Source organism: Emydura macquarii, unplaced genomic scaffold (genome assembly GCF_026122565.2).
Source record: "Emydura macquarii macquarii isolate MOO-44397 ecotype Brisbane River unplaced genomic scaffold, CSIRO-AGI_Emac_v2 contig_2897, whole genome shotgun sequence".
NCBI classification, from domain to species: domain Eukaryota; kingdom Metazoa; phylum Chordata; order Testudines; family Chelidae; genus Emydura; species Emydura macquarii.
The window spans coordinates 49,950,215-50,022,303 of record NW_027133034.1 but is presented as its reverse complement, the minus strand read 5'-3'; the positions used below and the strand labels follow the sequence as shown (position 1 = coordinate 50,022,303).

The 72,089-nt window shown below is 40.1% G+C and overlaps 1 protein-coding gene across 2 annotated transcripts; it reads left to right on the top strand.

Annotated features, from left to right (window-relative positions):
• Positions 1-38,569: 38,569 nt before the first annotated feature.
• Positions 38,570-71,747, top strand: WDR41 (WD repeat domain 41). 2 transcript variants are annotated; one of them, XM_067569179.1, is made up of 13 exons: positions 38,570-39,557; positions 41,900-42,015; positions 49,807-49,855; positions 51,676-51,807; positions 52,176-52,238; positions 53,558-53,669; positions 57,788-57,850; positions 60,091-60,183; positions 62,365-62,549; positions 65,821-65,942; positions 66,908-66,996; positions 68,756-68,889; positions 71,445-71,747. In XM_067569179.1, exons 1-13 carry the CDS (start codon positions 39,507-39,509, stop codon positions 71,595-71,597), a joined length of 1,362 nt encoding a protein of 453 aa, XP_067425280.1. In that variant the 5' UTR covers positions 38,570-39,506; the 3' UTR covers positions 71,598-71,747. The 2 variants fall into 2 exon arrangements, with proteins under 2 accessions (XP_067425280.1, XP_067425279.1); XM_067569178.1 differs by having other exon boundaries at positions 38,572-39,557; positions 60,073-60,183.
• The last annotated feature ends 342 nt before the right edge of the window (positions 71,748-72,089 follow it).

Here is a 72,089-nt window from a genome sequence, read left to right as displayed (position 1 = left end):
AATGGGACACAGTAATACCAGGGTACAAATCTATCAGGAGGACAGAATAGGTTGTACTGGTGGGGGACTGGCACTATAGTTGAAAGAAAGCATAGAGTCAAATGAAATAAAAATTGTAAGTGAACCAAACAGTGCCATAGAATGGATAGTAATTCCATGCTTAAATAATAAGAATATAGCGGAAGGAATATACTGCTGACTTCCTGACCGGGATGGTGATAGTGAGTGTGAAATGCTCAGGGAGATTAGAAAGGCTATAAAAATAAAGCACTCAGTAATAATGGGGTATTTCAACTATCCCCATATTGACTGTGTACATGTCACTTCATGACAGGATGCAGAGATCAACTTGACACCTTAAATGACTGCTTTTTGGAGCAGCTAGTCCTGGAACCCACAAGAGGACAGGCAATTCTTGATATAGTCCTAAGTGGAGCACAGGTGGTCCAAGAGATGAATATAGTTGAACCATTTGGTAATGGTGATCCTAACATAATAAAATTTAACATCCGCGGGGAGGGGAAGGAACCACCAAAGCAGCCCACCATGTCAGCCTTTAATTGCAGAAAGGGGAACTAAACAAAAATGAGGAAGTTAGTTAAACAGAAATTAAAAGGTACAGTGCCAAAAGTGAAATCCCTGAAAACTGCATGGAAACTTTTTAAAGACACCATAAGAGAGGCTCAATTTAAATGTATACCCCAAATTAAAAAACATAGTAAAAGAACCAAAAAAAGTGCCACCGTGGCTAAACAGTAAAGTAAAAGAAGCAGTTAGAGGAAAAAAGGCATCCTTTAAAAAGTGGCAGTTAAGTCCTATTGAAAAAAATAGAAAGGAGCATAAATGCTAGCAAGTGAAGTGTAAAAATATAATTAGGAAGGCCAAAAAAGAATGTGAAGAACAGCTAGCCAAAGACTCAAAAAGTAACAGTAAAAAATTGTAAGTACATCAGAAGCAGGAAGCCTGCTAAATAACCAGTGGGGCCACTGGACAATTGAAATGCTAAAAGGGCACTCAAGGAAGATAAGGTTATTGTGGAGAACATAAATGAATTCTTTGCGTCCATCTTCACAGCTGAGGATGAGAGGGAGATTCCCAAACCTAAACCATTCTTTTTAGGTAACTAATCTCAGGCACTGTCACAGATTGAGGTGTCATTAGAGGAAGTTTTGGAACAAATTAATAAATAAGCAGTAATAAGTCACCAGAACCAGATGGTATCCACCCAAGAGTTCTGAAGGTGCTCAAATGTGAAATTGCAGAACTACTAACAGGTATGTAACCTATCATTTAAATCAGATTCTGTACCAGATGACTGGAGGATAGCTAATGTGACACCAATTTTTAAAGAAGGCTCCAGAGCCGATCCCAGAAATTACAGCCCAGTAAGACTAATTTCAGTACCAGGCAAATTGGATGAATCTATAGTAAAGAACAGAATTATCAGACACATAGATAAATATGATTTGTTGGGGAAGAGTCAACATGGTTTTTGTAAAGGGAAATCATGCCTCACCATTCTACTAGAATTCTTTGAGGGGGGGTCAATAAGCATGTGGACAACTGTGATCCAGAGGATATAGTATGCTTAGATTTTCAGAAAAGCTTTGACAAGGTCCGTCACCAAAAGCTCTTAAGCAAAATAAGCGGTCATGGGATAAGAGGGAAAGTCCTTTCCCGGATCAGAAACTGGTTAAAAGCTAGGAAATAAAGGATAGGAATAAATGGTCAGTTTTTAGAATGGAGAGAGGTAAATAGTGATGTCCCCCAGGGGTCTGTACTGGGACCAGTACTGTTCAACAGATGTATAAATGATCTGAAAAAAGGGGTAAACAGTGAGTTGGCAAAATTTGCAGATGATACAAAATACTTGATAGTTAAGTCCAAAGCAGATTGCAAAGCGTTACAAAAGGATCTCACAAAACTGGGTGACAGGACAACAAAATGGCAGATGTTGATAAATGCAAAGTAACGCACATTGGAAAACATAATCCCAACTATACATATAAAATGATGGGGTCTAAATTAGCTGTAACCACTCAAGAAAGAGTCATTGTGGATAGTTTTCTGAAAATATCCACTGTGTAGAAGCAGTCAAAAAAGCTAACAGAATGTTAGGAATCATTAGGAAAGGGATAGATCATAAGATATAAAATATCATATTGCCTCTTTATAAATCCATGGTACACTCACATCTCAAATATTGCATGCAGATCTGGTCACCCCATCTCAAAAAAGATTTACTGGAATTGGAAAAAGTACAGAAAATGGCAACTAAAGTGATTAGGGGTATGGAAAAGCTTCCATATGAGGAGAGATTAATAAGCCTGGGATTTTTCATCTTGGAAAAGAGACGACTAAGAGGGGATATGAGAGAGGTCTATAAAATCATGACTGGTGTGGAGAAAGCAAATAAGGAAGTGTTATTTACTCCTCCTCATAACACAAGAACTAGGGGGTCACCAGGTTGGCAGCAGGTTTAAAATGAACAAAAGGAAGTATTTCTTCACACAACGCCATCAACCTGTGGAACTCCTTTCCAGAGGATGTTGTGAAGGCCAAGACTATAACAGGTCTCAAAAAAGAACTAGATAAATTCATGGAGGCTAGGTCCATCAATGGCTATTAGCCAGGATAGGCAGGGATTGCTGTTTGCCAGAGGCTGGGAATGGCCCATGGGATGGATCACTTGATGATTACTTGTTCTATGCATTCCCTTTGAAGCACTTGGCATTGGCCACTTACAGAAGACAGGATGCTGGGCTAGCTGGACGATTGGTCTGACCCAGTATGGCAGTTCTTGTTATGTTATGTTATGTTATGTTGTTATGTTATATGTTATGTTATGTAAAGTTTCAGATAATTTGAATGGAATTTTTGTCAATTTCATGCAGTGCACCTTGTGAATATAAATAATTTTTTATCAACTACTTAATGGTTTTCTCTCATTACATTTTATTTCTTTTTCAAAATTCAGGGGAATTCCAGAGCATTTTGCAATTAGCTAAGGATTATATTTCCTTATTTTTATTAATTTTATGTAAAGTGGGATTTATCAGTGGAGCATTCATTGACACTGGCTTCAATTTATTCTGATGAAACTGACTGACATCTGTGTGTGCTGTTCATCAGTCATAATTTAAACCATTCTTAATTGCATTAAATGTAAATTAAGACATTCAATTTCAGCCATTATTTTTCATAAAACACTGTGAACTGAATTTTAGTGGGTCATGAGATCTTACATTCAAGATAAATAGGGTAAATTCAAAACTTACCATTGATGTTCATATTTCACCCTTTGTCGACTGTATTTCGTTTGTAGCTTACTAGATTGGAACAATTAATTTTCTCTCTGAAGGGAACATGAATGGCTAAAGATGATGTAGCTGAATTTTTTAACAAATGACTTTATCATTCCTAGAGCTTGCTTGTTACCACAGTGTGTTAAATATATTAAGAGAAAACTAAATTAGCCCTTTACCTAAACAAAATGATAAATTGAAACAGAAAATCTAAACAATTCCAGAACCAGTCTGCTGGTTTTGAATTCACATGGTGATGCCACTGTATTTTTTAAGCTTCCTTGATAACATTTTCATTACAAAATCAGTATGCAGGAACTGCTTACATATGGCAGTGTCCACAGTTGAAAATAATTGTGTGGGGGGTGGGAGGACTATTTTCTCTCATGGATGAGAACGGTACAAGTAAATTACCCGGTGAAAACTGTCTTAAAGACCTCATCTTGTTCCCACTGGGGTTAATACCAAAATTCCCTTCAATTCAGCAGGAACAGCAGGGTCCAGCCCTAAATTACAAACCCAGGGACCAGAAAAACTTAGCTGCCTAGCAGTGGTGGTTTTTGAACAAAGGTTGAACAAAATTTTACTAGAAACTTTGGGGATATTTGAAAGTGGTTGCTTAAGATAGGGGATCACCTCCATGGGCTGAGCCGAAGGGCAGGCTTTACTATACTCTACCCTACTTGTGGGCCAAATCCTGTAATCCCTACTCAGGCCAAACTCATTAACTTGACTCAAGAAAGCATGGAGGGCCGGCACCGGCAAACCCTTACTCACATATTAGCTAATGCCACCACTTGTAAGACTGGGCCCTTAGTAAGGACTGGAGGATTTCATCGGTAATTTATTGTTAAATTTGATTGGCAGTGATGTGAGCAAGAGCTTACCAGGGAAAAGCAAATGGATAATCCTGAATGTCATTTTACAATGCATGTTAACTAAAACGAGGTGGTATGCCACAGCAGCTAGTGGGTATCTGGCTTGATTTAAGAACCAAACAGTACTCACACACCCCCATATAGCTTCATGACAGGAACCCTGACTCAGCAAAGCACTTAAGCACATGCTTACTATTAGCACAAAAGTAACTCCATCCCTATTCATCAAAGCACTTTGGAGTTAAGCATGTGCTTAAGTGCTCTGATAAATCGGGGCCAAAGTTCTTCAACAGCAAACCAGTTGACACTTTGTTATGTGATTAAGGTTGTGATAGGTCCCAGAAAAAGGACCTGATCCTGTAGTCCCTTACTCATGGGAATAATCCTTTCAAGTCTTTGAGTAAAGACTGTTCATTAGAGTAAGGATTGGCAGGGTAGAGTGCAAAAGCTGGTCAACAAATATGGGGAAACAGTGCATCCCTGCTTTACTTACACATGTAGTAAAATTTTATATGACTATTATATATGACATTTACATTCCCATGTCAGTTCAACTGATGGAGAATGAAGTGTTGCAATAAGTCTGGAGATGGGTAGTGATGCAATCATCCTACCAGTTTCTTGCTATTAATATATGTCTCTTACTCATTTTTAAAGATAGCATAAATGAGAGCACTGAATATAAATGGCTTTTGTAAGTCATTCAGGTCAGTGAAGCATGTCATTGTTTGCAAGTAGAGTTCCATGAAAGCACTGTCTGGCTGATAGGCACTCTATATATTTTTCTCATAAATAAAAAACACAAACAATATTCAGTACGTTTAATGAAAATTATAAGCTCATACTGTGTACAATGAGTTTCCAAAGCCAGAACTAGTTGCAAGTGTTTAATGGGCTGACCTTACTATGTCATCTTTAGAGTACGTGATGCCTATGTGCCAGCAACTTATAAATTATTTCTCTGGCTGTATGTTAGCAAATATTTGATTATGATTTATTTTGGGGTTCTCTGAAAGATGGAGTAAGTTCTTTAATAGTAGCATTACTAATGATTTTAATGAGGCATTAAAATGTTGCAATATTGTAGGAACATTTTTCTTTTTTCAATATTATTTCATTAATAGTTCACATGAATGTTAATATTAAATTGATTATGGAACCTGAAAGAATAATCCTCAAAGTGTCAAAGTGGCTTTAACAGAGTGAAAGCATTCTGCAAAAGCAGGGATCTGGTGAGTTGTAATGAGACGCCTCTGCACTAGAGAACAGTGAAGCCAGTTTTTTGTAAAATTAAGACTGAAAACAATGTTTTAATATACTTAACTTTAGAACTCTCCAACAGTTCTAGGCACTTGAATGTTAGACCCCAATCCCGCAAAAGTCCAGCTCAGGCCCCTTTCCCTGTGTGGAGTCCTAGTGAAATGCTCATAGCTCCCTCTGTAGGAGTGGGGTCTGACCATAGGTAAAGAAATGCCAAATACAAAATTTAACAAGAATGAAAAGCAAATCTTTACTTGGATCTGAAGGGTTGTACATTCTATGTATTGACGCCTCTGCAGAGTGGATCTTCTTCTATTGGGATTTATGGTTCACATACTGTAAGTACTGTACACATTTCATTTTATTTTAACACAAAAAAGTGGAATGAAACATTTCCATTTAATTTATGTTAAATGGATATTTAATTACCTGGATTTTTCACTGCATGCCGGAATGTACAAGGGTTGGGAAATGTGTTACATTAGGAAATCTGAAAGAAGGCAGAGACTGGAAGACAGGGAAAAGGATCAGACACAAATTTGCCAGGTTCTACACCAATTCACAAATTTGGAAGGTAGAAGAAATGTTTTGAGAAGTTTGTCCCACAGCAGCTTTAAACTTAAAGCAACCAGCACTTTTGCAGTAGATGAACCAAGATTTCCTGACCTTGGCAGCATTACAGAGGTAAAGTTAACGTAAAGATGAAGTGCTCTTGAACAATTTTGTCCATGTGCTAGGCAAAAGCAGCCCTTCGTGTGCCATTTGTGCATGTCTTAATATTCAAACAACAGTTTTACTGTGGTGAATGCCAGTCAAATCTGTTCTCCACTATATCTGATTTCCTCTTACATTATTAGAAGACTATATCTGGAGAGTTGGATCATATTCCATAACCATGTCACTTTTATTCCCTTTCAAGACTCTAGTGCCACAGAGAAAATGGTAGTGCTTAGTGATCTTCTACAAATATGGACCTGTTCTGAGAGTTTATGACAGATTTTCTTCTACATTAATTTGTGAAGATCCAGAGTGTGCTACAGCAGATGAAGTAAAAGTTGTATCTTGGGTCACATCTGCATTTTAAATATGATGCTGAATTAGTTCTACCACCTTATATGATATAATCAAGGAGTTCCAGTTCCCTGTGCAGTGATGGAAGTTGAAGTTCGATTCTTTAATATTGCATCATTTAGCTTTGTGCTGTTTTCATATACTGTACAGCCATATACACGAGTCAAGTAACCAAGATTTGAAATCCAGCTCATGCACAGGCTTCAAACTTATTGGCTTAACAGGATATTGCTCCGATATTGGGGCTAATGTCTCACACAATTGTTTTGCATGTCTTCAGAAGGACTTAACAAGGGCTTCTGGAGAGAGGAGGAGACTCTGGGAAAAAGCAGGGTGCCCTGTGCAAGCCTGGGAACTTCTTGTTTGTTTCTCTTCTTGCTCACTATCAGCTTTTTATTTGCGTCTATCTAGGTTGTTCCCTGCTGAACGGACTTTACTGTCTCTTGCTGTGTTTTGTTTCTGCTCAGTCATCCCATCAGTTTACAATCACTGTGCATTTGTGTAGGCCCAAAAGGCAGTGTTGCTTAGCAAAGGAAGAGGAAATGGCGGCACAGAAGGAATCAAAGAAAAAGGCACATAAAGGCACAGTAACACCAGAGGCACCATCACCCTTCTACCAATGGACACTCAGTCACTAGCTCTACAAGATCAAATGGATGGTGAGGTGTTTTGCCAAGTATGTAAGCAGCTCGTGGGCCCCCAGCTGTTCCCAGAATCAGTGCTCAGCTGGGTCCCAGAATCAAGGTTGAATCTCTTGATTTCTAGTCCTTGCTTTAACTACAAGACCATACTTCCTCTTCTCTGGCCTCCCCCTCAGCAAGAACAAAAAATCTGCCTGCAAAATAGGTTTAGGAATTAGAATAGAAGTTTGTCTGGATCTCCTACACCAGAAACAAGCAGTGATGGCTATTTTAATCACTAAACCAACATTTTAAATAGAAATCAGTAAACTAGTTAGTAAAGAGATGGTAAGACAGCAAAAAGCGGTTAAAGAGAAAAAATAGACACGCTGGGCTATATCATGCCAGTTTTTAAGCAAAATGCCTCCTTCTTCTTAAATTTGGTGTGAGCTTTGCTTCATTCTGATTACATGGGGGAGTTCTGCTTAAAACCTGATGGTATGATTTGGTCCATTGTAATTAAGAGGCACATTTTTATTATTGCATTTGTATATGTAATCTGAATGTTCTTGCTAGAATCAAATAGCTTGAAATTACAAATCAGCTGAATAAAATGTGTTGAGTACCTTTTAATTTAAAAAATAGTGCAAGGAATGCTTTTATCCTGAAAAGATCTAGTCTCTTAAAATATCAGAGAATATGAGATTAATAAAAAAAGTAAACTGCATTGTGTTAATCTCATGTACTACTATAGCAATGTTAAGGGCCTGATCCTGCAGTCTTATGCATCTGAAACTTCTATTGAGTTTAATAGAAATTTTGTCTATATAAATACTGCAGGATTGGGCCTTGATAATTTTGAAAACAACTAGCAGACAGGACTACTCTAGATCAAATTTGGGCTCCTTTAACATTTAGTAGCATTTGAAATGTAATTTGATGGTTTCTTACAAGGGAGAGACTGGGGCAAATTGATTTTTGGCTGATCATGTAATTAAGGAATAGGATTTAGTAACAACTTTAGTCAAATCACTAGGCATAGGGACAAATCTATCTCTGGTGTAAATTCTTTGACTTCAATGGAAATACATGGATGCTTAATTTGGCACATGGATTGTATATTTGGCACATAGATTATATATTGTTAGCAGACTGGAATCAAATGAAGATGTAAGTATTTGAGCTAGCATTCTGTTTTAACAACGGAGCATATATATTCATTAGCACCTAGAATAATAATGAGTTTGCACTTTCACAATTGCATATATTTACTCCCTAGCATCAACCCAGGTGGCAGGACTCCATGTTCTCTACTGTATGTAATCTCAGTGTCTGTCATTCACATGTAGAAACCCCAGCTCTCTATTTTGCACATTGCTGGTGAGAGATAGACATTTACAGGGCCCCTCTGCCCTTGAGCTGTTCCATTAGTGCATGGAAAGCACCTTGCAGCCTGTGACAAGCGCAGCAGATCGGCACTAAATCAAAAATCAGTGCCAGCCAGGGATCTAAGCCACCATGAAGGTCACAGCCATCAACTGCATGCCATCTCAATCCAAACAAAACACATTGGATACAGGGGGATTTTCACAACTCACAATCGGAGACAAACATGTCATATTAGAGTAATCCCCTATAGCAGTGAAAAGGGTAACTGACCTTTTAAGTACTTTTGAGTATTTAATCAAACTTTGAAGGCGGTTGGTGGTAATTTTTGGTAATTTTTACACTGTAACTGAAACTCTGGCTCTGTGCCATAGCAACATTTTCATAAAGAATTTCTCTCTTTTGGTACTGAGATCTAATATCTAAAATAAAAATAAAATAAAAATAAAAATAAGATAATTTTTGCATATGGATCTTTTTAATTCAGATGCTCACTGCTTTTATAATGTTATGTTCTGGATATTAAGAACCTTACTTAAGCATTTTAAACTGCTGGTTATTCTAAAGGAGATTTTAGTGTAGATACAATACAATACAGATTTATTTTGCATAGCTGCTTCCATAAAACATGTATCTCACATCCATGTATAGAATTATATACTATAGAAGAACTGTAAAATGAAATAAGGGAAAAGACGGTAGACGGACAGAGAGAGAAAGGTGTTTTAGTAAGGGAGTAAAAGCATTTTACCATCTGAGATTTCAGATGAGACGAAGGGATTAAAATAGCTGGGCCTGATTCAACAAAGAAGTATGTGTATACCTTTAGTAAGACTGTGGAACAGAGGTCAGATCTATTACTGTATTGAGCACAGTCCCAAAAGTTTCTATTGAAATGTAGTGGGTGATCCTCTCCTTGCAATCTGTGCATGGACAGTCTTGCTGGACATGGCTTTTTCCTTCTTTTGTAGGAAATGGTGGGAGGGGTAGTCAACCACATCCACAGCACCGGCCTCTGCCTTGGGCCCACAGAGGACCCCCTCTGAATCCAAAGGGGCAAAGGAGAGAGAGGGGCAGAACTGAAGAGAGAAGTGCTTTGCTGTCCTTGGCAACCAGCAGTAAATCTGCTTACAAATCGATGCAGCCTTTGGCTCAGAGTCTCCTCCATGTGGGAACCCAACTTGAGGGGGAATTGTGGGGCACCCTCTGGTGGGAGGACTATTGGAGCCACACTGCTATAGAAAATGGAGTAGGTGCAAGGGGCCCAGAGCAAGCGTGGAGGCACAAAGCCTCTGCATTGGTTTCCCAGGCCTCTGGCAGATCCCCAAGATCTACATAGATCTCAGGAAGTCTGCAGGTTTTGGAGACCAAACCCCCTCATCATTCTATGAGGACACAAACTCTGCCACCTCCGCCTGGAACCATTTGAGGAAAATTCAAGGGTGTCGTTTGCTATGGGACAAAGTGGAAAAGGGGGCATCAACTGCCCCTTTCCCCAACTTTTCATAGGTCTATATGCTCCATTACGTCTTCCATTTCCCACCCTCCGCCCCCGACTTTGCAAGATATAATATAATCACATGCAATGTTCTATTTGATGACACAACGTTGCTCTCCTCCCCAAATTTTTCTGAAATGATGCCCCCTTGGAAAACTCAATGTGGCAAACCCTGGCAAAATTTTGCCTCCTCAGGACCCTCTCATTCAGGATTTCCCATAGGAGGGGCAGTCTCCACTCTGACAAGATCCCGAAAGTGCGCTAAACCAGTAATCTGGTCTATCACTACCAAAGGAAATAAATGTGCTTACTGCATACTGACCGTTTACACACAGACTCTGACTGTATAGGTTGGATGGGCGTGTGTGTGTAATTCTGCCCTATTGGATACTAATGGGTGCTATGCATGCATATTAGTGGGAGAATAGAATCCTAGATCAGACCATAAAAATCAGAGCTGGGAAAAATAGAGCTGACTTCCTCTGAGATTCTCTATCTATGCCTTTGGGACACAATGTCAAAGGATGTAAAATTTGCTGATTTCTGTACATAACACAAAGCAGGAAGGAATCTGGACAGATACTATATAAATAACATTTACATCACTTGCATACACAGCAATTGAACTGCAAACGCTTACTTCCTTTTAGCTGAAGTGTATCAGCTTTTGACAAATTACTGGCTCTATTGTTAATTGTACATAAACGTAAACTAATGTTTCTAAATAAGGACAAAGCCTGTGCTTTTGGGGGTGGGGGGGGGGTTCTTAAAGGAGCATAATAACATACCATTAGAGGTATCACTGCTGCTGCTCTGGCTGTGTGTTGCTCACTTTTTATATTCACTAAGGAAATCCAAAGCCCATTTACAGAGAACAGGAAAAAAAGGGAGTCGGTTGTTACTATGATCAAGCATTTTGTAAAGGAAACAAGCTCAGAATCAGGTGCTTTGTGGCCACTCCACAATGTATGATCAACAAACTGATGTTTAGTTTTTCTCCCAGACTGCGGAGTTTCCTGGGAACCCCAGAGAGGAAAATGTATGTTATGGTACAGTGCCATCTGGTGGCAAACAGAGATACATCCTTATTTTTATCAGGAGAAAGTGGGCGGAGTTCGGGAGGGGGGAGAGGGAAAAAATGATTAGCAAGGATGCAAAAAGTTTGTCAGTTCAGGTTTTTTTTTTCTTCATTTGTGACCCGCTGTCAGGATTTTGTTGTATTTGTTCTTCAGCTTTCATTAAACTGAAGCACACCTTTGAGTTACCTTATTCATTTTAAATTAACTTTATTACCAGTTTCTTAGAACCTCTAGTGAGGAAAGCACTTGAAAAGGAATCAGCACAAAGGGGGTTTTTTCCTTGTCAATTAACAAAGTTTTTGTATTCATCATTCATCAGTAGTCAGCCAGTGAGTCTGCTCTATTTAAACGCGCTGGCTTTTCACTTAATGCATCCCATCTGTTTCTGAAATAAATTGCAATAATCCGTGTTTAATGTTAATCAATGTATTACTAAATATGCAAATTATATTAAAAGACGTGGTTTGAAAAAGCTTTCATTTGTAAATATGGTAGCTTAAAACAGGAAGCATATCTAAAAGCCATTTAGATACAGTAGCCTAACTCTAACACTGTGGCTGATTTATAAAGCGGTTCGCAAGTTGATTTTTCTCCCACAAGGGGATATGTAAAACTGTTGCATATCAGATTTTGTTAACATCTGATGGGTTAGTGCTAACAGTATAAGAGCCTAATATTCACAACCATGTCTTTTACATTTAAATTAAAGTAATCTTATTCCAGCTTTCTAATTTTTTGTGCTCATCCGAACATATGAATTTGCATGAAGAGTTTATGAATCATAGTGAAAGCAATTTGAACAAGCTTTTCAATCAGTGATACATTTTAGTGGCTGATTTATATAATTCATTGTTTCAGGGGCTCTTCTGGAATGCCTCAGACTGTCTTGTATCATAATGAACATCTCTCTGGCTATGCCCAAACCCCCTCTTCACCATTGTTTCAGTTAGCCGGGAGGGGTTGCTTAAGAACAATACAAGGCATTCCCTTCCCATCTCAGAGGTAAGCATCCTGTCAATACAGTGCTCCCTGCCCAGGAAATGAAAGACTCAGCTCAGCTCCTGAACAGGGCTCCTGGCACGGCAGCTGCTTGTGCTGTCACTAGACCACCATGCCAGTAATATAATTCATGCTCATTCATTCAGGGAACCCTGCACTGGCATAAGGACTAGTTGACCATATGAGTCTATAATTGTTTTCAATTAAACGAAGGAATGTCCTGTCAGGAAAGCACACGAACAGAAAGTCGATGAGGTAATTTGGACTCCTGTTTTTGAGAGATGACCACTGCTGCCGGATTCATCACCTTGACTATAAGCATGAATAAACTTGTGGACCTGTTGGTCCTTTGGAATGGCCAGCTGTCCGCCCCCATGTGTGAACACAAACACCGTGAAGTTCTGTGACCTGAGCTGAGTAGAACACCAGGCCTCTCGGGCCAAGATTATCCATTCATGTTCTCTTCTCTTTTCCCTTCTTATTGCTTGTTTATATCTTTTGCTAATATCACTGGATGAACTGGTGAAACTAACCCCTCAGTGGCAGAGGGGCTCTTGTGAGGCTCGCCTTGCTTGGAAGCCCCACGGCATGACAGGGGAGGCTAGAAGTTGGGGAAGGCAGGTCTGTGCCCTGCCATGATTGGCTCGGTGCCAGCTCTGAATAATCCATCTTGGAGAAAAGTACTGGGGACTCCAGTGGCCCAGAATACCAATGTAAGGAGCAGTGGGTGCTGTTCCAACTCTTTGGCTAGAGAATGTACTTTGATCCTGGGATTGGAGGATGGAGCCTCCACTTAGTTTCCCACACAAATCCTGTTTACTTGAACTATATTTTGGCTAATCTCTCCTGCCGCAGGGCATAAAACATTTATGCATCGAGGGCGAGGAGGAAATGCTTTCTGCAGTGGTTTTTGCACCTTTCTTTGAAGCAGCTGGCATTGTCCACTGTTGGTGACAGGATACTAGTCAGATTCAGCAGGGCAAACCCTATGTTCCTGTGGCTATCTGTGGGGAGGAGGGAATGTCACTCTTTATGACCAAAGTTTCATAAACTCAGAGAACTCAGAATTTACCCAAAACTCATTTGAGGCTCGCAGAAAAATTGGTGCTGGTTTCTGAACCCTTTGGCAAATGTTTTGAATGTTGCTGGGCCTAGCAATGGGCGAACCTGGACCAAGCTGTGAGCAAGTCTGGGTGGAGTTTTCAGCAACCCTCATTCAAATAATTGTTTGAGTGTAAACCATAGAAACCGGGATAGGTTTGCTATAGATTCAACCAGAAGTCAGGCAAAACGGGATGGTTTTCGCTGAATTTTGCTTTTGGATTCACTGAAACTCAAATCCATACTCACATGTGTGTAAAAACACACAGGAGCAAGGTTAGCACAAGATCCTGTGAAACCTGGCGAGTTCCACAGCCTTTGCGACACCAGCGCTATAGGTCAATAACCTTGCAATACCCCATATCAAGAATGGAGAGATATAGCCACTGATATACTGCAAAGCTTTGTTTTATATTCAATCATCTGAAAACATCTCCCCTCTTTGTCAAGTAAGATTAACAAAAAACAGTTTGGGAAATAAAAAGTTGAAAAGTAAATATAAACATCTACTCTCTTGGTCAAGGAAAAAAAAAGGGGAAAGCAGGTGACTAAATCTGATTACACAGGTCAGAGATACGTCTAGCGTCCAAGTGCCCAACGGTAGGAGAAGGTATTCCATGCCTATGACCCCAAAAGTCCAGCCTGGGAGTCAGTCTGTTGACCAAGGTATATATATATATATATATATATGTGTGTGTATCTCCTATCGTCTTTGGATCTGCGCACCTCCCAGGTTTTCTAAACTGACAATAATTCTTCCTCTTTCTTCCCTTTTCTTCCTTCCAACCCTGTATGAGAAAGAGCTGGCTTATCGGTTTTTTTTGCATATGTTGGCACAAAGTAATTTTTGAGGGAAAGTTAAATCAAGGAACTTGTCATAATTTGCCTGTTGGCAATCCCTGAGTACAGAGCAGTGGTGGGTCATTAGCACTAAACACCCCAGTGGGGCACCCTGACCAAGGTGGGGCTTCACCATGGTCTTTCTCCTTGCTGGATAGAGCCTGAGAGTAGCTCATGGCACAGCAAGGGCCCCCAAAGAACATGTCCTTCTCTAGCATGCCCGGAAGCATTATGCCTGCTCCTAGCTCCAAGATGGCAGCTTCAATTCCATGGGCCTTAATCAGACCCTTACCTTGCAAAGCTGTGTATTATTATATCAAGATATCTGAGTTTTACATTGAACTTCCCAGTGTTGTTTGTTTAGGCCATTATACACAGCTTATCCAATAACTTTTTTTATCATCAAGCCAAGTAAATCAACCAGCAGAGAAGTTAACGCGAGAGCTGTGTTTTGTGGGAAAAATCCCAGTGCAAAGAGATTTTATTAACCATACCTCTGAAAGTACTGTTTAATACGCAAGTCAGAATGACGAAGCCCAGTTTGTGGTCCAAGGGCTTCACACATTGGGACTGACCCTGGCCCTGTCTGCCCCAAGAGCACTAATGATGTAAGAGCAAGTGGGACAGGGAAGTCTTTGGGAGAATAGAGCAGGTCAGTGAGGGTCTTCCGTTGAATGCACCAATCGGGTTGGCTTTGACAGGCTCATGAGAAGGCTCAAGTCCGGGGTACCTGCCAGAGGCGGGATATCTGCTGGGCTAGGGCTTCTGCACGGCTCATTTATTTTTTAAATTGCATTCAGCGAGCTGGTGATATGTGAAGCAAAGGGAAAGAGTGAGGAGCAATAGGAAAGATTCTTGGCACGAAAGAAGTTTTAGATACCAAACAATAATAATCTGGTTTGTTTTTCAGGTGTCATCTTCCCAAAAGGTGTCTCATGACCCAAGCTGATAAAGCATAAAATCCTAAGGGCTCTACTGTGGCTTTCACATCCACATCACAACAAAGCCTGGTGGTGTGTCTGCCAACATGTGGCTGTGCCACTGCAAGCAGTGCATTTGCTCAGATGGCACAGTGCTGAGTCAGGCAGGATGTCTCTGGACAGTCAGGGAACACACCTAGCAGCTGCTCTTTTGCACAGCATATGCCTGTCCCTCAACCCCCCAAACAGCACTAGTGAGCAAGTGGGAATCAGACAAACCCACCCCTCTTCCCAGCCAGGCCTCTTTTGGGCTGTGCTCAGCCTATGGTGTTACTAAGGCCCTTATATCTTGCACTCAAGTGGCCAAATTCTGCCCTCAGGTGCACTCACACAACTCTTATTAACTTCAGTGAAAAGTGCCTGAATGAAATCCTGGCCCCATTGAAGTCAATGGCTAGACTCAGACTGAGTTCAGTTCACCCCAGGAGCGTATTTGAGGCTGGAATCTGGTCAATGATGTATAAACAGGGGGATTCTGGCTGCTCCTGTGGTGGTGCAAAAAAAGGAGGGGAAAGGGCTTCCTGTGCCCACTTCCTCCCCTCTCTTGCACCCTACTCATGGACAGCCAGAATCTGCCCTGGAACAATTTAGGCAATGAGCAAAACCAACCGTCCACTAAATCCAAAGCAAAAAGGAGATGATTTATCCTCCCCTCATACTCACAAAACATGGATCGTGGAAATGGCAATAAGCAAAGCAGCTCAAAAATCAAATAGAACATAAACAAGCTCTGTTGAGGAGAGGCAAGGCAGCAGTCTCACAAACAGGATGAACAGCTGCAGACACCTCTTCCAACAAAGAACACAGGCCACAACTTCCAACAGTGGCCACTGATTTTGGATGCCAAACTTGAGACGCGAGCTCTGGATTTTCAGAGGTGCTGAGCATCCGCAGCTCCCAATGACTTTCACTGGATTAGAGGGTGGTAGGCACCTCGAAAAATCTGGCCCAGCTGTCTCTGATTGGCCTTTCAAAACGAGTGGCTTCCTGTGAAAATGGAAGCCAGGGAGTTTTGCTGTTTTAAATCTGTTGGTTGTTGATGTAATTGGGAATTGCCATGTGAGAAACACATCTTAAGTGTACAGCAGGCAGCAAATGCCCAAAGGAGAGGAAAATAAGAAGTTGGTAAATGATTTTTTTTATTTCATAGTTGAATGAGTCTTTGCCACCCCTTCCAGAACCATCTTATTCCCCATTTTCCACCTCCTCTCGAGATGATTTATGTTGCAGGCATTTTTAGGAAACGTGGATATAAAAGCATACAAGCCTAGAGCCCTCAGATGTGCTAGATGCAGCCAGAATTTTCCTGGGAGCTCCTGATCAGCACCTGCCATCAGGGCAGCTTCATCACCACCAGACAGGAGGTTCTTTCCCTCAGCACCCAGCCAGCTTTGGTAGCTAATTCAGGGAGGGGAGGGAGGCAGGGTCATGGCCCTGGTATCTCCCTGCCCCTCCCCATACCCTTTTCAGGCAGAAAGTTCCAGGTGTGCTAGGAGAGAGCAAAGCTGATCCCTGAGTAGGAATGCAAAGGGAAGAAGAGGTTCCTTATGCCCTTCCCCCTTGTGCATCCATGCAGGACCCAGTGGTAATCTGGCCCTTACTGTGGAAGCTGAAAAGCAAGTGGTCCAGCCTGATTCAGCAGGAGTGTAAATAGCATAAAAAGAAACTGTCCTTGTCATTGCCCATCCATGATTCCTAGAATTAACAGGGAACCACACCAGGGCCAACAACCACAGAGGAGAAGGAATCATAGAATCATAGAAGATTAGGGTTGGAAGGGACCTCAGGAGGTCATCTAGTCCAACCCCCTGCTCAAAGCAGGACTAACCTCAGCTAAATCATCCCAGCCAGGGCTTTGCAAGCCGCAGCTTAAAAATCTCCAAAGATGGAGATTCCACCACCTCCCTAGGTAACCCATTCCAGTGCTTCACCACCTTCCTAGTGAAAAACTTTTCCCTAATATCCAACCTAGACCTCCCCCACTGCAACTTGAGACCATTGTTCCTTGTTCTGTCATCTACTGCCATTGAGAACAGCCTAGCTCCATCCTCCCTGGAACCCCCTTTCAGGTAATTAAAGGCTGCTATCAAATCCCCCCTCATTCTTCTCTTTTGCAGACTAAACAAGCCTAGTTCCCTCAGCCTCTCCTCATAAGTCTTGTGCTCCAGCCCCCAATCATTTTTGTTGCCCTCCGCTGGACTCTCTCCAACTTCTCCACGTCCTTTTTATAGTGGGGGGCCCAAAACTAGACACAATACTCCAAAAGCGGCCTCACCAATGCCTAATAGAGGGGAATAATCACTTCCCTCGATCTACTGGCAATGCTCTTACTAATGCAGCCCAATATGCTATTAGCCTTCTTGGCAACCAGGGCACACTGCTGACTCATATCCAGCTTCTTATCCACTGTAACCCCCAGGTCCTTTTCTGCAGAACTGCTGCCAAGCTCGTCGGTCCCCAGTCTGAAGCTGTGCATGGGATTCTTCCGTCCTAAGTGGAGGACTCTGCACTTGTCCTTGTTGAACCTCATCAGATTTCTTTTGGCCCAATCCTCCCGTTTGTCTAGGTCACTCTGTATCCCATCCCTACCTTCCAGGGTATCTACCACTCCCCCCAGCTTAGTGTCATTTGCAAACTTGCTGAGGGTGCAATCTACCCCATCCTCCAGATCATTAATGAAGATGTTGAACAAAACCGGCCCCAGGACCGACCCCTGGGGCACTCCGCTTGTGACCGGCTGCCAGCTAGACATGGAGCCATTGATCACTACCCGTTGAGCCCGATGATTTAGCCAGCTGTCTATCCATTTTATAGTCCATTCATCCAACCAACCCAGGAAGGGTATGATTGGTTTCATGGGTCCCAGAAATGCTGGATCTAAATTCTAATCCTGGGCTGCACTGCATCTTTGTGGCACTCCATTGGCACAAAGCAGCCCTAAATCCAGTGCATTCAACCCCCAGGAGGATTTCCCATGGCTGGGAGATCCCCTGACGGCACAGAGACAACATAGAAGCTCCTATGACATCCCTTTTGACCAAGAGTAAGAGAGATGACTAGGGATCCTTTTTGTCTTGGCTACCCTTGGCTGCAGTAAGGGCCCCTTAAGACTGTTGGCAGCTGGCCTAGCTCAGAGCAGCCCCAAGATCAAGCCCCAAGTTCAAGCCCCAAGTTCATAACTTCTGCTGTATCATCTGGGGCTTGTGTGATTCAGACTAGTACATCGTGATAGGATGGAGGAAGCTTCTAGAAGATATGGTGGAGGTGGCATTGTGACCCTGATTGAGGGCATCTGTCTACGTTTTGTATCTCAGGTTCACAATTTGGAGATGTTGTTGGATCCCTGGCTTCTTCAGAATGTCTAGATTTTAGCTGTGGTGAAGAATGCTTTTACTCATGTGTGGGTGTGGCTGGGCAGGAAGCCACAGTCCTTGATGTTTGTCTTTGTGAAGGGTGCCCTTTAAATACAACACCCCTATTTCCCACAAGACCTTGACAGAACCTAGGCCTACAAACGTGGCTGTCATGATTGGTTACATAACCCAGATGGCCCAGCTCCCCAGGGTCTAAGAGAGAAGCTGCCTGGACACTAGCAAGAGTTAACCTCGTTCCTCACTAGTGAGGGGGAAAGGGAGGTCTAGACTACTTACATATGGAACTCCAGCCTTGGACCCTAAAGCCAGGATTAGCAAAATAGGCTCTTTATAATCCTCCTGCTGCTCCTCTCAGGGCATTTCTTCCTGATCATGACAGCTTCAATCATCCCTGACATACAGGTATTCTTAAAGGCAAACCTGGAATGGGGTGGTAGTGGTCCACAAGAGTTCCTCTCTTGACCTAAAAGGGCCTGTATATAGGGTGACCAGATGTCACAATTTTACAGTCCCTATATTTGGGGTTTTTACTTATATAGGTGTCTATTATCTCTCCGCTCCCTGTCCTGATTTTTCACTCTTGCTATCTGGTCATTCTACCTGTATACCCTGCAGTAATGTAACCAAAAGGAGAATTTGACCCATTATCTACTGACAATAAAGTTAGTGGTTAGCAATCAAAACATCTGGCAATGGATAAAATATAATTTATGATTTCACTGACTTACTGCTGTCACACTGGCTGGCTTGAGGGGGGGCATTTGTCATATTGTTTAACATCAGTGTGTCAAAATCATAATAATTCACATAAGATATGCCATGTCAGGTACTGTTAAAAAGGGTCACAACTTCCACAACAAATATGCCATTGCTGTTCCAGCCATTGCAGCTAATGCAGTGGCGTACCGATGGAGGGGGCGGGGTGGGCCATGCTCCCAGCCACTGGCTTGGGGAGGGGTGCCGGCCAGGCCCACAGAGGAGCCTCCTGTCCCCTGTTGCAGGCAGCCAGGCCATCCTCCTGGCTCCTCAGGTGCAAGGAGGGAGAAGGGGGGACCAGAGCCTGTCAGAGCCCCCACTCCCCCTCCGGGCATCCCCTGCCACCTCCACAGCAGGGGGAGAGCGGGAAACAGGCCCGCAGACCTCCCCCCATGGGGCGCTGTCCACACTGCTCCTGCTGCCGTTGGGAAGTGGGAGAGAGTGGGACATGGGCCGGCAGACCCCCCTTCCTGCAGGGTGCTGCCTCTGATAGGGGGCGCCAATGTAAGCATGGCCCTCCCGGGCACTGGCGACTGTAAGCTGATTTTTAGTTGCTTGACTATAGTTACTCCATTTTTGCAGCTTTTTTGTTTATAAGGCAAGGCCGTTCCACTCTGTGCACAGATCATGGAAAGTTCTTAGGAATGCAGAAGGAGATTGCTGGATTCAGCAAGCTATGCAACCTTGATAGATAAGCTGTAGTTAGCTGCAAAACATCTGTAAAAGTATCTTATGAATAATGTATGCCAAATAATATAGACCAATAGTTATAGAGAAAATAGGTTTGTGCCCTTGTAAGGGGGATATGTATGGTCTTGTCATGAATGTTTAAGTAGCAATAAGGTATAAAACTGTTTGTAATCCTTTGTTCGGGGTCTTTTTCCACTGTCCACTTGTGGGCTTGGGTATTGACCTTCTGCAGAATAAACTCTTTTGGAGACTGTCCAGCCTGAAATCCTGTGTAGCCTGATTTATGGTTATTAATTTATTGAATAGGGTAATAGGTTTGCCAATTAATCTGATTAAAGGATTATGAGGTTCATATCCTTAATCAGGCTTCAGGTGAGTTTTATAAGGACCCCGGGTACAACACAGGAAAAATTCCAGTGATAACCAATATTTGTATAATCCATAAATTTATTAAGATAACATAAAACAACATAAAATAACAAACAAATGACTGATATAGAGAAAATAAAATGAATAATCAAATGGATAATGGATGAATACAATCTTAAATGTAAAGACTTATTTGATATATATATCTATGATATGCTTTAAACTAGTATACTCACACCCTTCCTGGACTTGGTTGAAAGAGATGTCTAATTTCTCAAGTTGGAGTTGAGTAGAATAAGCACTGCTTCAAAGCTAAGAGCTATAAGCTAAGACTAACATGACAACTTTAAGAATATAAAATAAAAGAATGAATCTTAACACTACATAAAACTTCAAGCAGGGGTAGCTGACAGTCGACTGCCCCGATGAGCTGGATTTGATCTTTCTTATACCCAAGAATATGGATCCTCCGGCCCATACTTGGCCTTTCCACCTTCAAACTTTTGGGGTACACAATCTATTGGCTACTAGGTTTGTACATATTATTGACGTATCCACATCCCTTTCCAAATGGTCTTCTATCTCACCTTTGTTATTTCTAGCTTATTGTGGGTTCTGTGGTGTTCTTTTAAAGTTTCTTGGGCGTAACCGGGGACAGCCCCTTCCCCTTTTAATGTCCCTTGACTTGTCTAGGATAAAGGTTATGACCATATATGTTTTATCCTGTTATACATTGATACTTATCTAAGCCAAAGGTTGAATATATATATACTAACGGTAGCTGTCATCCAGGATGTGGTCTGGAAGGTACTTTGCATTACAGCTGAATAAAATATATAATTTTATTATTTAATCACACAATCATATCAAAATATATATGAAAAATATCTCTAATAATAATGCAAGCAAACAGGCTAGTTCTATAGGCTACACCTGTGTGGGTCTCTTATCGGTGCAGGGTAACGAACCACACTTGGAATCTTTTTCCAAAAATTCCCACGGTATGCCACTGAGCCAATTTAAATTTCCAAGATCTAATCAAGAAATTGATATGAGTCCGTGGTAAATAGTTACTCATATCCTTTTGTATGAGGGAGTTTAATTCTATCATAGAAACATGCCAGAATCACCAAGGATTAGATTTAGAATTTGACAGCTGTAGCCTGAGGACCACTGTTTGAATTATATGATGTTCTACCAGGGCTAAGCTCCTCTAGTCCTAAAAGGAGCTTTTCTACCTCTCAAGAGAGAAATTCAGATTTAATGAAAGTGGGTGCCTCATGAGTCCCAGCAACTGAAGTCTTTACTGATGAATATTATCCTCTTTGTCTCTATACACTGATATTTAACTGATGAGTTGTATCCCGTTTGATCTCTAGAAACTCTAGATTATGAATGTCTTCAGCCCCTTTATTTTGGTTATTTTTAGCTGATCCATAGACAAAAGTTTGTTATTCTCCTTTTTCAGAGTCATCTAAATTACAATCCTCTCCAAAACTTTCATTCACAGGGATGCTTTTCAACAAATGCAGACTTCTGCTAACTTATTTACTTGAAGATATTTTTCCAGTACTGCTCCCTATGTCTCAAAATCTTTTACAATAGGCCCTGCACATTATAGTTCATGTTTCCAGGATGCCAGTGAGATCTGTGCATTCAGTAGTGTGGTTTTAGGCAGAATCAAGAGACTAGGGGAGTAATGAGAGAGGCTTTACATTTGTACCTTCAAGGATTTGTTGGCAAAGAGAAGGGGAGACTAGACATGGATTTAAGATCAAAGCATTAGTTGGAGTTACTAGGGTAAAGAGGCACAGAGGGAGAATCCAGATGCTGGAATCACTGAACAAGAATGAAGCCGAGGAGGAACAAAAGTAATTTAACAGATTGGGAAAAAGGGCTGATAAAATATGGGGTCATAGCTCCAGGGTTTTAGGTTGAGACCTTAAAAACAAGGTCCCATCTATTCTGTGTGGACAAAGATCCTTTGGCACATTTCCCTCGTCCGCCTGCTCAGTCAGCTGTGTGCTTGGCTGCTTGACCCCAATGGTGGCTGCTTTTTGATGGTGCTCTATGTATATAGTTCATGAGTCACTTTTGAGTACTTTGAGATGATAGGAGCTCTATCAGTCATTACTATTACTATAGTTAAAGTAGGCAGGAAACTCTGACAAGCAGCACAGAAATAGAAAACACATCAAAGGGCCAAATTATCCTCTCATTTAAACCAGCTGAAATCTTGATGATGTGAAGATGTGCCAATGTGACAACAGAGCTGAATTTGGCCTCCTCTGTATTCCACCTCACTCCAGTAAAGTAGGGACCTAGGTTGTGGAAAGACTGGCTGAAGCTAAGATTTCACGTTTGAAATATGTACGTTTCTTGATAGTAGGTGATTCTTTGATCTAACAGAAAAAGGCATGAAGATCCAGTGGATGGAAGCTGAAAACAGACAAATTCAAACAAGAAATAAGGTGCAAATTTTTAAGAGTGGGGGCAATTAATTAACCACTGGAACAATTTACCATGGCATGTGGTGGATTGTCCATCACTTGAGGTTTTAAACCAAGACTGGATGTCTTTCAGAGCATTAGGCAAGACAGGAGTTTAGGAAGGAATGAACCCAATCTTGTATTAATGAGACGCACAGTTGCCAACCTACTCCTGCCTAGTAGCGAGAATAAAGCTAAAGAAGGGAGTGCATAACTAAGTTTTGAGGATCACAGTTAAGACCATATGCCTGATTCTCCTCTCATTTACACTGGTTTTATATCAGTAACTTTATCGACTTCAGTGGAGTTGCTCTTCATTTACACTGGTGTAAGGGAGAGAAATCAGGCCCCACGTCTCCTTAGACATACGCATTCTCTGTCCCTTCTTACCAAATGTAAGTTACATTTAACCAAATGTAAAGTGTAAGAGAGCACACACACAAGGGTCCTGGGCCTTACTTGTGTTCAGTGGCAAAGATTGCATCTAGTGCCTAACTTTACTTGCAACCTGTAGCTACTGCTCACTCTTGTGCTAGAGTGCAATAAACTTGAGCTCTCTGCAGTGCTCCATGCAAAGATTTGCAATATCAAGACCTAAGAAAATGGGACCCTACCCGGACTTGACCTTACTTTAGAGAACATTTTGCCTGAGTAAGAGTGCAGGATCTGGTCCAGTATGTTTCAATATTTTCACACAGAGAAGGAAGTTAGAAGTGTAAAAACATCCTATTTAATGACATGGTTTAAATGCTTGTAGTAACAGTTTGTTTTTAAAGCCACCACAAGTGCAAAAAGTATCAGTGCCCTAGCTACACCCTAAATCATTATGGCTTACCAAATATAATTTTGTTTGAACTCCTTAGTATGTTAAGTTAAATAAAATTTCATCTGGAGCAGTGTGCAGATTGACTTGAGGTAGGAAAAACCCCTCAGTACTTAAGTGTACATGCACAGAAAATAAAGCCAGAAGGGAGCACTATGATCATCTAGACTGACTTCTTGTGTACCAGAGGCCACAGAACGTCTCTGGACCAATTCCTGTTTGAACTATAGGATATCTTTGAAAAGAAAATACAGTCTTGATTTAAAAATTGTGATGGAGAATCCACCACAACCCTTCGTGAATTCCAATGGTTAATTACACTCTCTGTTAAAAGTCATACAAATTCATGGTGAACCATATCTTCAGAATAACTGATCATTGAGTTGACCATTTAGAGCCAGATTCTGATACCATGCTGACTAATACCTTACTCCATAAGTAGTCCCACTGGTTTCAGTGGGCCAGCTCCCAGGATAAAGTACCATTCAACATGATAATGAGTATCAGAATTTGGCCCATAGACCCTGATCCTTCAAAGTACTTAAGCCAGTGGTTGATGTTTAGCAAATGAATGATACTACTCACATAGTTAAAATTATGCACATATTAAAGTGATCCGCTGGATTCATTCACCCTTGTGCAGAGGTGCCAGAACAAGGTCTATATACTACTTCTTTTACTTCAGCTTTCAAAATAGGGTTAAAATGGGACTTAAGTGGTGCATAGACCTTGTGCTGCAAGCTCTCTGCACTAGGAAGAATTTCATCCTAAAGGAACCCCAACTTAATGATGGGGCAAATTCTACAAAACTCCGTTTTGCCTGAGTAAGGACTATAAAAGGACTGCAGGATGTGTCCTGTGCTCAGCAAGTCATATCATTTTTTGCCTTATCAATGTTAAAAATATGCTTGTTATAGTGGCAGCCATTGGTGATCATTATAGTTTAGGCAGTAGAAAATGTTTTACTGCCATTTACTGTCCATTCTCGGCTCCTTTTTCACACACTGAGTACTTTCCACTATGTTTACTTGTGGGGCTAACATTTTCCTTGTTTCATTTTTGCCAAAAGACCATTTTTTGGAAACAGAACAAAATCCCTTCAGCCATTTTTTAATTATGAAAACATTTACAAAAACCACCATTCTACCATAATAAAAATGTTTTAATATTTATTCTGAAGGGGCTAAACATTCAGAAATGTCTGAACCTTTACACCTAACATTGTACACATCCGTAGGCCACAATGAACAGCCATTTGAAAAAAAATGTGGTAATAAAATAAGAATTATTAAACATGCTATGGCACATGGACAATAGAAACAAGCATGAACTTTTAAGTGGCAATCTTAAATATGACTGTTGTACTCATTCATGTGGAATTATACAAGGGCTTGCTCCAGAATCCATGTAAATCAATGGGAGTTTTTCAGTAAACTAGGTGTTTGAGTCTTATCCAAAACCCATAATACTCAATGGGAGTCTTCCTATTGACTTCAATAGACAGACTTCCACTGACTATTATAGGCTTTGGATCAGGCCCTAAATACACAGTGAAATACCTTTTCAACTGTGCTGATCACATTAAGGCTAAAATACAATTTGGCAGATATAAGGTTGAGTGTTTAACCTTAACTCCACATTTGCTGACTAGTGACAATCTTAATGTGGCGTCCGTATTCGTTTTGTTGTTGTATGGAGGAGTGTGACTGATTATGATAGTATATCCTTCTGTCAGACTTGCAAAACTCCATTCTGTTTGTTTTGAACTGTAATTTCATTACATATCAATGCATTTTGAACAGTAATTTAAATTAGTTTTGACTGCTTGATGGCACAGAAGTAAACAGCATATTACATTAAGGGGCTAACCATTTGTACTTTTTGGGAGGTATTCTTCAAGGCAAAATGAACCCTCGTGAACTCTTTTTGTGATCATGTATCTGTAATATATGATATTATAGAGATTCCTTTGTAACACAGCATCAGTTAATATCCACTTATTGTAAAGTGTTGGTCATAATTGGATTTACTTTTCTCATAAAGTTGTTGAAATGTAACTAATTTTTCTGTAATCATGATCTTTAAAATTGGAATTGTATCTTTTATTGAATAGCTTATGGACTTTGATATCTGGAATATAGTATAATTTCCATGATTCCATTAAACATCCATCAGGTATGAAGGCTGGGTTCAAGCCTACTGCATTTGAATTACCAAAACATATGCAAATTGGAAACTTTAAAAATAAATAGAAGAGAGTACAGCTGTAATTTCTTTGTTAAAATCTACCATAAGAGTGAAGAGAATTTCTTTTTAAACAAAAGATTCAGATTCATGCATTATGAAAACAAATGAATTAAAAAAAACAAGGTTATAATGCCATCTGAGGGTTTATGTTGACATCACAATCCAATCAAGATCAGAGTATTTGGTAATTTACAATTGCCCGTCAATTGTTCTAAAAAATTAGTCTCTACACTTCTATGCAAAATATAGTAAGCACTTTCAGAACCCACGGCTGTGTTATTTTCATTCTACAGCATTGCTTTATCCTAATTTTTTAGTAAAAACATATTTGCTATAGAGCAGAAGTCGGAACTCAAAAAGCATGCAATGTAAAAGCAAACATAAAGTGTGACTATATATATCATTATGCTGCTTTCCCACACATGGCAAAATACAAAAACACAAAGAAAAGAGGCATATAAATATGCAAATCTATTAATAAAATGCACAAATATGCAATAGATTACACCACAGACCCAATACACAAAAGCCTGCTGGGTTCCTAGAGGCAGAAAAAATGATCATTCAAGCACAAATAAACCAGATAATTCAACAAATTGAAATATTAAAAATGGAAATAGATTAACCATATTTATCATTCATTAAATAGCTACAAAAGTAGGCCTTTGTCTGGTTTTCAATTAGGAATGTATGAAATGGTCCAGCTAAAATAAGAACTGACCTGAAACTTTGCCATAAATTATAAGCAAACTTGAACATTTTTGTAGTTAGAAAAAATGTGGATAATGTCCCCCTATCATTATCTTTATTTTTCCATTTGTGTGCACTTCCATATTTCTTGGTTCTGATTCTAACCAGATAGGGAAATCAATAACATATTTTGCATATTTAAACGTTAAAACTAAAGCTGGCTGGAGAAAGGTAATTCTGTTTCACAGAGGATTTCGATATTTTAAAATATGATTTTATTGCACTCAGGAACAAAACCCCAAAATTCAAAATTCTCTGTGAAAGGAATGTGGAAGCTGGAGGCTCCCAAGTCTGAGACTGTCCACATGATGCACTGCTCCAGGACCACAGACCTTGGAAGGCCTGGAATCTCTAACCCTGGGGCAGTCTGCACCGCTGGCTGCCCAGAGGCTGCAGACCTTGGAAGCCCTAGGGTCCCCAACAGCCTGCCAGACAGGCTGTTGAAGAACTGGGTAGGTGAGCTGGCAAGAAATCAAGTAGGTTTCTGACAGACCCCTGCCTGGGTTTGGTTGGAATTTCAGTGGAATCAAACTATCTCTACAAAATGTTTCAGTTTCATCCAATTGGCAAATTCCAACGAAACATTTTGCTGGAATTTTTCCAACCAGGTCTAGTTAAAACAATTTTTTAAAAATCTTGGAACAGACCAATTGTGCACATAACTAATTATGTAACCATCTCTTTCTGTTGCTCTTAAATTGGATTGCACTGTCTTTGGGGTAGGAACTGTCTTTTACTGTGTTAATACAATACCTAGCACATTGGGTCCTGCTTCTGACTGACGCGCTTCTGTAATATAAATAATTGAAGGCCAATTACTAATAGAAAGGCTGTTGCTTTGGTATTTCTGGCCCAAATAGATATGACATGAGAGAGCCCATTATCATCAGGAGAGTTCAAACTCATTTTTTTCCTACTTGTGAAGTTTTAATATTTTGGATAATCATCTGTATGCTTAATTGTTTATCTGTAAGGAACTGAACCTCAGAATCTTTTGAGGTTTACCCCTTTAAATAGTCAAGGAACAGCAAAGCAAGGTATTATGAAAATCAAATTGGTCAGGGCTCATGTCCAAATGTATCAGACCTAATCACAAACAACACAAGTGGTAGAAAAATTCCATGTCCATTGAACAGAGTGGGAGAAGCTGTGGAGAGCCCATGCAGTGGGGGTTCTATAACAGTGGGCTGCAGAGCAGTGATCCGACACTATGGTGATAAGCATGGTATAAGAACCTCTACAGAGCAGAATAGAATAGAATCTGCAGGACCTCAGTCAGCACCACCACTTAGGGGTTTGGTGGGGTAGAGTGTGCCCAATGAATCCATGACAAATCAGGTCCAGCTCCTGGAATGGTCAGGTGTTCTCCGACCGGGTGGAGGATTCCAATCCCTCACACCTACTGCAGAATTCCCCTGGGCAAGGCCCACTTATTAAGGCTTTGTGTGGGATTAAAGGATTTTGTCTGTTTTTAAAGACAGGTTAACATCTCCCTCCATAGAAACCTCCTGCCACTCCATCTCAGCCCCTGGCAATAGCACACTTTGAATCTTGTTTCCGTGTGTTTCCCAATCAGTCTAACATTACACATTTACAATTATGTTGTATCTGTTTTACAGAGAAAATTATAGAAAAAAAAAATGTCAGAAAACTCTTGCTCTTCATTTTCTTCATTTTGTTTTTTATGGAAAAAGCAAAAATATTCAGTAAATTAAGTCTAATTTGTATGCAGTTTTTCATGCTATCCAGCATTAGATGCAAAATAGGAAACATACTTCATTTGAACTCTACAATCGTAATTGATTTTTGGTTATTTTTTCCTTCTAACTACAAATAGGAATTTCTTGCACTAGGGGAACAATGTGAGAACCTCTCAGTGGCTGATTTACCACCTCTACATTTGCACTGAACGTTTTGACTTCAAAATCTTTGTAGCTGTAATAGAGAGAGCCTGAGACATGAGGCCTAGTATAACAGGCCAAATATGAGGCCTGACGTAAAGTAGTAATTGGGCCCTGATGTTATAAAGCAAAGTTAGCAGAAGTCAGGCTGTGAACCTGCCTGGCAAGTTCATAGAAACTGGCAAGAACAGAGTTGGTATTGCAAAAACACATACATTCCTAAGAAGTACTAAGCATAGAACACTCACACAAGCTCATTTCAGAAAGATGGTACCAGAACACCCCAAAGATAACAAGAACACGTTGACCCCTCTATGATAAGGTCAGGATGACAGAATGATGGATAGAAATGTTTTGCTCGAACCAACATGTACAAGATAAAGGGTGGTAACAAGCCACATCAGAGGATCAATACATAATTTGTTTGTATCAGTACATAAAAGAGGATTTCAAAGGGACGGTCATTGGCTGGCCTAGAGGGGGTAGAAAATCCCATCGTCCATTGAGCTGGTCCACTGTAATGAGCATACATGTGTTAGTGGTCCTGTAGAATCTGCGGGATACTAGGACCGTGCTTCATCTACAATAAATCTGGCTGGGTACCTTTGCTACTGACTCCAGGTCTGTGTGGATTTATTGGGCAGTTTGATCAGTCTGCTGTACTAGCTACCCTCAACAGTGGCTGAAACAGTGAGGCCCTTGGGGCTGTTAAGCTGGACTGTGTATTGCTAGACGGTGGTGGGTAACAACCTGTAAATAAACAGCACCGATGGGAGCACGAAGCCGAAGTCTGCGAGTGGTTTTGGGGAGCGGAGAACCCGAACAGAGGGGGGCCCTGCATGAACCTGTTACATTACTAATTTTACCAGAAAGCAGCCTTGTGCACTGCTCCCTGCAGCCTGGTGTGCTGTCTCCCTCTCGAAGTGAAGTAGTGTGTCATAGTACTGACAATCCTGACTGAATTATCAGGGGACACTGGGAAGACAATCCAGGAGGGTTGCAAGCTCTGGCCTTGAATGCCACGATATGGGAAGTTTGTAAGAGGCAGGGATGGAACCAGCTCTGGGAGCAAGCTCAATTGAGCTCTATAACTGCGCGAGGCTATATAGAAAGTTTGGGGACTCAGTGCTTAGTAAAGCATACTGAGTGGATCAAAGCAATCCGTGGTCACTGGAATTTCCAGTAAAGTGGGAGAGAAGTGAAGGAAACTTCGACTGTTAGTCCCTAGTGTGTCAAGGAGGGGAAAAGGATGAGTGGAACCAGGCGGTTGGCTTCAGTGGACTGACATCCCAGATTAATAAAAATAATTTGGAGTATTGTCTCCTTGATTTTTGTAACAAAAAGAACCCTTGGGTAGAGGGATTATTTGTGGGGGCATCCGCATTCATAGATTTGTGGAAAAATTGGGAAGAATTTTTGGGTTCTAAGCCTCGCCATTGCAGGAAACAGAAAAAAAGGGCTCTATGTTACGGGTTGTTGGCAGCAGCCAAAGAGTTGGATAAGCACTCCCGAAAGTTAAGGGACGTTTTGGATTCAAAGGAAAAGCTCATAGTGCAGAAAGAGAAAGAAATAGAGAAACTGACAAAACAAAATGATAGATTGGCAGCCAAGTCTGTGAGCCAGACCATGCAATTAGGAAGCCTTGAGCTTCAGGTTATGGAGTTCAAAGGGTTGGCCAAGAAAAAGGATAAAGAAATTAAGACTCTGCCTACTAAATTAGAGAAGTCAAAGGCTGCAGAGTGCAAACTAATAGAAGAGGCAAAAAGTGCTGACCAGGGACAGGTAGACCACTCCCGGTGTGAAAACAAATTGAGTATCCTCAAGGTTAAAGCAGACCTAAACAGTGGTAGCAGGCATAAGAAAAGATCCTTTAGATAAGAGACAATACAGGTATAGTAATTCAGGTTCCGATAACGGAAGTTCTGGGGAAGATTCAGACTTACAATATAGGAGTAGGCAATCGGCATTCCCGTCAGCACCACCCATTGAATCAGCAGATCCAACCTTATGGAAAAGGGAGCATGAGGGATTGTCTGTTGCACCAATGGCTCCCGTCCAGTGCCAGCTTTACATATTCTGCCACCCTAGGCAAAATAAAAATGTGTACCCCCCCAAACGGAAAAATTTGAGTATTACATTCTCCCGTCTCAAACACAAACAATAGTCCTAAAACATTCAGTTTTACCATGAATCCATGATAGAGTAATAATATAATAAAACCATCCTAAACAACTTATTGACTATTTTTGTAAGAAAAAACATCTTATCCATTATGCCAGCGTGTCTCGCCTGGTCTTTTTTGCTGTGAAGGGATGCAGGGCTTCCTTGAGGTCCAATTCTTGGGCAAGTTGCTGTTCAATTGAAATAATCACAAGTCCATTCATACAATCCTTGGTCATGGTGGAGCGCAAACAGTTTTTGATTAGTTTCAATTTAGAGAAACTGCGTTCACCACTCGCATTTGTGACAGGCAGTGTCAGTAGTATCCTCAGAGAAATGAAGGTATTCGGAAACACGGGAGACGTTGTTTTTGCAAATGTAGTCCAACACATCCTTAGGTGTGCATCCCAAATACATTCTTCTGGACAGTGCTTTTAGTTCATTGCATAATTCCAGAGCATCAATGTCTTTAGAATGTCCATGTGTGAGAGCCATTTCAAGAATGTTACATTGCTGAAATACTTCGTTTGTCCCCATTTTAGACACTTGGGGGATATTGTACAGAATTTCTAAAGCATTGCTGTGTTCCTGAAGTTGTGTAAATTGTTCCTCAACTGATTGTATGGCACAGTCAAGTACCTGATAAAAAAAAACCCTGATTTTAAATTCCTTTTTGGGGTCATTGATGGGCTTGTCTTCTGCCTCGTAGTCAAACTGTTTCCTTTTCTTGTGAGGTCGAATGTGGAAAAAAGGTGGAAAGCAAGCCTCAATGTTTAGCTCCCCTGCCAACTGCCCTGCATGTGTTAGTGCCTCTGCAAAGCCTTTGTCTGTATGATAATTAAGGAGGTAAGTTTTGGAGTGTCCAGCTGTGTAACTGCTTGCGAGATATCGAAGTTAGCTGCCTTAAACAGTATATCGTACCAAATTACTAGGCTGCAAAAAATTTGAAGTTCAGCATTTTACCTGCAATGGACTTTGCTTCCGTTCATGATTTCACACTGTTGCTTCCAGTGAAGTTACTGTCCTCTGCAATTGAGAGAAGGGCATCAGACTGTTCTCCAAGCTGATACTGGATTGCTTTCACTACTTCAGCTCAACTTTCCCATCTTGTTTTACTGAGTGGTTTCACTGAAAGATTTAAGCTTTTGGTATGTTCTTTAAGAACATTCCAACAGTGTGTGGAAGCTGAGAAAAATGCATATATGTTTTGAATCAGACTGAAAAACTCCACAGCCTCTGTTCAGCAATTAGCAGCATCATTTAGCACTAAGTTAAGTGAATGAGAACTGCACGGGAGGAAAAAAGCTCGTGGATTCAGATCTCATATCCTTTTTTGTATTCCACTGTTTTTACCTTTCATGTAGCACCATTGTCATAGCCCTGTCCTCTCATGCCTGCGATGTCAAGCTCCAGCTCGGAAAGTTTCTGTAGCAGTAATTCGCTCATTCCAGCTTCACTTGTATCTCTTAATTCCAGGAACTCCACAAAATGCTCTTGAATTTTCACACTGCCTGCTACATTACTACAGGTTTCATTTACTGACACACATTTAAGTATATGAGTCATTTGCTCAATTTTACTTATGTCAGATGTGCAATCCAAAATCACTGAGCAGTGTTTTGCTTGCATAAGCATTGACAGCACCGTGGTCATGGGTCTCATGTAATGTGATTCTTCTGAGAGGGTCTTTCATCACACTATCAAACATTCCCATCACTTCCACAAATTTGAGAAAATTTTCATTATTAGGCTCAAACAGTTTATCAACGTAGTGCTATGTTTTGAGTGCCCAGTACTTGTATTACAGCAATCAGTCTTTCCAACACATTTTGCCAGTGCTGTGTTTCTGCTTTAATAATGCGTTGATTTTCATTGTCAATAGCAGGGTTGGTGTTTAACCTGGTCTCAAGTTCTTTCCATTTTTTTGAATGATTCCAGGTGATCAGGTGCCTTTTTGTGTTTGCTTAAAACTGAAGACAGATTTTTCCAGTCTTGGGTATCATCCGATGCAAGCATGAGTTTTGCATTAGAAAGGAAAATTTTGCAGCAAAAGCAAAATGCTGCATTTTTACTCTTAGAGTAAACCAGCCATGGTCTCCCTACTTTTTCTCTGTTTGCCAATACTCTTGTGTAATGATTAGCAGTGAATCTTCTGCTGTTACTGTCTTTAGGAAAATTAAATCCTTTCCCTTATTCAGGTCCCTTTTGTACTAACATTTGTCTAAGTCTAGAGTCAACTTTAGGCCATTTTGCAGGATCATTTAAAACAGATGCATCTGAGCTATAACTTTGTATTGGGATTTCTCCCACAAAATTATTCATGGCATCTTCTTCAGTTACTTCTTGATTTTCTATTTCCATACCTGAATCAATTTGAGGTGAAGCTGAATTCTGTTCCAGTTTTTTGGTTGCCTTGTTGTTAGCTGAATTCTGTCCTGGTTTTTTGATTGCCTCATCATTAGCTGAATTCTGTCCTGGTTTTTCAATTACTTTGTTGTTAGCTGAATTTTCTCCTGATTTTTCTGTCTCCGCAATGCTAATGCACTGACATGATGAGGTAGTCTATGGTTGCGAGTCATATACAAATTTTAAGAGATCCTTTCAGACTCAAAATGAAAGCTTCTTTTTCTGACTTTCTTTTTCTGTACTCCAACCCTGACAATCACAGTCTTTCATCTGCCATTTTGAAATTTATCTGTTACAGAAGCACATTACACAGTGGCACAACTTGGCCGCAGCGTCATGTAGGAGGAAACAATGCTTATCCCAAGACCACGTAAACAAAAGTGAAAGACCATTGGTTGCTTTTGGAATGATGCAAAAGGAAGACATTTTTCACGTAAGTAGCTAACGGTATTCAAAAAATCTCAAAGTTCTTAATAAACTTTATTGTGACACGTGTATTTTACATGACATTACAATAGAATACAAGCAGGGGAGAATAATTAAATATATACACAATAAGATTATGCCACCCTTTACGTTTTGCCGCCCTAGGCAATTGCCTACTTCACCTATCGCTAAGGCCGGGCCTGCTCCCTTCACCACAACTGTGATGAATTATATTGGGCAGGCATGCCCAATAGAGACAAGGGTGGAAATGAAAGGCTATACTCCTGAGCAAGCCCATGCCATGGGTAGAACTATCGGTCCCCCTTTCCTCCCTGTCTCCCCCAAAACAGTCAAATTTAAATTCCTGCACACGCACCTGTAAAGGTGCTCCATGGATAGGACTGTCTAAAGCTCTGGAATGAAGACTCTGGTTGACAACTTTGCTCCTCAAGCACAATGGAACTCTCTAAAGTAAGTATAAAGCTCATCTGTACAGGAGACAGAACTTTCTTAGGGGCTAGTCTGAAACTGTGGAATGCATTCACACAGGAACTAAGGATCACTGCCTTCCATTTTAAGTGCAAGGCCTATTTCTTTGACCTTGCCTTCTCTAATATAAATACACAGCAACATATATATTAAAACACAAATGAACAAACATCCTACCAAAACAATATATTCCACTGCACACACCCCCTGGTGAGAGGATGAGAACATGTGAAAAATGTCAGTAACATTGCTTAATGTTCTGATACTACCGTGAGGTGCACAGCATGAGAATCTATGTAAAATAGAATATTTAAACTCTTCCTGCATGGGTGGATTAAGTAGAGATAATTATTTTCTTTTTACAGAGTGGGAGTTCTTTTTTGTCAGTGTTGTGTATTAATGCAGTTATTTTGTATAATTTGATTTTTGCATGTTTTTAAACTTGTTATTGTAATTACACCTGGAGTAAGTGTAAGATGACATATATTGAATACATAAAACAATAAAAAGGGGACTGGGCAGACAACATTGGTTGTGCATGCAGTGGAATTTGTGGAGAATTGACTGACATGAACCATTATTTTTCCCATTAAAATATCCTATTTGTGTGGCTGAACTGGTCTGTGTTTACCTTGGTTTCTTTAACATGTAAAATAGTTGGGATTTGATTTGATACTAGCAGAGTGTGAAATTTTTGCAGACACTTTTCACCTCATATATTCATTTAGAAATAAGGTAAGAGAATGTCTGGATTAGTCACAGATTTTGAAGCTCAAACACAGCAGACTATACCTCAAAGATATATCTGGAATTAGAGAAATAATGCTGAAAGAAAAAATTTCTAGTTGCTTCTCCACAAAAATTCCCCCAAAGCGCTTCAAAAATGACTCCAAATGTTTCTACGTACTTGCCTCAAACTGCTCACACACGATCTACAAAAGTTATTTATAGAAATTTGGAGAATAATTTCAATTACATAAAATGTGAGAAAATTGTAATATGGTTGCAGACAATTCACAAATTGAAAAAGAAGCATTATTTGTTCAATAATTGTCTCAGCTCTTTTATTATATATACTCCTGTGCATATATATTAGATATAGTTATGTATAGATATACATGTGTATGTTGTTTATATATGTTCATGTACATTTGTGTACCAATTAAACTCATCCATTTGTGTAAATTTCTAGATGCTGACAGTAAACTAACCTGAGATGAACTTTATTAATAGAATTGCAGATGACTGTATGAACAGTTTCATATTATTAATGATTGTTTCATGGATAACATAGTGAGAAAATAAAAATGCCATGCTCATATTATATAGAGCTTTAACATGATCCACTGTTGACTGACTGTGGCAGATGCTAATAAGTCATTAAATCAAAAATCTGCATCTAAATCAGCCAACGGAATACTTCTGGTGGATTCTGTCATCACCAGTACACTCATTACAAATATTGTAATTATGAATGAAAAGCCATTAGGAATAAATAAAGGAAGTTCAATTTAATATTCTCCTACATTGGTGTTTCCTGGTGTCCATGAAGTGTACTATAAATTTGGTTTTTTGGAATACAAAAAGTGGTGACAAGAAGCCTTTTAGAAAATTAGCATAATGGAGAAAATGAGTTGAGATTGGGATACAAAGTATGTGTTAGTTTAAAGAGAGAATTAAAAAGGTGCCCAAAATTAGAATTGTGATTACGAATCTGGCAAAAGCCAAATCAGGAAAGAAATATGACAAAAGGCACTGTTCTATCGGATCCAACAAATTCAGGGCCTGACAAACAAGGTCTTAGCTCAATTGACATCTGCATTTAGGTGCATGTTAATTTCCAGTTATTGGTGTAAAGAATTTATTACTAAATGGTCTATTAAAAATAATGTAACGCTCATAAAAGACACCATATCGACAGCCATGAAAGCCAAAGCTTCATATTTATTCACAACAGGTATTGTACAGCATGCAGGGAAAATTTCCCCACCCCACCTCCTTAATACGTGTCCATCTAGACACATAGATCTAGAGGCAGTAAAGTAGGGGCAAGTAAATTAGGGGCAAGGGATTGTGTTTGTGTGTGGCAGGGGAGAATCTCTCCTCTGTTAAAAGAAAGAAGGGAAGTCCCTCTCTTCTCCCTGGCTTGGTTAAGCAGAGCTCACCAGCTCGTTGGCTGGTGCAGTGAGAGCTCTTCTTCCTATTTCAATCTCTGGAGGGGATGCCAATATGGGTAAAATAGTTTAATCTCTATGCCTATATTACATTCTCTGCTGAGGCTGCCAATAAGGGCTCCAATTAATGCCATCTGTGATATTTTTGTGATGTGCACGCCTCCCCATGAGGAACTGGGCTGAGACTGCTCTTCCCTTGCCATTTCACAGAAGACACTGAATAGCTGCTGGAGACTAGTAATGTGTGGTCATTGTCAATCTACAATGTTGCCTGATATATGCTAACTAGTATATAAATATTTATCATATTAATATGTATTATCCAAACCTAAGCACCAATAACATTAAGCATAAATATTGTAACAGTGATATAGCCTAAACTGGCATATATCATAATCCTGTTCACTTATGCTAAGTATCCCATAACACCTTGCATTTGCTGAAGTAAGCATTTGGCACAAGCAGGTAGGAAACTTATTAAAATCAAGAAACATTTGTTTTATGTCTTAGTACAAGCTAGGGAAGTACCCTCACAGACCAATACCTGGAAGACTAGTAACCAAAACAAAGATAAGGAAGGAACAAAACAACAAGTTAGGGAACTGGAACAAACTAATGGGTTGGGTTTTAGTGATATGTAAAGAAATGTGCAACTTGTAAAATCATATAAATAACACCAGCTGAAATGTGTAATTTGGGGAACACAAATTCTGCTTAAGGTGAATGTAACATCGCTGCACAGGACTGCTTTTAGCACACTGGTATTGTATAGAACTTTTTTTTCTGTGCCATATTAATACACCTGGCTGACATTAAATTTTCATAATGAACCAAAGTGTGGTCAAGCAATTGACTATATAATTTATCAGCAACCATGTATCAAGACACCTTTAGGGTCTGATCCTTTGCAAACACTCACACACTTAACTTTACCTATGTAATTAGTCCCATTGATAAGTTTGCAGGAATGACACATTGAAATTGGAGCATCAATTTGGCATGACAAGCCATTCTTCTTTAAATACTGAGTTCACCTTATAGTTTAGGTCAATGGTTTAAGATTGGTAAAAATTCACTAAAGTTATGGAACTATAATTAAAGTTGACACTCCACCAACTGGCACGTACATAACTGTGAGAATAAAATGTGACATTTAAAGATTGGGTGACATCCTTAATTTTGACTCCATCAGGTTTCACCAATACTTGTCAACTTTACTTTTTACACGGCTTAACACTTCATTTTAGACCCAAACACTTTCCTCCAATGCATAAATTGATCACCATTAAAAGGTCAACATTTGACAATTACCATACTATAATACTGTATCCAAGATACCATAGTTATTCCAACTGTGGGTATATGGAACATTCATGGTATCTCAAATAATATTGCATAGTAAATGTTGACAAAGGTTGATTAGGTTAGTCAGGGCAGAGGGAGCTGTGAGGAACTTCACAGAGATCATAACAAGCTAGGTGAATGGGCAACACTATGCCAAATTAAATTCTATGTTGATAAATACAAAGTATTCACGTTCAAAGGAAAAAAAATTAAACTACTCATACCCCTTATAGGATCCTCAAGTAATTGTATCAATTCAAGAAAGGGATTTGTATGTCACTGTAGACAAAACCTCAGCTATGTATGCGCCTGTGGTCAAAAAAACTAACAAGTTGTTAGAATGCATAAGGAAAGGAATGGTGAATAATACAAAGAATATGCCTTTATATAAATCAATGGTATGGCCTCATTTGGAATACTGTGTACAGTACAATTCACCCTATCTCAAAAAAGATATTGCACAATTAGAAAGGGTTCAGAGAAGGTGATGACAATGATCAAGGGAATGGAAAAAGTCTTGTATGAAGAAAGATTGAAAAGATTTTGGTTATTTAACTTGGAATGGAGCTGAATAAGAGGGAACATGATAAAAGTCTGTAAAATAATTAATGGTATACAGATGTAGATCAGGAACTTCTATTCCTGCTGTCTCATTACAAGAACACGGTTACATTTAATTAAATTAAAAGGTGTTAAATTCCAAAACCCTCTTCACAATGTGTGATTACAGTGTAGAATTCACTGTAACAGGATGTTGTTGAAGTCAAGAGATTAAAAAAAATTGGGCATTTATATGGATATCAAGAATCTCAAGTGTATTTAATGATAACAAAAATGTTGAAAGCGATATTAAACCTGTTTAGGATTTAAGACCAGGATGTTATTTAATATGGGATGCAGATTACCCAACACCAGCCTTCTGCAGACTTCTGATACCTTCCTCTGAAGAGTCAGAGACCTAATACTGAACTAGGAGGACCACAGGTCTGATCCAAAATGACAAGCTTGTCCATTATTTTAATGGCAATCCCTGCAGGTGCTGTTAACTTCCCAATCATTACTATAGTGACCCAATCTTTTAATACACAGCTGGCAGAAATGAACTCAGCTTTGTCTCCGGCTCCCCTCCCTGCCCTATCATCTTGGGCTCATGTGGTGTACCTCTCCTTAACTGGTCTTTGTAGTACATTTGGGGTCTGTGTCCTACCTTCAAAATTAATGACACCCGTTGCCAACGCTCTTGATTTTAGAGCTAGCCTCACAGTGTTTGGTGGTAAAGCCGCAGCGCCTGGCGTAATTCAGGTTATGTGAGCCCAGCCCCCGCTTCCAGTCTTCCTGGAGGCCTAGAGGCGCTTGGGGACACAAACCCTAAAGGCTGCCAGCGCCCCAGGCAAATACAACCTCCCCTCCCCCCGTATTCTTTTGAAACGATCCTGACTTTGAAGACAAGTCCAGGCTCTTCTGGGGCCTGAGTCCTGGCTGGGGAGCCGCCGGGGCGGGCGGCGCTGAGTTTGGGGGAGGGATGGATGGGGTTCGGCCCCCCCCAATTGCCCACCACTGCCGACGGGCGGGATTAGGCCGAGGGTCGCACGCAGCACTGGAAACAGCTCCCGTCCCTCCCCCGTGCGTGTGTACAGCCTTAGCCTTAGTCTGGAGCGGCGGGTCACCAGGGAGCCGCCCCGCCACGGCCTGGCTGCGGGGGCCCCAGGCCGCGCGCGACGGCCTGGGCTGGCTGCGGTGCCCGGCGCGCGCCACGCGCACCGTGAGAGGGTCGCCGCCGCGTCATTGTCTTTGGTGGCTGCTACCCTGGTTTTCTGGAGCTACAAGCTGATCAGTTACTCGGCACTCTTAGCCCTTTGCCTGGCTCTGGGAGCTAAGAGCGACAGACAACACCGGAAACCTTAGAGCTTCGGCCGCCCGGTCGCGGTGCGGATTTCGATTAATGAGGACTTTTCCCGAGCTCGCGCGGAAGCCAGCCACTCTTTGCTGGGCGCTGCCTGCCTACGGGAGGCAGCGAGGGACAAACTCCAGCTGTCGGGCGAGCTGCCCCTCCCCAGGCGTTGGTTTCACTCCGGGCCGGCTGGGCTCCAGATGCTGCGATGGCTGATGGGAGGCGGCCGGGAGCCGCAGGGACTCTCCGAGGTAAAGCAGCTGCCTTGGTGGCCCCCTGGCTCTGGGAGGAGGGAGTCGGGACCTGGTGAACTAAAGAACGAGATAGGTAGGAGAGGGGGAGGGGCTAACGAGGATGGGGGCGGGGTCAGGAGCAGGTAGGGCCCAGTGGGAAGGGGCAAACTGCGCAGGGAGAGGGTGAGTGGGGAGGGGCAGGTTCAGGCCACTGGGGGCAGCCTTTCCCCTCTCATCAATAACTGCAGTGCCTGCCTAGGCACACAAAGCCACTGACTGCAGTGATATCTGCCTGAGTTTACATAGAGACTGAAACAATAACTGAGGGGTCTGAAGTGCTACACTCATCCCACTGGGCATGTTGACTCATCATTTAAAGGTCAACAGTGTAAATCAACCCTGTTGTGGCACTATGAGTGGGTAGCAGTTGGAAGAGAGCTACCCTTTGTTTTTCTCCAATCCAATCAAGAAAGAATCGAGTCTTAGGAGCCCGGCAGAGCATGCAATCCTCAGTAAAGCGAGTTTGGGGGCAAAACCAAGCCTGAGGAACCCAGCAGAGCCTGTGAGTGTAGCAAAACATCACCGCGGCAGGTATCAAATCCACTCTTGAATCACAATTGCTCAACGATGGATTTACTGACTCCGAATTGATTCCCAGATGACCGGTAGCAGTCTGGTGTTGCTTCCTTCCACAGAGCAATGGCCACTCTTCTCCACTGTCAGAGCTGGTCTCAAGCGAGTATTCATGCATTTCAGGGCTGGGGAGAGTTCTCCGCAAAGTTCAAAGAAAGTGGCCTTTTGCATTCAAAAGTTCTGCAGCCACTGCTCATCATCCCACACTTTCATAACGATGCAATCCCACCAGTCACTGCTTGTTTCCAGGGACCAGAAGCGACGCTACACCAACTGCAGATGATGCGTGACAGTCTGCAGCAAACGGGAATTGTTTCATTCTATGGCTTGTAGCAAGGCGGCCTCTGTAACATCGCAATTTTCAGCTCTGTGGCTTCTGTCTTGCCCCTGAAAATACTGCAGAATAAGTTGCAAGGTGTTTGTGATGCTCACAATAATAGTGCAGAGCTGAGTAGGCTCCATTCCTCTCAGGCAATGGCGTGTGCGCAGCAGAGAGTGGAGGGTTTGAAAAAATGGTGCAAAAAGGAGATCATCTGTTTGTTTTGGACTGGGGCAAGAAGTGGGGGGTGGAGTATGTTGCATCATGGGAGGATGACAACCTTCCCAAAAGCCTCTGCGGCTAGTTGCATCGTGGGATAGCTACCCGCAGTGCACTGCTTTGATTGTTGACCCAAGCACGGCTAATGGGGATGCAATTCCCCGACGCAATGAACGTGGTGTGATCAGGCTCCTCCGACTTCTAAAATTTGGTGTGTGAAAGTCGATTTAAAATAAATCAGCTTCACTCCACAGTGTAGATATAATATGAGTTGCCACCAGATTTCAAGGCATCTAGCAATGATATCTGATAAAACAAGAATTGCACAGTAATGAGTTGTTCCAAAAATGATGGAAGCTTGAAACACAAAATTGCAATATTGAAGCAAGCCAATGGCTCATAGTATTTTATACTGAATACTGAAAAGTTATAGAACTGCCATCTAGTGATGCAATAGTGTGCTATGGAGAAAGCATCTTGCTGATCCTGGTTGGTGGTCAGCTTATTCCATGAACATTAGTGATAGCCCTTTTAATTAGCCCAGATGGTGTAACTGCCAATGCTATTCTTTTACAAATTGAGCCATTTTTTTAACCTTACTAAGCCCTTGGCCTCAATGTCTATAAGGTTATAAGGTACCAAAGGATAACATGTATTATATGTCTGAACAACATTTCTTCTGGTTTGTTTTAAACTTGTCTTTGTATCAGATTTTAAAATGAAATTTTTGGTAAGAGGGGACCTCATATAGGGTTTACAGACCTCACAGGAAGAATGCAGTTTAATGAGACGTTTAAAGGCATAGTTTATTGGGACAGCAAGAGGATTCCAGACAATAACTGTTAACCAATTGCTTTCTTTAGTTATTTAACACCATGGCCAAAAATAACAAGGGGCTGTTGCTTATTATGGTATTTTTTTAACCAGTTTAAATGTTGCTCTATAACTCAAAGTACATTCTTTAAAAATCAACATACCTTAAATAAATATGAGGCAATCCCTTGTTATAATTTCCAATAAGGGAACTGATAGTCCTAAACACAAATTTACCATAATTAAGTTTTACTTACATTCACAAATAAATCATATATACACAATGGTAGATATAGCTGAAGACTTAATTAAAAATGAATTATATATATATACAAATTGAAGTATTCATGACTGATTTCTTTTGATGGATTTTTAGAAATCATCTGTGCAGAGCTTAGGTGAAGAACAAATACAGAATCCCTACACTGAGCTCCTTGTACTAAAAGGTCATCATGATATAGTGAGATTTCTAGTACAAATAGATGATTGCAGGTAAGAGGTTATTTTTCTAGTTATTGTATTGCATTCTAAGGAATGTATAAGTGGCAATATGATTAAAATATTTCTTAATTTTCATATGTAATTTCTGGCAGAAAAAAATTCAGATAATTTAGATCTAAAATTAATTAAAATATTTTCAGTAAAGCATTAAATTCCAGTGCAATCACTTTTTGCTTTGAATATAAATTCCGCTGCAACTTTTGCATTTCAAACATTCAGGTCTTGGGATCTGCTCCCATAAATGCCACATACTTCCTTTTTGACCTTAATCTGTCTGTAAAATGGAACTAGTACTTCCCTATTTCAGTGGGTGTTGTGTGATTTGTTAATCACACAAAGATCCTTGGATTGCCTTTATCATTATTGCTGCCCCTTTCTGTACCTTTTCCAATTCTCCAGTATCCTTTTTGTAATCTAGTACCCCAAACTGTGTACAGTACTTTCTGACATCTCTAAGATGTCTAAAATGAATTACTTTCCTTTGTTATTATACCCTTCCTATCTCCCAGGCATCACAATCTCTTCCTTCTCCAACTATATTAGTCTCTTGGGAAGTCTTCCATATCTCCCATTTTTAGTATTGCCTAAAAATCCATCTATTTCTCACTATACCCACTGTTAAAACTCTGGTGCATAGACATTCAGCCTTGGTTACTGCAAGGATCACTTCCTTTCTGGCTTCCCAGATTCTCACCTTTTCACTCTTATCTGTCTATTGAAAATGCTGCTGCCAAAGTAGTCTCACACTGCTCTGACCATTGTCATGTTTTACCTGGCAAACTGTCACTGGCTTCCTTTTTCAGTACTTCATATTCTAGCTCCACAAGGAGCTAGAAGCCTCTCTCAAAGTCCTATATAACCTCATCATCCTGTGTCACCTCTGATTTCTTCTTGCTTCTCTTCTCAATTCCCTCTGTATCTCCCAATTCCTACTATTCCCTTTGTTTCCTTTTCCCATTCTCAGCTTTGCACCTTCATTCATGTACTCCCTAACACTTTCCATTATAAGCCCAGTTCTAATTTACTTATGACTACTCTAACTGTTTGGGGTAGAGTTTGGGCTCTGGGAAGGGAGTGTCATCTAATGGTTAGAACAACATTTACAGACCAGAGAAGCAAGCACACTGACTTGGCCTGGTCATTCTGAAAGCAGTGTGGGTGTGTGAATGAGATTTGGCACTGTCGCTTTGGAGACCTGGCTTCTTTTCCCAGCTTTGCCTGAAGTGACCTTGTACAGTCTCAGTTAAATTTGTGCAACAGGGGAATAATACATGACTACCTTCTAGGGTAGAGCTTTGAAGCCTTGCTCAATCATAAGGGTTGTAAAGTACCTCGAGATATAAAATAGCAGGCAGCAGAGGTGGGATTTCAACTCCTGGCCTAGTCTCTCATCTCAGTGCACTCTCCTCAAAGGTAGAGATCCTTTGTTGGGGGAGACTCTTCCCCTCCTACTGTTGATCAGGCAGCTGCATTCATCCAAATGTGGAACTCCCACAATCTCTTGTGCTTGAGAGGTTTCACAGAATTAACAGTTTTGAAAATATTTACAAATGGGACCATAGAAACTTCTTTAGGTCCAGAGGATATACTTTTAAAATTGTTTCAGTATGTTATATAGCTGTTATAGATAACATGCGTGTATTTCCTTATAAGTGATTTTTCTAAGTAGCATTAAAAGAAGCCACAAAGATTCAAATAAAATCATAAGGTTGTTTTCTGAAGATTTGGGTAGTCATTACAACAATTTCAGACTAGTTAGTTTTAATAACATTTCTTCACAGTACATCTTTTCAGATTATGTACACTGTATAGATCTCAATCTTTAAAAATCTGGTTTTATAGTGGAAATGCTGTAGCATTCTGAGGCAGAGCAAGAGGCACCTGCTGATGCTAACAAATCCTCTATCAATTCAGGAAAGGACTATCTTCATTGCACTGTATCAAACACATAGCTGGTACTAAACAAATAACAATAAATGTAAAAACAGACTCTGAATAGTAAGTTTGGGGATAGGAAAACAAATCAGATATGGATAAGAAATAAGTTACATTAATGTCTTACAGGTGTTTAATATTCTGAGAGTTTGAGCTGTTTATAATAGATTGCGTCACAGGATAGTAATTTCTCGTTTTTTATTTAGCATGAATATAGTAGTTGCATTGTTAAACAGCTAATATTTTTTCACCTGATTTTTTCAATAAAATGAGTATCGTTACTGATCTTCTAAAATGTTTTTATTTAGTTTTTGTAGCTATCCCACTGTAGGTTTTTTGTTAACTGTTGTAAGCCAGGCTTCACGCTTCAGGTCTTTAGATAATATCATCTTATTGAGAATTTTGCAGAAGGATCTTCTTGTTTTCTTGGTGCCTCGGCTAAAACCAGTGAGTGGAAAATTTTCTCAGATTGGTTTTTGAAGATACTAAATAAATCTTGTATCAACCTAACAGACAGCTGTTTTTTTCTTCGTTGCTTTCTTATTTTTTGAACATGAAGTGAGGGTCAGATTGATTGGAAGATCACTAAAGAAGGCTAAGCCTCTGCAAGAGTCTTCCAGAAAATGGACTGATATAAAATTGCATGTAATACCCTAGCATTTGACATATTAAACTAAACCGAGTTCATAACACATTTTAAGAATAGCTTTCTTTGTTGCTCATTTGACCATTCCTTGCTCCTCCAGGAAGCAGACAAGGTTATAGAGGATGGTGATCATGACTGGAAAAGCATCAGGTGACCCATGAAACTCCAGCTTGGTGAACAAAATGTAGCTGTGGGATGGTTGGTTTTATAGTACATCTTTATATTTAAAAAGAAATCCTTAAAAAACAACCAACCACCACCCTGTACATCATATACTTGATGAATTACACATGCCTTCTCCTTCCAAGGTCAGGTTTCTTTTCAGATCTTTGCTCAAGTGTCAATGTGCAATCTTTGATTGAAGGATAGGATTCCACATTTAAAAGTTGTCATGTCCAAAGTGTGAGTGGCTGACTATTGTATTCATTTTTGACCACCCCATCTCAAACAAGATATAGCAGAAATAGAAGATACCCACAGGTATGGAAAGACTTCCAAGTGAGGGGAGACTGAAAAAATTAAGTCTGTTCAGTTAAGACAGGAGATGAAGAGGAGACTTGAAAGAAGTATATAAAACGATAGTAAGGAAAAGGTGTTAGACAATCTAGGCCTAATGTACAAGAACAAGAAAATATCACTAAGTTCAAAAGGCAACAGTGAATTACCTTGTGGCAATGAGGTCTCTGTGGCAGGATATGATAATGGCTAAGAACTGAGAGAGTTATATGGATAATTAGGATAAAAATTTAGGAGAAATATAACCTTCCTCCTTTAGAGCATAAGCCAACCACTAGTGGCTGGCATTAGGAAGAGACTTCTTTTATGGGTAGGTTATTCCCTATTTGTCCATTATGGGGTTTTTTTGTACTTTGTTCTGAAACATCTGATACAGGAGGCCATCATCAGACACAGGAGACCAGACTAAATGATGAATTTTCCTGTGAAATTGGCAGGTGAATCTGCAGTCTGTACTCAGCCTAATTTTTAAAAAAAATTGAGTGCATATTGAAGATCCCAGATTGATAGCACTGGAGTTTTATCAACACAATAGTTGCAACATATACAGCATCAGTGCAGTATTTCTTGTATTATCCTATCAATGGGTTTCAACTCTGACCTTGAGCAACACATCTATCGGTAAGAAATGTTCATTTTCCATGCTCAGCCAACCTTTGGAGTGTCTGAGGGTAGAATGACCCTTAAGGGACTGATCTAGCTGGGATAAATCAGAGCAGTCCTGCCCTGGCTGCATCCAGGATCAGACTGTGGGGGATGGCGGATATAAATGTTCCCCGGCCTGGGCCCTCCCTTGCTGTCAGTCTCTGAGGGAGGCCACACCTCCCAGCTGATATATCCTGCGGGGAGGCTTAAACTAGAGGGGGCAGGGGGAAGTTAGCAGTTCTGTGCCTCTTTGGCCTAGCTCAGCAATCCCACAGCCCTGGGCCCCAACCCTCAGGTGGGGTGATCAAGCAGTCTGTGGCCCAGGCCTTCAGTCAGGGCCGGGCAGGCCAAGTAAATAGTTTCTACCCCAAGACAGAGTGAGCACACAGTCTATAGGCCAGGCCCTCGGGCAGGGCAGGCAATGTAAATAGCCTATAGCCCTAGATGGGGTGAGCAAACAGTCTGAGCCCCAGGCCCTCAGGGAGGGCAATCACCCCAAGGTTGGGGTGAGAAGGGGACGCAGGCCCAACTGACTCCACCGCATCCCAGCCCATGGCCCTGACAGTGGGGGGTGTCCCGCCCCTGAGTCAGCGGGGCTCCAGCCAAAACTCGCTGACTTCGCTGCAGGCCACAACACACCCAGACTATTGTCTGGCTTCTCTAGGGCTCCTTCCTTCCCCCCTTTCCCTGGAGTAGTTGGCTCTCGAGTCATCCTCAGTCTCTTCAAGGTACTCAGCTAGGGGCAGGTTCCACAGCCTGTCGAGGGGCGTCAGGTCCGGCAGATCCTTGAGGTTGCCAGCAGATGGCAGCTCCTCTAGGTTGCAGGGCCCAGAGATCTCCTCTAGTTCACGGAGTATGTAGCTCTGGCAATTCCTCCAGGTTGCAGGGCTCAGGCAACTCCGGCAGGTCCTTGGGGCTCCAGCCGGTTGGCAGCCTCTCCTCAGGGCAGCGGTCAGGCTCAGGTCCAACACCAAGGGAGAGATGTCTTTCTCCCTCAGCCACCCTCTCCCAACTGAGCTGGAAGGCCTGCCCTTTATACTTCCCCTTCCTGTCCCGCCTCTCTGCTTCCAGTCAGGTGGGAATGGACTTTCAGGTTCCACCCCCCAGAGGGCATCCCTCACTGTCTGTGTCTGAGGGAGGCCACACCTCCCAGCCTCTACAGGAAGTTGGAGAGGTGACATAATGCCACCTCTATGCTGAGCAGAGTTCTGGCACACTTGAGTGTCCAGCTCCAAATGGTGAAAAGTTCTGCATTACATTATTAAACACCTCCACCATGCAATCTTTACTTAGTCTACAGTTTGGAGATTTGGACAATATGTAATGATTTCTCAAATTAAGACTAGAAGAAATACAAACATCTTCTACATTTGCAGTCTTTTTTTACAGGGTGGGTGGGAGGATTAATTTCAAATGTCTCAATAATTGATATACAGATGTGAAGGAAGTGCAAAATATGAAGGCCTGCATTCCTTCCTCTGACTATCACTTTTCCTAGCTCCATATTAAAAACTTTGGAGAAGAGGTTGTATTTTTAGATTAATTTTTTTAGACAGAGAGCTTCCCGTCCAATTAATGGGCAAAAGTATTTGAAAATGTCTCTCTCAAATACTTATGTACTTCACAGGAATGGTGTGAGGTCTAATAAATATTCATACAGTGTTTTTAATGCAGTGCTATATAAGAAAGGCCTATTTTCATCACTCCACAAATTAAGCTATTCTTATACTCGTGTTCACCCCTATACACACCCTATATCCAACAGTTTATTACTGTCATTCCTTTTTTCCCCTTCATCTTTCACTTCTGTCACCTTATAGCTTTTTTACTCTTTGAGAGGACATCTGCAGCCATCTTTTCTCTTCTCCCCCCACTTCCTCCTCTTCCACCTACCACCTTCAGAGACTTTGAATCTTCTGATTGTCTACACTTGAATTTGCAATCATGTTAGTTAAGATGACTAAAAGTTGCAGTATAAACACTACATAAACATTTGTTTGAGCTCAGAAATATTTGTTGCTTAGATGTGTTTAATCCTAGGCTGCACCCTAGAACAACTAAAAATTCAAGGGTAGCTGTATCCCCAGTCAAGAGCAGATGTCTTCAGATCATATAATTTCTGTTCTTTCAGTCAGCCAGAGGTGGCCACTTTCCTTAAAACGGAGGGTGCATCTATTCTAGGAAAATAAACTCCAGCAATAGTGCAGCTGCACTGATAGTAATCTGTTGGTGTAGACAGGTCTTATGCATGTTTACTGAGTCACTCTCCAGGTAAGGAAACAGGTCAAATTTAGTTGGGTTTAGGTAACATGAGCTAGCTAAAAAAGAACCAAAACAACTGCTTTTTCCTCATGTAGATGCAGAGTAACGCCTTTAGCTAGATTTCAGCTGGTGTTATGTACAGGAGTACATATACAATCTCCTTGAGATTTCTCCTGTAAAGACAGTTAAAAAAATGTGACATAAGATTCCTGCACTTCTGGCTTGAATTACCACCATGATGTGCTGCTTTGTAACTTGTTATATATAATGCTCTCTAAATTACTTGATTAGATAAGAAAGCTAATAGACTATGATCTGGCTTTATTCGAAATAACACCCTTCCTCCCCCTGCGCTTCCCTCCTCCCCATATTAAACAGTAAGACCGGATTCTGTAGTACAGGCTACTATTTGGAATAGTGACAAAATACTTAGAACACATTCATATTCTCATTCTTGAGAATATTCTAAAGTGTGTAATGTGGGAAAGTTTTCACTTTTTGTTTATTGATAGTCAACGATTTCTAAGTAGTATTTGGGGCTTGGAGGTACCTTTTTATGCTTCAGATTACTTAGTAAAATCAAAGTGTGATTTCTCTTCTTATAAATCAAATAATTTACTCTGTTTAAGTAGCGATTATTGGTGCATAGTGTTACCTGCACACTAGAGCACCCCTCCTTTACCCACTCTGTAGGGTTCAAGGCATAATGCAGTTAAGGCACTCCCACCCTTTCCCAATCCGTTGGGGTCTGGGGGAAAGGCACCTGCCCTTACCCAATTCACACTAGGGCTCAGGATCACCCATTCCTAGTCCGTAGAGCTCCGGGTATAATCTGGTTAATTGAAGTACCCACCCTTTCCCAATTCATAGGGCTCCGGGTGTAATTCTTTGCTGGTTTGCAGGATCTTTTACTAGTCAAGTAGCCTTACACTGTAATATCCTGATTCTCTATTTATTAACAGTTACCAAAACAGAATACACACGCTAAGCATACAATGCTCACCACTTCTAATAAAGCAGACAGACTTCTCCTGGTGGCCAGTTAAGATTAGATCATCTGGGGATTCCAGTTTCTGCACAGTATGGTTGGCAAGATGTTGCAGTCTGGCAGCTCTAATCTTTTTGAGCTGTGTCCTGGAGTTAGGTTCCAGAGAACTTCCTTTTGGACCTCAGTTTATATAGTGAAACTTGAGTCCTTTTTAGCTGTACCTTAACCAATCATTTTAAACTAAAGTACTACAAAACACCAATCCTAGCCCATTACGAAACAGTTATTTAACCAATCATATCCCACCACCTTAATTGATTTAAATAGTACACAGTTATGCAACAGAGAGAAACAATCAAAGAATCAGACAGAAATCTTTCAGCTAAACAATAGAGAAATGGGTACCATAAAGAAAACAATAAGAAGTGTAGATTTTACAACTACAATTGTTAAGTGATTCCTTTCCAGACAGAATGCTATCCAAAACAAAGTTTTCTTTAAGCATCTTAATATCTGTTTCTTTATCTGGTGGTGGTAGGTACTATTAGTACAGTATCACCTTCTTAACAGCCTGATAATACATTGTCTTGAAGTAGTTTCAGGAATGTGAAGATGTGACTGCTACTTAGCTTATGGATGCTGTCTCTCCTGATGTGGCTGCTACTGCTTAGCCCAAGAACAAGGCCTAAGCTTAGCCAAAAAAACAAGGCGTCAGACCTTAAAATAGCATTATACTGGAAATCTATTTATCATTGTCATTATAGATTTTGTTTTCTTTGTTCTTTACCAGATTTGCATCTGCAGGAGATGATGGAATTATATTTCTGTGGAATGCTCAGGTTAGTTTAGTTTTTGAATGGATTATGTATCATAATAAGGATGTGGATAGGGCTGGGAGTTTGGGGAGAGGCAATGAGGTTAGGGGGCTGATTTTGCTCTTGAACTGACATAAATCAAGAATCAGTCCATTGAAATTTAGTAGAGCTGTGTATAGCACAATGTAAAATTGGTGCAAGTGCAAAATCTGTCCAAGAGTCTTAGCACAGTGCAAATAAAAGTCGAGTTTAATAGACACATCTAATAGAACAACAACAACAAAAAACAATTCAAGGATTGTTCCGCTTCAGAAAAGAAGGATGTGAAACTGAGTGTCTGAAAAGAAGTAAAAATGTGTATGAAAATATTCAGTGAAAGATAGTATTGAAAGCAAAGTTAAAATGTTTTCAATAGTTGCTAAGATGTTGATTGCTGAACAGCAGACAACTTGGTGGGGCCCCAGTCCTGCAAAGACTGCAATAGGGTTACTCACCATGTATAAACTTAAGCACATGAGCAAAGATTTGCACAATTGGGGCTTACCATAGGAACTAATTCGACAGATATGACACTGAAGTCAATGAGAGAAAATGAGCTCTTAGGTGCTTGCTATGATACAGGTCTCATTCTAGATTTTAAAAAACTATTTTGTTGAATAGTAACACTTGTCACAGGAATACTGCATTTTAGAGGTGGTACTTCCAATAATAATGTACATGCTGTTTTCTCCCTATCTATACCTTCATATTTTGTATAATATTTTAGATATCTTGGAGGTTACCTCTTAGCATTGCTTAAGAGAATGCTTTGTAAGTAGCTTAGATATTAAATAGATAGACTGAAAGACAGATCTGGTGTACTTTCTAAAGTATGAACGTTAAACTCTTTAAGTGAGGCAGAGATAAATTTCAGAGACTAAACTTTTTATGAAGCCCTTGAAAAAAAATTATACATAACATGTACATGACAGTATAATTTAAAATATGGACAGAGGAACTTGCAACTTTCCTTCCTTCTCTTCTGAACAGTTTTAGTAAGCATTTCATTTGTTATGGAAGACATTACATAACCCTCTAATGTGAAACTGAAAGTTGTGTGTGTGAGAATCAATATTCAAGTAATGTAAAAATGCACACTCAACGCATTTATGGATGTAAAACGTCTGGGTGTCCAACTTTGGAGTTTTACTTTTCTACTTCTGCATGCTTATTATATGCTTGAAGTGACTTGCATTTAATAAATGTCAAAATATCATATTTCATGTTATTTCACAAGTGTAAGGAAGTGTACAATTTCAGCTGTCTCTGCATCTCTAGTTAACTCTCATGCTAGGTAGTTAAGCTAACATGGTCCCATGTTAGGATCATAGACAACAGAGAACATACATCCTATATGAAACTCAGTATTGCAACAGCCAGGTACTTTTATTAATAAAGGTAGTTTCAAGTATGTCAAATGGTTTTATTTAAAAAAAAAAATTCAGATAGTGTTTTGCCAGCAAATGAGAAATAAGGTGATATCAATAGACTATAATGAAGTAAATTGGCTAACATTTAAGCTAAAAATGAAACCATTCAAATACATAAGAAATTCTGAAATAGTCATTTTAAAAACAGATGTTCAAGTGTTCCCATTTATTAAATGTATAGGTCTTTAATAGTATTTCCTTATATTCATAATAACAAGTTTATTTAGGTGTAATACATCTTGGGGTAATATTTTCAGTAGCATTTAAGTGATTTAGAAGTTTGTCCCCATTTTCAAAAGTCACTTAGGCACCTAGGGATTTAGGTGATTTTGAAAATTTTACCCTTAATCAATTTGCTGCATTTTTTTTTTCCAGAATGGAGAAAAGTTATTTGAGCTACATGGACACACGCACAAAATTACAGCTATTGCAGCATTTCCTTCATCTGGTGCTTGTGAAGAAAAAAATCATTTGATCTTAACAGCATCTGCTGATAGGACAGTTATTGTATCCTTAAATCTTAGGAAGATTCAACTGGTTTTAAAGGGAACAGGGAGCCAGGCAGCAGAGTGGGTGGTGATTGTTTATATTGTAGTAGGCCCCAAAGGCCCTAGTCAAGACTGGGGCTCTATTGTGCTAGCCTCTGTTCAAATACACAAGTAGACATGGTCCCTAAAAATACCACAAAAATATGAATGAATATATAACAAATGGATGTTGTTGCATCATTTCAGAGGGTCCAAATTTTGAAAAGTAGGTCAGTGTTTAGAAACGTGTGTGTCTACATTTTTATTTCTCAAACTCAGTCATATAATGATAAAAAGGGTCATAAGATTCTTCTCTGTTCAGTTTGTTTCCTTAATGAATGAATTCAGGTTTGGGATTGCAATAGTGGCAGGCAAGTTCAGAAAGTGTCATGCTTCCATTCCACTGTAAAGGTAAAGAAAAACTCCAAGTGTGTTTTAGGCTTGTGTATAAATAGTACACCGGTAGTGAAAGCTAGTGAGACATGGGAAGACAGAATATTTTAAAATGAATAACCTACTTGAGTTAGCTAGGAACACTGAATTCAAAGGTAGCGGAGTGATTGAGATCTAGGCACTGAAAATAAAAGCTTTAATAAAAGGAAGGCGCTGGTAGCAACTACTTTACTTAGGCTGCTTAACATTTTCCATTATAAATGATTGTCACTTTTTTTTTTTTTTTTTGGGAGATGTTCTAACACCACAGTTGTTTGCACCAGGTCCCTGCCCAGTTTCATAGACAACACCTTTGGGCTGGAATTATGCCTTTTGTTTGTCCTTTGAAATTCTGTTCAGGTTTGGCTCAGTTATAAGCTGTTTAAAATTGCCATTTCCCTTTTCCCCACTTGTGTTCCTCACGAAAATTTTGACATAACATGAACATTCAAAAGAGATTCATGAGGGTGGAGTGTAAAAATCATTTTGCCCCAGGAGATCTTGCTGCTCCACAGCCACCAGGAGTGGATACTTCCACCATGACTGACATCCCTGAGATCCCAGTCAGGACCCAAGTATGGTATTCCAGCCAACTATGCGATTATAGATGTACTGTGGTTGGATAGCGGGGAGCAGGGCAGGGCCAAAAATGACAACCTGAGAATCTACCGAGCCATATGGAGTGGCAAGCTGCTTTATTAGTTATATTCTTATTTAAGTTCAGTAAGCAACAATGTTATCTGTCCCTTCTCAGTTACCATTAATGGGGGGGAAGGGGGGAAATCTATGGCGACCTATAATAAAACTGAGAAAGGAGCTGAAAGTCCCAGGGGTATAAAGTACTGTCATAGTAGCTGTTTGCTCATGACTAAGCCTTTGTAAACTCTTTTTTAGGTCCTTAATATCTCAGAGAGATAACATGAAAGAGAAAAGGTTTGTAAGAGGTATAGTCATGAAGAAATAGCTACTATGGTAACACTTTCAGTGACATCCTGGCTCCATTGAAGTCAATGGGAGTTTTGCCATTGACTCCATTGGGGAGTAGGATTTCACTCTTTATGTCTGGCTTTCAGCACCTTCAGTGGGATCTTTGGATGCTGCACACCTCTGAAAAGCAGGCTCTACAGTCTTGTTAGTAAAAATGGTGAGGTTTTGAGAGTGAATTCTGTATTCTGCAGGAAAGAGTTTAATGTATTTTATAGTCCTGCAGTTCTACCTAGCTAAAGCTGATAGTCATTTCACTGAAAAATTCCCCAAAGAACTTCTGTAAGGGTCATATATCTGATTTTGTTCTGCAGTGTTTGACAGTTCTTCAAAGACTGGATGTATGGTTGTCTGGAGGGAGTGATCTATGTGTTTGGAACAGAAAATTAGATCTCTTGTGTAAGACCAGTCATCTTACTGATGCAGGTAAAAATGGAAATGACTCATTATAGCAGATAAAGTGTAAGTAAAATGGATTTGTATTAATGATGCAAAACGAAACCTGGCAAATTCTCTTTAATTCTAAAGATAACATATATTAAAGCTGCCCTCTGTTTAATTTTAAAAATGTCAACTTAATCATTTCAGAATTAAGGATTCATAGCACAGGAGGTTATAAGTATTTTAGAATATGTCAAATATCAATAACTGTACATTAACTTTGACTTGCTGACTAGATCCTCAGCTTGTGATTTATACATATTCCCTTGCAGAGGGCCAGATCCACAGCCTACTGATTTATACCTTGTGAGGGAACTAGACTTTTTGTAAGTACATAGGACCAAGGGTTTTAAATACAAGATTCAGTCCCTTGTATAAAACAAAAGGAAATGTAAATATAATCTAATATGAACTTAGAAACTCATACTGCTCTGAACTATTTATTATTAAACCAGTATATTGTTAAAATATCATCTAAATGTGTTAGAAATATTGCTCCATGTTATTTTTTTTATGCTTTTACGAAGGCAGCTAGAACACTGAACAAAATTTTGCAGTTCACAGCTGGAGCCAAAATTGCTACATGTAGCTGTCATAAAATAGAGAACAGAGATATTTTAGCCATATATACACACAGGAGGATTACACAGATTCACAATTTAACCTCCTACCTCAAAGTTTTAATATTCATGTATTTTCTGGATTCTGAAGCATAACTCTTAACTCTACCTCAATATGAGGTAAGCCACTCATTTCAGACCCAATTTTACTTCCATCCCTCGCAATCTGCTTTTATTCTACTATATATTCCTGGAAGGGAAATATTGGAAAACTTTGTACACGTTAAAGAGAAGAATTGTACAACATTTAATTGCTCTGAACCTTACTTTGTCTTTTTCACTGAGTACAGAGCTAGTTATGTTGTACCAGCACTTACGAGAACTCCCTTCTGGCTTGGAATTCATTGTCCTAGCTACAATTCAAATGGATAGGATGACATGAAACCTATCCCAGAAATCTTGGGGTGAAATCCTGGCCCCCTTTAAAGTCAATGATTTCACCCTTAGAGTCTTGTTGAAGAAGGATATGAGGGGCATATGGGGATGCAATTAACTATGCACAATTTTAATATGTATTACATTTTTAATACTTTGTAATTTTTCATAAGAAATGTATGCCTGTACCCAGTTGCCCCTTGACCTCTTTCATGTAGAAGGCACAAAAGAAGTGCTGTTTGTGGAGGGGTTTGAAGAAGGAGGAAGCAATGGTCAGAGCAATTTGGGATGGGCATTCATGCATAAGTGACAGCATGGAAGAAGACGAGAAGCAGTGGGAGATGAGGAGATCAAGGCTGGCATCAGTGGCAGAGCATAGCAGAGGGTCTTGAAAGTGAGGGCAAAGATTTTTGAATGTGATGTGGTGGGAAAAAGGAAGCCAGTGAAGGGATTTAGAGGAGGAGAGGTAGGGCCAGGAAGATGGGCAAGGAAGATGATCAAAGCAGGTGTGTGTGGGAGAGGCGGGGATGGAAGCCAGATAGGAGAGATGTAGTAGTAATTGATAGATGAGGACTTGCCTATGGATTTTAGATAGAAACAGAATATCTGATTTTAGAAATACTGTGGAGGAAGAAGAAGCAACATTTGGACACAGCCTTGGCTATTTGGGTCAAGGGCAAGTAAGGCTTAGTTAATGACTCCCAGGTTATGGGCCTGAGTGGGAGGATGCTGATGTTGTTGATGGTGACACAAAAAGCAGGGAGTGGGAAGGGCTTGGGAGGAAGGAGTAGGTGTAATTTTAGCTATGTTAAATTCAAGTTAATAGTAAAACATCCAAGAGACCATGTCTGAGGGACAGGCCAAGATGTGATGGAGGTAGAGGGAGACAGCTGAGAAGGGAGAAGGCAGATTTGAGAGTCCTCATCATAAAGATGGTAGTGAAACCATATAAGGTAAGAGAATATCCAAGGAAATGGTATAGGAGGAGTGTGACACATTTGGGACCTTGAGAGTTGAGAGCTATGTTCTGAAGCAGCAATATCTGTAAATATAGTACAGATACTCATTTTCCTCAGTGTATCTCAAATATATTGCAATTATAACCATTACATTTTTAAACATTGCCTTAGTGACAAAGATAGGTTTAGTTTTTATACAAGCAATGTCACCTATCCTAATGCATGAGCTGGTCTGCCTTTGTTTTATCACACAATTCAAAATCTATGAGTTGGCTGTCGTGGAGTGGTTAATGCATGGGCCTGGAAACCAGAAATTCTTGACTTCTAGTCCCAGGTCTGACACTGACTTCTTCAGTGGCTTCAGACAAATCTATTAATCTATACCTCAGTTTCCCCATATATGAAAGAGATAAAACCACTTTATGAAGTAACTAGTATTTGAAGATTAGAGTAGAATCTTGCTAATCTCCATTTTATCTGGAGAGACAGAGCAGTGGTTCCCAACCTTTTTGGCTCGAGGGCCACAGATATCATTTTTACAACCCTGAAGGGCCACCAGTCTCCACCAGCACTTTCCCACTCCCTGTCCCCCATTGCAGCCAAATGGAAGGAGTTCAACAAGGAGGTTGCCTCCTCGCTGATGTCCCATCCCCCTGGCTGCAGCAGGGAAACCACAATTGTCCTGTAGCCCTGTGCAGTCCACCTGGGTTCCTAGGTAGTGGCTCCCTTCTGCAGCCAGGGGGACAAGAAATCAGTGCTCCCCTCCTTCTGGCTCCAGCAGGGACCCCAGCACCTAGGGACCCAGGCAGAGCGCTTTGCTTTCTGCTGGAGCTGGGGGAGGGGAGCGCTGATCTCCCATCACCTTGGCTGCAGCTGGGAAACCACATGCATCCTGTAACCCCCATAGGTCCTTAGGCAGCAACTCCCTTCTGCAGCCAGTGGGAGGGGAGCGGCGGGTTGGGAACCACTGATGTAAAGTGTCCCATATATGTAATCATTGCATTTATATGGCTAACTTCTAGCTATAGGAGTACTATCTGTATGTTTCTATTTTACATGTGTGTGTGTAATCCTAGATTTTTAAAATTAGAATAGATAAATCTATATAAACAATGCTTTATATCTGCCTTTGTGTGTATATATACACAAACCTATCTGAATTAAAAATGGGGAGTGAATGAATGCAAATCTAACTATAAATTGACTTATGTTATTAGTGGACTCATAATATTACCTATAAAATCAGTCATGTGCTATAATATAACAAAAAAAGGAGAAATCTTGAAAAGATTCTAATTAAAAATGCTCCCAAATCACACAATTATATCTGTAGATTAAGTACAGTATAGAGCTACAAACCATGCTAACAGTTTATAATTGGGCTAATAAAAACACTGTTATAAACCTGTTAAGTGTATATAGTGCTGTCTGGTGGACATAGTCACAAGCCACTGCTGTTCTTAGTTTATGGGACATTTTCCTGAGGAAGGGTTTGATGCTGTGAGGTACTGAATGCCTTCAACTCACATTCTACATTTGTGCAACACTTTCCACAAGACTGCAAGTATCTAGGTCATTTTACAGTTGTAAAAATCCCCCTTGTAACAAGAGATTTGTCATTGTCTGATTTTTTTCAGAAGGGCTGTGTACCTGCAGTTCCCTTTAATTTCAGTGGGACTCAGCATCTCTGGAGATCAGTGTTTAAAATAATTTGAATAGTGTAGCGTGACGGAATATACCTGGTTTTTAGGCCTAACTTTAAAAAAAAAAGTTAGGAAGTAAAACATATTGGGCTAGATAGCCAGCTGGTGTAAATTGGCCAATGGAGTCTTGCTAATTTACATTAGGTGAGGATCTAGCCCACTGTGTTTGCTAAACATGAACATGGTTTTTAAAAAGCCACTGTTACAATGTTTAGAAATATGCTTGAATTGATAAATCACATAGAAATTAATATATTTAATACACTGTTTTTATGTTGCCAGTACATCTGTGGTATCAATATGCTTTTCATTTCTGGGTTGAGAATGTGGAACTGACCTCTCATATTAAAATCCATAATTTTTTATAGTCATGAAAGAAGGGAGGTTAACTGTGTTATATTTGTATGGAGAATAATCTTTTTTCTTTCTTTGTTGATTTTTTAAAGATATCAGTGCTTTGGTTGAATTGCCTAAAAATTGTGTTGCAGCAGCTGTTGGCAAAGAGTTGAGTGAGTATATTACATTTCAATTTAATCTCAACAAGCCTTTATATATTCAGGATGGTTAGATTTTTTCTAATATGCAGTAGATTGCAAGGACACATGGATTGAAGTGTTTAATCAGAACTGTGTAGGAAAACAGAGTGGCATCTGCTCTAATCAGCAGCCTCCTTCCTTGTTTTTTCAGTATATATTTATCTGCTTGTTTCCCTAGTCTGGTCTGCCTTCCCGGCTGTGTTATTTCTTACTTTTTTTACTTCATATTACAGCTGGTGAATCTGGTGTTTTAAAAACGCTTCTGATTCAGCTTCTTGATAGAGAGTAACACATAACATCTTGGTCTCATTGCAAGTGAAGTAGTGAAGTGCTGTTGGAGCTGCAGTGCTGGGCAGTCACTGCTCTTTCTAAAAACCTTCTTTTGCTTGTTTTCTGCCAAGTTGTGTTTTGGCAACTCTGAACAGCACTTTTGTGGTGGGGTGAGAGTTTCTGGCTTCCTGTTTGGTTCAAAATTAGGAATCAGGAGCCATTTTATCATTTCTGATAAAGGTATTTTTTGGAACAAAAAGCTAAAAAAACCCTGTCGACAATAAGTGGTCAGATCTGGGAGGGATGGAGGGAATGGGACTGATGTGGCTGGACCAAAGACGACTGGTATGTTCACAAAAGCAAGCTAGGAAATAAATTAAAGGGTGTATATTTTTATTAAGCTGCTTAACTTTTTTCCAGTTTAAAATTACTTTAGTGGCTTAATGATGCATCTAGTCTTTTTTCTTTTATACCTTATATTTGCTTTCAGTCCTTTTAAAATTTCAGCCTGACAATGTCTTATTACCTAACTAGTACCATATCCATTATTGTGCAGATACATTTTGGTTCCTATATGGCTTAGTAAATGGCATACATTTTCCAGTTCATTCAAGTTTATGATCTTGAATCATGGTCTTTTGATTAAATTGTTTTATACCCAAATTCCCATTTGTTCTTAGAGAGGGAAACAAGATAGTGTGCATTGACTGTAGCAGCTCTACACATTTTGGTCGCTTACACCCCTGGAGCCTAATTCTAATGCAGGAGTCAAATTTCTCCTGAACTTTTCCCTGGAACTCATTATCTGAACTTCCACCTCTCCCCACCCCCCAATTCAGACTCTTTACCCTTGTTAGGCCTCTCTAGAATCTGCTTGTCATAAAACCATGCATGCAAGGTGTCAGCCAGGGAATATTATCTAGGGGACATAGCTGAACATTCTCAGAGTTCACTGGTATTCAGTCTAAGTGGGACATCTCACAAAGTAGACAACCCTGTAATCCTGCTGTTAGTTATCTATGAGGAGTCTTTTAAAAGTATCAAGGCACATGGCATCTTCCAAATGTGTTCAGAGGTAAGAATCTGAAAAGAACTCCAATTGGCAGGAGACCAGGTACAATATTAAATAAATACCACCGAAGTCTCATGACTCCTGCTAAGCAGGTAAAAAGTATATAGCTGGAGCACAGTAACCTATAGTACTTTGAAAAAAAGAAAGCAGGGGCAGATTAAAAATAATCTCATGTTTAGTGAGGAGACCACAGTGTAAAATTTACATCTGAACTTCCCAAAGTTCACTTTCAGTCCCCTTGGTAAGAAATAAAAGGAATTAGGGGACTGATTAAAATGAGATCTTCATTACCTTGATGCTTTACTGTGGGAAGCACCTGGAAAACTCAGTCACTATGATTCCGAGAGGTAGTGTTTTCTTTCTGAATACTTTAGTTCAGCCAGATACTGCAGCCAGTTCCTTAAGCCTTCACATCTCAGAATACTTTTCAGAGGCGTCCAGTTGTATTCACGCCCATTCACTGTATTTGTAAGCAGATTGGTGTTCTTTGCATTTGCTATGGATTCCAAAATTTATGTTTTTCAGAATAAAAGATTAGAAACCAAGTGGTGGTCTGGTTTTTCAGTAGTTTAAATTGAATGTGTGGTTCTAAGCAGCTGCACTCTTGTTATAGACACTTCTAAAAGACTTAAGAATATTTTTCAGATTTTTTTTTTAAGTTTTAAAATTTTGTAGCTTTTGGGTGGGAAAACTCAGATTGTCTTAAACTGTATAGTACATACTGCATTGCATCATCTAAAGCATACTTTAGGCATGCTTAATTCATAATTGTGTTCCTTATTTAAACAGAGAGCTGCAATTTACATGATATAAATAACATTTATTTAGAAAATTTGTCCATCTATCTTTTAAGTAATTTTTAGGTTGGTAGTTTCCACAGAGGGATCTGAAGGTTGGGATGTCCTTCAAATAAAACGCCTGATTGACCATCAAGATAACATCCTCTCGCTGGTCAGTGTCAATGGTAAGATTGATGCTTTATTGGTTAGAATCGGTAGTTAGTGGAATATTTTCAGCTCTGAATTTTATTTTGCTTGTGGCCAAACACATAACTGGAACAAAACTTTCTAACCACTAGAGGAACTCTCATATGGAGTTATGAGGATAGTCAAATTTAAAAATCTATATGTAATGATATTTCTGAAATGCTTTAAATCAAAGAACTTCACTAACACTAACTGATCCTCACAACATCCCTGTTAAGTAAGTATTATCCTTATTGTCTGGATGGGGAAGCTAAGCTAGATTGGCTCCTCTGTGCCTCAGATAAAGTCACAACCTATGTCAGTGACAGGAATAGAATTCCTGTGTGGTTTTTGTACTGCCTTGGTTGCTGTATTGGAAGTTTAAGAACACCATTCATTCTATCGTTCCCTTCCATGGCCGCCTACAATTGCTTAACATAGATTACTATGGTAGGTCATCATAGATAAGGCTGCTGGAAGAAATTGCAAAATTTTAAGGAAAATGTTATGTTGCTTTAAAAAAACCACAAGTTTGCAACACATCATGGTCACTCAAATAGCTTATAAAAATCAATTTGTGATTTTAGTGTTGCTTTAAATGGATTTAAGGTTCAATACTAATGCAAAACCATCTGAACAAATGAACAGCTCTGGAGTCTGAGCCAGTTTCATTCCTGCACCAGTACAGAGACCAAGATCAGTTAATGTGTGCCTTCCCTGATCAGAGGATGCAGGAGCTGATGTTGCCCTAACTTCTGCCCTGCCTCTATTTTGGGCCTGTTACACCCTCTCCTGCTTCTCCCCTCCCTTCTTTGGCCTTTCCCCACAACTCTGCCTGTGCCCAGTATTCCTGTGGATTTGGCATTGAGGCTTCTTGCGTCAGGGTTATAGCACAAAGGAGCCCTGGTGCAATGTTGTGAAAAACTGGGAAGATGAAAGTTTAAATTATAGAATAGCAAGATCTGTGGGATTTTTGTTCCCACAGTTTTCCATTGGTTCCGATCCCAGCAACTAAACAATGCTGGGTTTAAAAAGGCAACCCCCTAACTGCTCTAAGTGCTGCTGCAGGAAGTTCCTCATCAGTGCGATGTTATGATCATGGCAGACAATTCAGCTCCACCTTCTGAAACCACTCTTTGTCAGAGCAATGGCATCAGGAAACAGATTCAACTACAAATGGGGAACCCAGGTGCTATGACCTGCCCCTTCGTGGGCGCATACATTGTTCAATGCTAATGTCTCTGGGTCACTAGTATAGCCTTTTTTCCTCCTGTAATCTTCCTCTCAGGACACTTACTTGTATATATTGGGCAATCCCAGCTGCTTTCCCTAATTCTATTTTGAGGGCTCTGCAGATCTCTTCAGAACCCACTGACTGACTATGCCTCCCACTTCTGGGTTTGAAAAACCATTCAACTTCTTATTCAACCAGACTAAACATAACAGTTGCTTTTGATAACTTTTCTGTCTCTTACCCCAGGAGGGAAAGCCTAATCTTATAAGAGCCCGGCAATGCTTCCCTTCCTGATCACAGTCTAGCTGTCCGGCCCTCTCTGCTCAGAAGCCTACCAGCAACCCTTCAAACTCAACCCCCACATAGGTCCAAATGAGCAGTCTGGGTGGAGCTTCCATCCTGGAATCTAAGCCACTGTGTCCTTGTATCCAACAGCATATGATCTTGTTGGTCTTTGTCCCACAACATACCCGATTATACAATTGTGCTTAATAATGCCTATCCTACAACATCACCTATCTTACATTCCAGGTTAACATAGTCCCTTCTCCACACCAAAAAAATAACTTGTATATTCTGTCAGAGAGATGATGATCCAGTGAATCACAAATAAAGTGTCCATGGAGGATAAAGACAAAATCCCTCAGTGTTTGCACATGATTCTGCTGGTGGTGCCTCTCTTTGTCATAGCACGCATCACAGACATTTAAATGCTTTCTGTTCTGATTAGTTTTGCAAGACATTTAAATTTTATATCAATAAAAAGAAATCAGATTAATAACATATTTGAAAGGATAGAGGATTTTACCTAACCAAATACATACTATAAGCTTTAATCACTTTAATTTAGAAACAGGTTTTATCTAGCACCCTTTTTGTTGATTTTGTAGAGCTGCTTCCTAGTTTGAAATGTTTTTATAATATGTAGCTTTGTGTTTTTGCCTAGATTTGACTTTTGTGACTGGTTCTCATGCGGGTGAGCTGATAGTCTGGGATGCGCTGGATTGGACAAGTCAAGTATGTGAGTGCAACTTGTGGGACCCCTCTCTCCACACAGTCACACAACAAGCAATTAAATTATCACAAAAACAACATGAAGTTTCAATTCAGCATTTAACATCTGATGAGGAGGTAAAAACTTTTAAACAAAATAAACCAAACATAAAAACAAACAAAACAAAGGTTACTTTATAATAGAAAGCAGAGTGCTTTAAGTTAACATTGCCAGTTTACTCTAGTAAGCAATAAGTGTTGTTTGTTTAAAGTTTACTGCGATATCTGAAGAACTGGATATTATTATTTATTAATGCAGTCAATAGTATTAATTTAAAGTTTTGCTCATTGGACTAACTCAAGGTTACAGCAGTTACTCAATGCTATTTACAAGTAGTTCAGTATAGAAAGTCCATAGACACTCAATCTGAGAAGTAGCAGACAGCAACAATGAATAATTACAATATAATTAGTTTTAAATTGGCTGATTTAATAAATGTTTAAATTTTGTCTTAATAACCAAACGAGGTCGGTGCCTGTTTCAGTGAAATGACGTTATTCCAACTGTTTGGAGCAGCAACTCAAGATTTGCCTCTCAGACTGTTTTAACTTAGGCACTTTAAAATAAACTGAATTAAACAAAGGGCATATTTACAGTCTGTGCCAAACGATGAACACGTCTACACACAATAGTAAACAAATATTCCTGCCTTTGTTCCAAGAGACTTGGCCAATGTATTTGATTGAAAAGGTTGCAAAGATGGGTCCAGAACTGCAGAGCTTATAATGTTTCAGTGATAACCGAATGGGTGCACGTTCTTTGAAAGATATGCAGCCCAAGACATGATTATTATCTTGTAGACAATAAGCATCCTCAAGTTATTGTTCATTTTTAGTACATGTTTAGTTAAATCATCAAGTGTTAAGTGAAAGGAGAAACCAACCTACCAATTCCCCAGATGGGCTTGTAAACTGCTGAAATGGAAATTGTTTAAAAAAATTGTTCTAAAAAAACCCCAAAAAAACCAAAACAAAAAACCCCCAAACAACCAACTGTTGGCTCTCCCCCCTGTATCCTCTTTCTTTCATCTCCTCCCCTCCCTTCTGTTTGGCAGGACTCACCTCAGAATAATGACAATATATTTGAATTTCAAAATAAAATTGGGAAAGAGGGGCTGAGATTTACCCAATGTAAATCCAAAGATCTTGTGCAAATGAGAACCTTGCTGGCCTGTAAGCAGGAGGAAATGGATGAGAGGAAGGATCAGAGCTATTCCTCATTGAAATCAATTGCACAGTTCACATTGACTCCAAAAAGAGGAGGATATGGCCTGAAGAAAATAGTCAAGAGTTTTTTAAAACTTTAAACAAAATTATTTCCCAGTTACGCATCCTAATGTTCTTGGTTTTTAAAATTTTCTTTCATGTTAATTTTGCATCTTTTTCTGCTGTATTTGGATTCACTGAGGAAGCAGCTCTGTATGGGCAACTGTGTTTCCATGTATGGGACTCAGAGAGACTATAGTACTTTGTGAGAATGTGCTGTCTTATGAGGTATAATAGTGGGAAAACATAAGAGGAGCTCAAAACTCATCAGCTGGAAGAGAGGGAGATAAAACAGGTAGCTGCAAAATGTCCACTTCAGGGCTGGAACTGCCTGGTTCTGGCAAATTTAAAAGGCCAGCCCCAGAAAGGTATTCTGGGAAAAAGTTCCCAGACAGATCTGTATAGTCACAGTATATTTACTGAGAAAAACTGCAAAGTGATTATGTAGAATACTGCACTCTGGCTAATAATGGCTGCCATCCAAGTGGAATATAGTGACTATGCCATCCAGACATAGTTACATAACAAGGGGAACTGTACAGTTATGTTTTAGTAATTGCACAGCATCCCTACACGGTGCAGTCTCTGCAATACCATGGAAGCGCTTTGGAGCAGGGACCATCTTTCATTATAAGAGCATACAGTGACCAGCTCATTGGGGCCCAACTCCCATATTGGGACCACTTGATGCTGCCATGACATAAATAAAGAATAATAGTGATAAAAGAATCATTTAAATAAACTGGCCCGGGCCCTATGGTTCGGGTAAAAGGGTATAAAGATACATCAGAACACACTGTTTTCCTGCAAACTCATTCTGAGGAAACAGAAGTTTGTCAGATCATTTGTGACAAAGCCGGCTGTGAACTTAAGCCTGTATCAGTCATATCTTGTGTGTGACACATGACTCCAGAGCTGTTGCAAGTGTCTGTAATTTACACAAATTGGCCCTATGTGCAAGCTCTTCGAGATTTTAGAACTTACACAGAGAAAGAAGACACTCTGAGTATCTTTAAACTAGAATTGGGGTAGGTAGGCGTGACAGGTTGCTCTACTCACTGCTGCATGGAGCTCCTCCTGATGGTTTTGGGGATTCGCTCGGTCATGCGGACACACCCTGTCAGTTTCTCCTCTGCAGCCCCTCTCTCGCTTTCAGGAGCATCCTCTTCATGTCTCAGCCCTCCAGCCCAGTCATTATAGTGATTTCCCATTCCAGGGGGAACGTAGCAAGGTTCCTGCTCTCCAGTAGTCTCAGGCAGTCTTCTGCTTCACTCCCTCACAGTGCTACTCCCTCAGTGGCTGGCAGACGAACCCAGGCCCATTCTCTACTTGGGGTTCCGGCTCAGGGACCCCTCTATACAGCAGCCAAAGTCTGTTCCCTGCACCTGAAGCACTTCCATATCTTCTACCTTCCTCATTCCTCTGGGTTTGCCAGTCTCCTTCCTCCCAGGGAGTATATTCTAGGCAATTCATTGCTGTAGTCCCCCCCCCATTCTCCCAGGGAGTGACTATAGACTTCTCCCAGCAGCCCCCTCTGCTTCAAATTTCCAGTCTTTTGTAGAAGACCCGCCTGCCCCTCACAGGTGAGCTTCACTCTAATTAGCTGCATCCTGCCTAAAGCGCCCCTGTTTGCAGCCTAATTAGCTGATTGGGCCTACTTTCAGCTCTTGCAGGGCCAGTGTGGGGAGTACACCCCATCACAGTAGGTTAAAATGTTTTTTAATAGAAATATTCCACAAAAGAAAGAGTTGCTGCACTTTGTGAATTTTTATATCACTGCAGCCAACTTGGATTTCAACATACAGAGGAATTTAAGTATAATTACAAGTACATTTTTGTGGCAATGATATGTAAGATCTCCTATCCATTGAGCATTCTTCCTCTCTCATCTGGGAAGTGTCAAAGCTTTCCCAATCATTTGATATTTTTATACTTTAGAAGGCAGTGCATTAATGCAGGTTAAAAGGACAGGTTGAGCCTGGTAGCAGTGGCTTTATGATGTCATAGTACCACTGGAAATCTATTACCAAGTAATAATTTTATGTCTGTTTCTGTAAGATGTTCTATTGAATTTTCTTTCCAGTGTGTGTTTGCTGCTGTTGGGAAGGGCATATATGTCTATAACCTTCAAATGAAGCGTGTGATTGCCTACCAGAGAACTGCTCATGACTCCACAGTATTGCACATTGCAAAACTTCCAAACAGGTACAAGTCATGGTAAATTTTTTAATGCAGTAAAGAAATGCAAGGCTTAGAAGGGTAGCGAGGGACAATCTACAGAGTTACATTTAACTTCTCAAGGCAGCACAGAGAACCTGATCTTTGGCTTGATCTGCCCTTAAGAAATAGAGAGCATTGTTTTAAGTTTTGAAAATGCTCAGTACACACAGCTTCCAAATTAAATACCTTTTGCTTTTTAAAATTCAAATTTAGCAAAATAATTAGTCTACATTATGGAAATATCATATTTTCACATTTGGTTTTAATAGAGCAAAACAAAGCCACATGCCAAACGCATTTAAACATTTCTGTTGCTCAAAACCAGCCTAATAAATTTAATGAACAAATATTGAAAAGAAAATAATCACTCCCAGTTTTTGTCATTTAGTGCCAAGTTTCTAGCAGGTGCTTAATTTTTACAGCCGAGTTACAAATCCATCAAAATAGAGCTAAGACAAGACAGTTGGTCGTCATAGATGTCTATATCTAATAGCTATGTTGCCATTCTCAGTTACTGTTTTATATAGATGTCTATCAGAAGGTAAAATAAAGCCCTGGCCCTGCAAACATTTGCACTGTGTTTAATTTTAAGCAAGTGAGTAGACTCACTATATTGGACTACTTGCATGCTTAAAGCTGTTAAGACTACACACATGCATTAGTCTTTCAGATTAAGACTTATATTTGTTTTTATAGAACAATAAGCATTAGATGGGATTGCAAATTTGCATAGTTTTATACTAATTTTCCTGAGTTCACTATAATTTGTCCCATTGCAAAAGATCTTTCAGCATCATGTTAAACAATAATTCTTAAGAGTTACCGGTAATAAAATTGGATAGAATCTTGGGGGATTTATTGTTCCTCTAGTGAAATTTTACAAGTAGGTTTGTGCTAATATATATCCCTACTGATTCTGTTTCAATACAATTCTTCATTTGGTTTGATAGGCAGTTGATATCATGTTCAGAAGATGGCAGCGCTCGCATTTGGGAGCTACGAGAAAAGCAGCAGTTTCCAGCTGAGCCTGTTCCAGCAGGTTTGTCTGTAGCTACAGAAAGAATTGGTTATATATGAGTGGAAGCTCCTGAGCATAGCTTAAAAAAAATGAAACTATGACGTGCTTTCAGTTGAAGCAGTTTTCACCAAAAATTTTGTTTTTCCTTTATTCTTTCTCCCCCTGAATGTATAAGCAAAGACATCTAGACTTTCATTCAGCTGGTAAAAATAGCCTCACCTACAGAGTTCCTCCACTGAGCTCTGCCCAAGTAGACCCCTGTACAGTGAGGAGCCCCGTTGAAGTCACTGGGGTATGATGTGGTTGTAGAGATATACCATACAACGCTCTCCTTCTAGCTTTTGTTCTCCCCTAGGTCTTTGCTGGAACTGAGTGAGTAATTCATAGGGATGATTTCCATGATATACTTAAGCCTGTTCTTTGTTCATTGAATACTCACCAGCAGATCACAATTTCCTCAGAGAGTCATTCTAACTAGTTTCAATTTTTGCAAACTTTTTTACTCTTTGCATTGGTTATAAACAGTTCACTGTGAATATTCTGTTCTCTGTATTCAAAATCTGAGCTGCATTGATTAGTTGTGATTGACCACATGATGTAATACTGCTTATAATCTCAGCTAGCAGGTGCATCATTTTTATAATCAAGAGCAGGTGAAGAAGCCACTTGCTACATGGGGTTACACAATAGGAGGGTGGATGGAATTGCTGTTATATGGCTCTATTCTTTTCTCTCTGAGCAATCCCAGAGAGTAACTGTTCACTTATCCTGTCGTCTCTCTCATACAAGCTTCCAGTTTGTCATTCTTCTTGTTTTGTGTTCGTTAGATTGAGCGTAGGGTTAGTAAGAAAGTGTGGGTTGTGTCATCTTCGGTCTATAGATGGATGACACTCCATCTTTTCAACTCTTGTCAATAGTTACACAATTTACCCAATGTCTTTTGGAGACTGGGCTAGGGCATAGATGAGTACTGGCCTGCAGAGAATCAACCTGGATAAAAGAGAGTGCATATAGGATGTAGGAAAAACAACCAGTCGCAGCAGGGCTAGAGATTATATATCCATGTTGGGAGTTAAGGAATTACCTGTCCCTTGTTGCTAAAGTTTGTAACCTAGGGAAGTTGAATTTGCAGGTGCTCCTGGATATCTGGACGTAGCAACTGGTGAGAGAAGTCCTGGAAGAGCAGTTGGCAAGAGCATTTTTGTCTTCAAGTCCCTTTGGGCGATAGTTTTCTGTAGGAAGGAAAATATATAGGTGGACAATGCAAGAACAAAAACTTGGGCTTGTGAGCTATTGAAAAACATATGAATGTGTTTGTGCAAGCCACTGAGGGGAGAGATCAGTGCCTTATTCCTCTCTTTCCAGTCAATTTAAGGACAACTGATCAATTTAGGCAGTACAATATAGAGGTAAACCTCAGTACTGCACTATACACCTTTGGGCAACTTCTCTCTGTGCTAAACCTTCTTCACTGTCTCAGCCCATTTACAATCCAGGTGTGTAATTTAATTTGTCTGTCTACTAAGGGGAACACAGTATCTAAAAGTTTCAGTTATCCACTGATTTAAGAAGTGTGTAGTCTTAATGCAGAAATATTTTGTTACACAATATCTATTGTCTTTTTTTTTATTATTCAAATTGTAATCATGTCACAATTGTTTGAGTTAAGTGACAATACCCCATAATCTTTCTAAGTAAGTATAGTGTTTAATTAGTCAAATATTAATACAAGCCTTTGCTAAAATGGAAAGAATGATTTTCTCCTTTATATGTGTCCCAGGGTTTCTCAACATGTGGGGATTTGGAAGGGCTAACAAGCAAGCAAGCCAAACTGCTAAAAAGATGCAAGAAAGCACTACATCATATTCCTTGGAGCTTATTGGCGATTTGATTGGGCATTCGTCAGCAGTGCAGGTATGTTGACTTTTGTACGAGAAGCAAAATGTGAATCTTATTTAATGCTGTAATTATGGTAATGTTTCTTCTTAAACATCTGTAATTTATGACTGATGGCTCAGGAGACTGGGAATCGGATCACCATGCTGCAAAGCTGCATGAGGCTTGTGCTTTGGCCTTGCTCAGTTCACAGCAGATTTCTCAAAAAAGAGAAACTGAATCCATCGCAAAGATGTTTGGTGCAAAATAATACCTAGATTTATTGTGCAATACACTTAGTGCAATGTGATAGACAAATCACATCCACTGGTGCAAAATCCAGATTAGAATTAGAACAATTACAGCTCCAGGAAGAGAAGTGTAGAAATAAAAGCCATAGAAAATATCACCTTCCGCATTATCATGTTTCTTAAACAACCTTTCCTTAAGTTCTCAGAAGATCTCAGAAACTGGAGTTGGGAACCCAGATATGCAGGTCCCCAGGCTGCAACTCTCAGTCTGCTACCCGAAAAAGTAGTTGTAATAAATAAAACCTTTTAAGCAGCCTTCTGTCCTGTAAGGTTTATGGAAATCTTTTCTGCATTTACAGAAATGTTTAATTTTATGTTTCTTTTGGCTATTGACTGAAAGCAATGTTAAATGTCCCTCACATACACAGGGCGATGTCTTGTATCTGCCTTTTTAAATCAGGCTGCTCCAGGCTGCTATCTGCTCAGAAAAATGTTAGTGTCTTCATGGTTCTCCAATCTGGGGGATACCAACAAGGGTATCTATTTCTTGTTCTAGAATTTCAGCATAAGAAAGAAACATTATTTATCTGGGCAGGAAAGAGTTGGTGGAGGAGATAGAACACCTAGCTAAAAGGTCTATTCCATCCCACATATATCATCAGCACCGATTTCATATAAAACAATTTAAAATATATATCTGTCAGCACTAGGGGTGGGGAATTTCCTGCTAGTTGATGGCATGGACCTTTCTATTACAAGGAAAGAAAGTCTTTCCCCAATATATTTACAAATAGGAAAGAAGGTAGAGGATAGGTAAGGTTAGGAAGGGACAGTCTTGTGTGGAAGACAGTTCTTTTTTGAGTCACTATTACACTATAGCTGAGAAGGTCTAGTGCAACCATGCTTAATAACTGCAATTATGTTATGTTATTAATCCGTTGATTCTGGGAGTGAGATGCAAATCCAGGAGCTGCTTTCCCACTTGGATCTTTGTAACAAAACAAAGCCAAGTATAAAATGTATCCCTATGCACTAAAAAGTATGTTTCCACAATTCTATTTGATTTTCATGTAAAAATTCATATTTGCTTGAAAACTCCAGCCACATCCAATTCACAGCAAGCCACAGCCATTTCCTGCAGAGACGGCATCTGAATCAATGTCTGAAAAATCCCTGTGCCACCATGCAACTGTTTGTTCTTCAACAGACTTTATAATATTTGGGCAATATGCAGATTGCTGGATCTGTCTATTGCAGTATTTTGCATGGGGAAAATTCCAGTGTTTAGTTCCAAGCAGACTGAAGCTGTTTAAGATGGAAAACTAGCCTGCATGATGAAAGTTGCCAGTGGAATATGATGTCCAAAGCTGTGGGTTTGAAATACTTCTGTCTGGGAGAGTCCCCATTGCTGGTAACTGCTTGCTATGGCAGTTCATGGAGGAGGCAGGCTGCGATAGGGTCCTTTGGTTGAATGTGTCCACAGCACAGAATCTTCCTAATCAGTTGAGAGATCAGGATTATTGCAAATGTAAGATGGCCGTACCGACACATTCCTTTGACTGCTGCACTGAATTGTTTTCGTATTTTGACAGTGTGACATCTGCTGCTTTGCCATTCCTGGTTCCTTTTACTGTTTGTTGCTTCTTGACTGTTGGCAGATTGTTGATAGTCTACGAAGAGATGTCTTCAGGGGCTTTCCTTTCTTCATGCTGTGTACATGCCAGTAGCACCATTTGTCAGTCCTAATTATCTTGTAAACTCCCTATTCTGCCTTTCTTTAGTAGTTCTGCCTGGGCCATTTTCTTGTCAGTCTGTGCTTGCCTTGGTGAGGCACACTTTGCTGCCTGAAGAAGTTGCCATCTTCTGTGTAGGGCCCCCTGGCCCATTGACATAAGTCCTTGTGTGATGGAGGAGACAGTGTTGCTTCATAGTTAGAGCACTGGACTGGCTGTCAGGAGACCTGGGTTCTTTTCCTTGTTCTGTCAATGTCCTGCTGGGTGACCTTGGGCAAGTCACTTCATTTCTGTGCTCAGTTTCCCCATCTGTAACATGGGGACGATCTTTCTGAAAGTGCTTTGAAATTTACTGATAAAAAGTGAGAACCAGAAATGATTATTGTGGCACAGCTTGTTTTTTCTGCTATCTCTGCCTCACATTTTAGTATCAAACAGCTTACATGTGGTATGGAATACTTTGTATGAAATCTCACATACATGGAAAACATTATTCTGCATTTAAACAGAAATATTGTGGGATTCCTAATGATCTGTCGTTCGCAAAGCTGAAAATAATTTGTCTAAATCTACATGTGCAGCATGATCATGTTAATGGTTTTCGTTGCAGATGTTCCTGTACTTTAGTGAACTTGGACTGGTGACATGCTCTGCTGACCACCTCATTATTTTGTGGAAAGATGGAGAGAAAGAGTCTAGACTGCGCAGTTTAACATTATTTCAGAAATTAGAGCAAAATGATGATTTGCAGCTTAGATCCTAACTTGGCTGAATAAGGGGTAAATGTGCATGAGCTGTTTATATAAGGTATGTGTGTAAAAGAAATTGAGCTATTTGAAAAGTTTAAATATTGAAAATAACATTGTGTGTTATGGCTTACCTTTTAAATGCCATACATAAAGGTGGTATCTTTTCCCTTTCTTTGAATTATTAGTTGCTCTTACTCTATACAGCCAAAGGAGAATTTTGCATGTTTGAAACGGGCCTGCTGCTTCAGCAGAAGTGCCACTGTTGTTCTTTAAACCAGTGAAAGTAATTGTATTAATTATAATTGAGTCTCTTAGCATCCATAACTTTCTTTTAAAGAAATAACCTGGATGGAGATCAGAATTAGAGGGGCTAAAATTCTTCGTTGAATCATAACTGGAACAGTTTGGTGTCATTGGGATTTTCACTTCTTTCTAACGCAGTCAACCGCAAATGGAGGCTGAGGAAGAATAATTTGAGGTGTCTTCATTTATATAAGTTCTTATTT

Coding starts and splice junctions, on each gene's coding strand:
- WDR41 (XM_067569178.1), top strand. CDS start 39,507: ATGCTGCGATGGCTGATGGGAGGCGGCCGGGAGCCGCAGGGACTCTCC. Junction 66,997..68,755: donor AGCTGAGCCTGTTCCAGCAG/GTTTGTCTGTAG, acceptor TATGTGTCCCAG/GGTTTCTCAACATGTGGGGA. Junction 68,890..71,444: donor GGCATTCGTCAGCAGTGCAG/GTATGTTGACTT, acceptor TTTTCGTTGCAG/ATGTTCCTGTACTTTAGTGA.